The sequence below is a fragment of the Xyrauchen texanus genome, chromosome 39, assembly GCF_025860055.1.
Source record: "Xyrauchen texanus isolate HMW12.3.18 chromosome 39, RBS_HiC_50CHRs, whole genome shotgun sequence".
In the NCBI taxonomy this organism is placed as follows: domain Eukaryota; kingdom Metazoa; phylum Chordata; class Actinopteri; order Cypriniformes; family Catostomidae; genus Xyrauchen; species Xyrauchen texanus.
Genome location: NC_068314.1, coordinates 27,793,766 through 27,855,597, shown reverse-complemented (window position 1 = coordinate 27,855,597; position 61,832 = coordinate 27,793,766). Strand labels below are relative to the sequence as shown.

General features: G+C 39.8%; 2 protein-coding genes across 3 annotated transcripts; one reads left to right on the top strand and one right to left on the bottom strand.

Moving 5' to 3' along the window:
• Positions 1–14,214: 14,214 nt before the first annotated feature.
• Positions 14,215–17,993, top strand: LOC127632590 (pseudouridylate synthase RPUSD4, mitochondrial-like). The gene is made up of 7 exons (XM_052111265.1): positions 14,215–14,560; positions 14,661–14,826; positions 14,976–15,180; positions 15,454–15,547; positions 15,708–15,858; positions 16,101–16,198; positions 17,035–17,993. Exons 1-7 carry the CDS (start codon positions 14,312–14,314, stop codon positions 17,230–17,232), a joined length of 1,161 nt encoding a protein of 386 aa, XP_051967225.1. The 5' UTR covers positions 14,215–14,311; the 3' UTR covers positions 17,233–17,993.
• On the bottom strand, positions 17,350–38,492 carry LOC127632584 (transcriptional regulator QRICH1-like). 2 transcript variants are annotated; one of them, XM_052111246.1, is made up of 12 exons: positions 38,261–38,492; positions 36,478–36,754; positions 36,308–36,388; positions 33,331–33,468; positions 32,146–32,823; positions 25,945–26,098; positions 25,609–25,763; positions 25,273–25,387; positions 25,088–25,196; positions 24,855–25,006; positions 19,038–19,128; positions 17,350–18,767 (listed from the first exon to the last, which is right to left on the bottom strand). In XM_052111246.1, the coding sequence occupies exons 2-12, from the start codon at positions 36,724–36,726 to the stop codon at positions 18,578–18,580; spliced, it is 2,112 nt and encodes a 703-aa protein (XP_051967206.1). In that variant the 5' UTR covers positions 36,727–36,754; positions 38,261–38,492; the 3' UTR covers positions 17,350–18,577. The 2 variants fall into 2 exon arrangements, with proteins under 2 accessions (XP_051967206.1, XP_051967207.1); XM_052111247.1 differs by lacking the exon at positions 36,308–36,388.
• Between the last annotated feature and the right edge of the window lie 23,340 nt (positions 38,493–61,832).

Sequence of the window (61,832 nt, the reverse complement as noted above, 5' to 3'; positions counted from 1 at the left end):
CTCTTTCACAGAAGGTCTATTTACAACTTCCATTCAATACAGAAACTCTGTGTACACATTTCAATGCTTTATGACACTTACAGGCCAGACAAAACATTGCTTACAAGCAGGCAGTTTGTGTTTGCATTTTTATGAGTATGCTCTAGTCATGTGTGCTTGTCTCTCTTGGCAAGCTATGACCGAGCTCTTTGAGGCGATTTTGTGGTTTGTTGACTGCTATGGCAAAGGCATGCCAAACCAAGGGCACATGACTGAGCAGGATTTTAGATGTGTAGAAATAATCCTGCAAAGAGCAAATTTGTACCTTTGTTACCTTACATGTCTAATGCATTCAAACACATAAACAGGTACTGAGTCTAAATTGTTTACAAGAAGATTGAGGTAAATTAACTTGTACGTCTCAGACTTGTTTGAAGGATATTTACAGCATATGTCACTGTAAAGCTTTGTAGTACCATCAAGCCTGTAGATTAATTCCAGACTATATGCTCAGTATTTCCTATTGAGATCATCTAGCTCTGAATATGATTCAGGTCTTGGCTGCAGAGTCACATGCCTTTTCCTAAAATGATGACTAGAGGGAGCTGTTTCGAAAACTATCAACACTACACAAAGAAGGTATTCACAATGATTACTTGTTTGTGTTTGCATTATCAAAAATAATAATAGTATGTGAGCTATATAAATAGCTATAAAGCTATTTGTTCAGCAACTACTAGTTATGACCAGAACAGTGAGGAGAAGGTCGAAAGAGGCAAATAATGCATTAAGAGGCTGTTTTGGAATTACGGACTGGAATTTTCTCTGTGATTCTCATGGAGTCAATATCAATGAGCTCACTCAATGTGCCAAAGGATATATAAAGTTCTGTGTGGACAGTATTTTGCCAACAAAGGATGTGTGCTGTTTCCCAAATAATAAGCCTGGGTCACCAATGAACTTAATGCCCTTTTGAATGAGAGGAAATAGCCTTTAGAGCAGGTGATGAGGTGGCGCAGAGAAGGGTGCAGAGGGAGCTTAAGGTGAGAGTAAAAGAGGGAAAACTAGAGGACAGGCTTCAGAACAACAATGAAAGGACAGAGGACAGAGCCAATGAGCTGAATAAGTTTTCTTAATTGGTTCAGCACTGATACATCAATTGGTTCTGTAACAACCATGCTGTTACTATCAACTATTCCACTAGCAATGCCACCTCCCTCCCTCTCTCAAATATTGACATCATACTTACCAATACAATCCATTCATTCCCCCACTCTCCACTTTCCTTGTGGCCTGTGCATTACAACTGTCCAGGAGGAGAGGGAATTGAGGAGGTGCCATGCTGGTAATGCAGCCAGCCCTGATGGCATAAGCTCAAGGGTCTTTAAAGTATGTGCAGAACAGTTGACTGGAGGGGTGCTGTGTATGTTTAATATGAGCTTGAGTCCGGGTTCAGGCCCTCTGGGAAACTTCCTGTGTGGTGCAGTGCCAAAAAATGGGAACTGTAAAGATCTGAATGACTTCAGACCAGTGGTGTTGACATCACATCTGATGAAGACACTGGAGAGGATACGAGTCTTGCCCCACCATAAACCCCAGGTTGGCACTTTATTAGATCCACGAAAGTTTGCCTACCAGTCACAAGTAGGAGTAGAGGATGCCATCATATACCTCCTACACAAGGCAGGTCATTTGGAGAAGCCAGTGTGTATGGTGAGATTTATGTTCTTTGATTTCTCGAGAGCTTTTAATTCTATTCATCCACGCTTACTTCAAGATAAGTTAAGGGTAAATCCACCTTTGTTTTGTGGATCAGTCTTGACAACCTAGAGGTGGTAATGGAGAGAAGAATGCTGGCTAAGCTCTCAGCCATTATGTGCAAAACATCTCACCCATTACACAGCATTGTTGTTGCACAGAAGAGCAAATTTATGGGGCTTTTTTAGTACCACTTCGGTCGAGGTTCCAAGGGAGCCGAGCCGATACTAAATGTGATGTAAAAATCCTGCAGAGCACTGATTGGTCAGGGATAATCGCCACTATCAGCATCACTGGATTTCCGACACGTGACATCAACCTGCTAGTTTTAAAGTTAACAACAGCGATAACAGTATCATTTGTTTATGCGACTTTTGAATTGTGAAAAAAAAAACACGCCGTGGTCAATAAACAAGGTGCAGAAGGTCCACTCGTTAGCGATGAGCGAAGCGAAAAAGTCTCTCAGGAAGTGTCTCAGCTGTTGGCCACACACGGCTACCACCGGACCTACCAACAGTGTAGGGAAAAGTTAAAAATACTTAAAAGTGACTACAGAACCATCAAGGAAAAGTGGAAGTGTTTTGACCAAATGGATGCTATCTAGACTGGCGAGCAATGGGAGGGAGAGTGCCCTGGACTGTCATTGATCCACGATGGAGGATGGTATGTTTTGTTACATTAACTCTATACTCTGCTTGAAAGCTTCACTTTATTTGGTTGACCAGCTACTGGAAACTTGCTTCTAAAACAACCAGGTCAATTTAACTGTTATACTTGTGTAAAATCACCATGCAACAACTGCTTTATGCAGCACAATCAGCTAGCAGCTAACAGCTAGCAGTCGTGTTATTGTTTTGGTCAGTTTGTGTCGTGTTTAAGATGATGTCACGGCAGTAGAGGCGGCGCAACTATGACGATCAGCCTATAATCCCACCCACGTTGAGTTGACACTAAACTGCAGTGGAAATACAAGCTCTGAAAAGTAAAGCAAGTAGAATTGAGGTGAGTTTAACCATAACATGCAGTGGAAAATTAGGAGATTGATTCCTCCTCGATGTAAGAAACAACGCTACTTTAGGTCTTTTATATCTGCAGCAATTAGGATGTAAAACAGTACACTGAACTGAAGCATGCATAGTAGAGTATACATTAAGCATAATTGTGTTTTAATTGTGTATATACTTTATAAAAGTATCTATATTTTTTACTATTTTAATATATTGGGTTGTATGCATTGATTAGCACTATTATGAGCAGCAGGTTTGTTAGATATATATGGAATGTCATTGTGTGTGTGTGGGCTTGTGTGTGCATGTGTATGTGATGTGATTTACAAGCACTGTGATTTTTACAGAAATTACCACTGTCTGCCATGCTTACATAACATTTCTGCCAGTTAAATTTGTACATTTCTATTATTTTTATTATTACTGCTGTATGAATATGGTGAATGATTATTTACTCTAATCTTTTTTTTTTTTTTTTTTTTTTGCATATTTATTATTGTTGCATTTACTGTACTGCCATTGTGTGTTTTGTGGTATCTATGTTTCTGCTGCTGTAATGCCTCAATTTCCCTCCGGGGATGTATAAAGAAGTATTGTATCGTTAATTTTCTCGAAAACTGAAAACACTATGTTTCTGTGGTGCTCTAAAAATGTTATATGTGCCATCCAGCCCAACACAACAACATCGACTCAACCAATGGTCTGACTGGTCGGGGCGTATTCAGAAGGCTGTTTGAAAACAATGTTTATTTTAGCAATTTCGTTCGGTGGTGCTTGTGGTGGCAGAAATGACTCATTTCAGCTTTACACAGTCTTGTTCTTATGTATGATTGCCACTATGTATGTATTGAAGGCCACTTTTCTATTCATTTCCTTCAAGCTCATCTATTAAAAATATATATATTTAACAAAATCAGACGAATAAATTATGTTTTATTTTTGTAAATAACTTCATACAAAAGCACCATTTAAATTTGTCTACAAAACTAGTTGAAGCAATAGCTTTAATCAAGATATTTAAGGTCATGAGAAGAAACTTAAATTCAGTTAAGTGTGTCCAAACTTTTGACTTATTGTATGTTCCATTTTTTTATACTCTAGGAACCTTCTTTTCTTTCAATCGTTAGCTAGTTTTTCCTATAGCCCAAGACATTCAGACACCTCAGGAGTAGATCTGTAAATAACATTTTACTTAAACAGTTAATTAACTCCTTGTTATTATTTCTATGCCAATAAATCCACCGCACAAGGGGAAAAAAAATTATATTAGCTTATTTTGGTGAGGCAATTGGCTTATTTTGGGCTTGTTTTTCCAGACCTTTGTTGCTTGTTTCTCTTGCAAGATCTGGCAACACTGTATTTGGTATTTCACCCACTCCTTACCACAGAGCATTGCCATTTTTAAAAGAATGATATTATCCATTCTTTTATTTTGTTCTAAATAAAACTTCTGAACCAGAATGAAAAAAATACGTTTAGTTTTTAGTCCCTGCATCTAACCACATTATTATAAATAAATACAGTTCCTTTAGACAAAGCTGACAAATCTTTATAAATTTATACTTAATTAATAACTAATCTTCTCACCCCCACTCATCTGAAATAAGATAAAATCTCTCTAAAAACTTAAACTGGATGACAAGATTTTGTTTTTAATTATACATTTTTCACTACATGATTTTTACTCTAATCACTACATTTTAGCAATCTAGAGAAGATAATTAGTTTAATTACATACATTTTTAGGGTCAGCTCACTATACTACTACCCATCCACACCTATGGTTTTTCATGTAGGCTACATGTCATTTTTATTTGTATAGCGCCTTTCACAACGCACATCGTTTCAAAGCAGCTTTACAGAAGATCAGGCATTAACAGAAGATAAAACTGTAATATCTATAATGTCTTAGAGTCATCATTGTGTAGTTTGATAAAATATGATTATGAATTGTGTTAACCAGCAGGGGGGCGCCGGCGGGCCCTGGGGGGGTGTTTATAATTTTATTACCTTTGTTTTATAACAAATATTCAATCAACTATCATAAACTATGCATCATTTGAAAGCTAAAACACTCAAGAATCACGTTCTGAACTTGTTTTTGCAATCAATACACCAGAGAGGAAAGGGTTCAATAAAATGCTGACAGACCTGACCCTGTAAATATGAACAAAATGAACGGCAATACTTATCTTTCATCTCCTATGGTTCAGATCAGTTCGGATCGAATCCAAGAAACACCAGCATACATTTCAATGTAAGGGTCTACTCTTCAAAATGCATCCCACTTTTTAATCCAAAACAACAAAAAAAATAGGGAAAAAACTAAATATCCTCCTCAGTTTTCATGAGCGCTTCCAGTTAGAGTAATCCATCATGTTCACTTTCAATGAAATATCGATTCTAATTTGTATTCCAATGTTCAAAAACCATCTCTCCCCCGTAGTTTGGACTGTTTCTGATAAAATGAGCCATTCCCTGTTTCTCTCCTTCAATCAGAGGCTCTGTAATGACCAAAATATGAAGGGAGCGCAACAACAGGCTGCGTGGACCTGTCACTCTCGCACCTCGGTTTTTGACTGGATAAAAGCCACCCAATGTCTTGTCAGCAAAATTTTGATGGATGGGAGTATTAACCAACTAAAACACGAATGAAGTGATTGACAGTTTGCTTAGTTTACCTCAGAAGATCTGTCTAATACATAGGTCTAATACAAGTGCGTCCACTCGTCAGCTCTTCGTCATTTTACGCACAGCATTATTATTATTATTATTATTATTATTATTATTATTATTATTTTTTTTATTATTATTTATTTATTTTTTTTTTACGACTTACGGGCACTTTTGGGGCTCTTAACATGCTCAAAAACTCTTGAAACTTTGCACACGGGTCAGAACCTGCGGTCATTAGGGCCGAGCTGAAGCTGGTAACACGAGATGTTTCTCCATGGACTCGATCCCGTATTAGATCGCTAAGTTGAAACACATCGCCTTGAGTTTTTATGTTTATGAAGTATTGGCAGTTTTTCTGTTCATATCATGTTTTTGATTATAAAATGACTAGCAAAGACACCGAGGCTACACGAGTAGCTAGGTGATAGCTGTATATTATACATAAAGACATAATATTTATATCACACACACATTATATTTATGATGCATATAATATAACAAAAATGGAAGGAAAGGATTACAAGAAGTCAGGTGAAGATGGTTTTGATTATAAAATTACAGTGGAGAAGACTAGCAAGATATGAGATTACAGTCTCCAAATGGCCTTTTGGAAAGGACGCCTAGACTTTCCCTGAATAAAAGCTTACAGAAACTACATTTTTGGGAGTATCATCTTCAAATTTGAATCAGAACATGGTCAGACATTCAGTTTTATCTTTATGGTGTTTTCAGGCCTTTAACATAAAAGTCTGATACATTTTTCCCTAAATGAAGTTCATTCATAGAAATCGTGAGTCACTTTCATGTAAATTTGACCTTGTTTTACTCTGTTCCTATGCTACTTTTGAATTAATATGACTCTTGGGTAACAAAGTTTCAAGTGTCTAGTTTAAAAAAATATCAGAGTTATGAATGTGGAGCATATGGTTTAGGAGTTACAGACATTTGTATTTGGGTATGTCATTTTCCGAAAATTCTCAAAAATAGGGGTGCTGGTTAAGAGGTTAAAAACAAGTAATTAAATAATATTTGTATTAATATCCCCAGTGAGCAAGCCGAAGGTGACTGTGGCAAGGAACACAAAACTCCATAAGATGTTGGTTAATGGAGAAAATAACCTTGGGAGAAACCAGACTCACTGTGTGGGCCAGTTCCCCACTGACTAACATCATGAATATAATGCCATATTACTTATGTATAGTGGAAGTCATGGTTTAAAATTATTAAACTAAGTAAGTGTTAAGGGTCAATGTTTAAACATAGATTTTGTATGATCTGTAAGATTAATGACTAATGTATTTGAAGTCCATCCTGGATTAACAGCAAAAGTTCACATAGATGCAATTGTCCTTGTTAGTTGGCTGTTGAAGGGTTTTGTTGGCAATTCATTGATAGTCTATGTATTCCATTTCAAGAGTGTATTCCATTATTAGACAGAGGTGATGCAGGCAGAGATCAGTTAGGTGCATCGCAGTTCAACCTGGCCGGTAATTTTGGTGAGGTCTATCCTAAGTCCAAAATTCACCCAATGGTATATGAAGTATCCTGTGTCTTATGGTTTGAGTTGGCATCAGCTCATCCTCAGAAGTCCGTCATAATAGACTGAAGTGATGTTTGGCTGGCACCGGCTGCTATTAGTCATCATCACTCAGAGACACGTAGCAGTGGAGTCCAACATGAAGCAGGAATGGAGCTGGATCCAGCCGGTTCTGGTGACCTTAGGATAGGAGTCCCGAGGTTGAGACAGGGAAACAAATAAAATAATATTAACATAAATGCCATTCAATTTATTGCAGAGTTATAGATCATGATCACTGTTTCTGGTTCCGGCAGACCTTACAAAAGCAGCCTAATTGTGAGTTGATGGATAACTTAGGATATTGTGTAGTGAATGCCTGTCTAATTAGATGACTCTTTAGTCTAGACTTAAACTGAATAAGTGCATCTGCATCTCGAACAGTGTTAGGGAGACTATTCCATAGTTTAGGAGCCAAATATTAAAAGGATCTACCTCTTTTGTGGATTTTGATATTCTAGGAACTATTAACAGGTCAGGGTTTTGTGATCGTAATGAACGTGATGGAATATAGCGTGACAGAAGGTCACTTAAGTACTGCGGAGATAGACCATTCAAAGCTTTGTACGTAATTAACAGAATTTTGAAGTGTACATGAAATTTAACAGGTAGCCAATGTAACGATGACAAAATGGGGCTAATATGATCATATTCCTTGGTTCTCGTCAGCACTCTGGCTGCTGCATTTTGAACCAATTGAAGTGTATTTAGTGATCTTACTGGACATCCTTCTAGTAATGCATTACAATGAATGGGGCGGCTGTGGCTCCCCTCAAAATACCATGGTTTTAGTGCAGTTCTTGTGACAGCACAAGTGGTTGACTGCTTGTGCCTTTCAGCATGCATGTTAAGATGAGTGGAAGAAGAAATAGTTCCCATCTTGATTGTTGATGGGGAGCACTGGTGCAGTATGTTTCCTCCCTATAAATTGAGTGTTTCATGGCTGGGATGTGTGATGAGAGCCGGTTGTTCATAATCTGTCATCTCTTTTATGGGTGCATTCCGGGTTCCCGCTGCAGCAGAGAGTTTGGGGTTGTTGCTGTCTGAATTTCAGAGTTCACTGTTCTTTCACATACAAAACTGTTAATAAATGTGTCTATGTTTCCACTACCCTCGTCTCCCTGCAACATTTATTGCATTTTATTTTTAAAGTGTAACACCCATCCACTGACGTGCAGGTGCAATATTGTTTCAATAAAATAAAAAGTTATATTTGGGTAAATTAGAATTCAAAACCTCTAAATAAACTAAAGGCAAAAAGTTACCACTAGATAAATCAGTCATGTTCTTAATCAAATTCCTGAACTATGTATTCATCTACTAGTTGCAGATGACCATATTATGTGAAATATTTATTTCGGTGCTTGGTCAATAAGTATGACTTGATCAAAATAATCTTTTACAGTGCATAACATAATTAATGTTCATGAGTTTTTCAGCACTGCTCCCCACAGTACAATTTTCTGTACAGTTTATTTTTATTTAGACCTAACTTTGTGTAAATCTGTGCTTTCAGATTCATTATTCCAGCTGTTACAAAGGTGATAGGCCTACAGGACTTTATTAGCAGAATAACATGGGATATGCATGCATACACCTTCCATGGGTAATAAAGGTAGTGAAGTTTAGTCCAGATTTCCGGTTCTATATGTGAAGCATAGGAACATTTAGAATTTGTTGATGTGTTTAATAGCCAATGTCTTGGTGCTCTGGAGATTGTTTGTTTGAATTTTGGTACTTATTTATTATTTTGCAAAATATAATTTTTGTTTATATTGGCAAATCAGTAAAAAACTGGTTACTATATAGTTCCTGTAGAAATGCAGTTGTATTACAAATTCATAGACATTTATAATTGGATTAATTAACTACTTGTTGCAATGAAGCTTGGTACCTTAATCCATAAGAACTACACATGGGCGCTTGCTTAAGTGTTGCCACCCCTCATAATCTGCATGCCACCCCATAAAAAAATTCTAGATCTGCCCCTGGTTATATTCCAAGCTTTCTGGGGCCATAGAACAGCTATGTGTTGTATGGACTACTTTTATGGTATTTTTATAATGATTTTTGTTTCTCTTTGGACCTTGACAGTAGTGCTCAATATGAACTGTTTTTGTATTGGAAAAAGCAGCATTAGGATTCTTGAAGAAAATAGTGTGTTAAGATTCCACTGGGAGTAAAAAACAATGAGGGACAACTTGAAGGCAGTAAATAATTTGTGTATTTTCTTTTTGCTAGTGTTATTTAGGGTTACTTTATTTTTGGTAGCCAGCAGACACAGTCATTTCATTTTACAGGTACATCAATGATGATACATTAAGTCATTCAAATTATATTCATCTTTACTTTGAGCCAGCACAAAAACTAAAGAATTATGACTGAAACAGGCTAATTGCTAGTAATGCAGACACTGTGTTTGTCTTGTACTCTGTGAACTTGTATCTTTTAAATCCAAAAATGTACAATTTTGGGCCTTTATCGCATTTCAAGCCTTTATTCAGAAATTGATTGCATTCAGCACCTTTACTATATTAAAGGACCAAAGAGGACCATTATATTATATTAGTGACCTTACCACCTGTGACCCCCCATCTTCAAGACATGGTTACGGCCTTGCACACACCTCATAACATAACCTCATAAATGCAACCAGTCTGAATAAAATCAGTCTATATCCACAAAAAGCATAGTTCAAAGAAGTTGTTTACACTTTATGTATAACTGGATGCATAACATACATGTGCTGCATGTACAGTATAACATTCCAAGGTCCAGTTCATCTTAAGCATTTACATGATATTCTTTAGAATCAACTAGTGACTTGCATATTATATGCCATAAGTTTTCTGTGGTAAAATCCTCTCAAAAGCAAAAGCTAGTGGCCCCAATAAGTATATGGACACATTAGCAAAATGTTTAAATAACACAATATAAAACCAAGTGACATTTGATTTAAAGAAAATAATGGCACAAGAACACTTTTCAAGCAAAAGAACTGTTAGGTTTTAAATGCTAAACCAATAGATATACTGTATAAAATGAAGACAAAAACTTTTGGAAGTGAAATTGGTAATGTTCTGAACTACACCTGTGGTTACTCTCCAATGACAACTGTGTGTGAACTGACTTCATACCTCCACTAAAATGACCCTGAAATCAATTAGTTAAAGGTAACTGCAAAATGCCTTGGAAATGAGAAGTTAATTCTGAGAAAAGGTCTAGCATCTTTTGTTTGCAGATGTTACTTGGATAGATATTTTGTTATCTTAAGAAATTAACTTCATACATCTTATGTGTGGCCAAATCGGGGGCCAATGTTTCCATACCTAAATTATATAACCAAGACGATCTAAATTTTCTTTTGAGAGCTTGATTTACTTCAGCTATTAGATTTACTTGATTTACTATTAGAAATAGATCTGTGCCATGTTTAAGTAATTGGAAAGGGTAAAGAACCTAAACCAATCACAAGTTCCCTCAAGTTTTACCAAAACAAAACTGTGGATTTTAAAATACTTAAATGGAGTAAATGGAGGTTACGCATTATTAATATGCATTAGGTAATACATATTTACAGAATAAGATCTCTCAAACAAATGCTTCTACTCACCGCTCCTTATAACAATCTTCACGAGTCTGACAGCTTCCCTTCTAGGCTTCATAAGGAACTCTCTCAAATCTGGAGTTGTTGGTTTCACCAGAGAATCACAATGACAATACAGAGGACAACAGAGAAGAGTAAAAAGATAACTTTCTTTACCATAACCCTTTCTTTAGTCAGAACAAGAATAGATGCCGAGACTTGGTCCATATCACAGATTTATTTAGCGTTCTACATTACAATCCTTTTACAAATTATTTATTTTATATAGGTCAGCCATATAATTGGATTGTTTCATTTTTTACAGGACAACATTAACATTACTGAAATAAAGGACATTTTAAACTTCCACACTGTGTGGCCTGTGCCTCATTCTTGGCCTCACCGTGATAAACGGGCATCAGGACTCATAAATGATGTAAGTGCAGGTGAGATGGATGAGGAGAGGTGCTTCTGCCTGTAAGCTTAAATTACCTCCCATCATTATTCAGAAAAAATGCATCCTCATGTTATCTCTGTATGAAGACTATGGCCAAACGCTTGCTTATTAAAACCCAAAATTAAACTATCAATATTCTTTCCCTAACATTTTTGGATTATTAAAGTTTTCTCTTTTTAATAGTTAATCCCTAGCGAGACGCTGCCTCTGACTCAAAGACATTCACGTGTTGACATCAGGAAAATTTAAAGCAAAATATGATTCATGTTATTTATCTGGAGCCTTCAGAAGTCTAACCCTGATTTTGTCTTTATTGTGTATCTTCTGAGCAGATGTTCTGCTTTTTATTCAAACTTGAATTATAAATTCCTTACAATTCTCTTATTTTAAAAAAAAGTGAAAAAAATAAGGTTTAATGGGGAATAAAAAAAAGTGGTTTTACTCAAATATTATAGTAAATCGATATGAATGGGCTGCAGCATAAAGTAAAATAAAAATATATTTTTGCTTACCTTGGATACCCATCTGGTGCGACATCCCAAACAGCTCCGTTAATCCTCTAGTTCTGTCAAAATTCCTGTTGAAAGTCCCAGACTATCTTCCTGTTGTCTTCACTGGCACTGTTATCACCACTGTGCCCAGCAGTGTGGTCCAACTCACTTCTGTACACTGACATCAACGCCCCTTTAGCAACATGGGGAACCCTGTTTGAAAAATGATCTGCGGAACTGAGAATGATGTGTAGCCTAATATTACACCTGTCAAGGATGGGTTCCTGCAAACCACCTTTCTAGAATTATGCACCCCTCACAGGGGGCCCTTGTGGAGTATAACATGGATGACAACACCTGTTATCTGTGCTGCTGCTGCTGAGCTGCATGGATGGTGGTGATTTTCTCCCATCAGTAATTAAGTCTGAACATTCTCTGTCTCCCTCTTTCCTCTACAAACAGTTATGCAATGCTCCATTTGTGAAAATAAATGGCACATTATCACTCACACACATCAAGAAATAGTTAGGAGCACATGGACCAGCAGCCTCAGGGAGCTCAAATTCCACCAGTCTGACATTAGATAGGTGACTGACCCCCAACCAGCAGTACAGGTTGTTCATTTCAACCATTTAAAAAGTTACTGAAAAGCCCCTAAAATAGTAAGCTCCCTCAAATGACCACTCTTGAGATTCAGCATGGGTTGTGTTATTTTAATTCTCGAAAATTGAAGTTGTTTTCGAACTTAAAATGCATATGGGCCTCAGTTTTATAGTTCATAAACGAGGCAGAACTGTTTAAATCTGATAGTGTTTCTGTGTATAAAAAAGAGAGAGAGAGAACATACATGTGAGTTTGCTAGTCATGGCTTCATGTTTAATTCACTCAGCTGTGAGCAAACAAACCAGCCATTATTCATTATTCACACGCAGCACTCCCATCAAAGACACGCCTGCTTTTCACACAGATTCTCCCTCAAATATTCAGTACATCTTTTTAAGTGATTTTTTTAGTCCAAATACATTCCTGTGCTAAAAAAAAATTGACCCCTAGATTTTCCTTGTGTCACCAGTCCGACAGAGAAAAGCATAGGCGTAATGTATGGGTAGGACACGTCCCTACCACTCTTTGCCTTCACCAATTTTGTCCCCACCACTTCTTGAAATAGCTTTTGTCACGTAAGTGTTTAATGAAGAAGAAACAAAATTCCATTTAGATCGTGTGTGTTATTAAAAGTGGAGACCCAGCGCTGGAGTACATTATAATGAGTGCTCTTTATATGTTTATCTTTTTGTCTGGTATCTTAAGAGCTTGCTTGTTCACTGATTTAACAGTCTCATGAACAGTTTTACATGTATGTGTCCAGGAAGTCATGCAGTATGTAATATGAGGAGAAATCAACACATTCATAAATAAAACTTCTGCCTCTGTGATCAGATTATTTCTAATCTAACATTTGCTAAATTAAATTGGACTGTTTCTACAACTTCATGTAATTTAAAAGAAAGTTGAAAGTCAGTTATGATTCCCAAATATTTTAATTCCTGTACTACATTAAGCTTCTGTCCAAGGACTCATACTACTGGTACAGTGTCACAATCTGCACTTTTTTGTAAAGAACACACAGACAGTTTTTGTTACATTAAGATGTAAACAAGATTCAGCCACCATTGTGAAACATGAACCATTGCAGATTTAAATTCCTGCTCAGCATGTTGCTTGTCCATACGTAGATAATATCATTATCTGCATACATCTGATAAATAACAAGGAATCTCATTATTACTATTAAGGTATATTCATGTTAAGATAATTTATAGCAATTTCTAAAACACAGCATATATGCCTAATTTATTATTTCCTGTTTTGTCATTAAAAAACACAAATTCTTTTATTTTTATTAATAGATTCACTGTAATGTTTTAGGCCACCAGAAATCCCTCATCTGTTGACCTCTAAAGAGAATAGTCTATTACAGGAACGCATATCCCACTGTGGAGTTCTAAATATCTGAAATATGCTGAATTCAGTGTTTCTGAGTCAAACGCTTCAGTTGAGTCAGACATCTCGGAAATGTCTGTGAGCTATCTGAGCTATTATACCCAAGTTTATTGCATTTATTGTGGCAGGCGTTTTCAAATTGGGGTCCGGAGGCCACAAGCGGTTGCTAGGGGGTCTGCAGAAAATATTAAGAAAATAAAAGTGGAAAAATGAAGTGGGAATTTTTTTTTTTGACATTATTAGTGTTTCAGTCTGCTTTGAAGACTGGTTGGAAATCACTATTATTTTATGCTATTGACAGCAATATTTTTTAACAGTAAGAACTAAAATGTAAATACAAAATAAATATTTTATGAGAAAATATTTTACAGATAGGCAGACTCTTTTAATAATTTATTTTTGTGTGCTTTAGCACAATGACCTAATAAAGCCAATTATATATATATATATATATATATATATATATATATATATATATATATATATATTCACTAGCATGTTATCTTTATAAAATCATACTATGTTTTTATCTCACACAATAAAGGTGGGTTTTTAACTTAATATTTTTGGAAGTAGGGTCCCTCACAAGAATATAATCATATTTGGGGGTCTTTGGCATCGAAAAGATTTAAAACCCCTGGTTTAACAACTTTTATTTTGAAGTGTCGTCGCGTATTATGCTTCTTGCGCTTCCTTCATACTAAAACGTGCTCAGTGTGATCTTGGTTGATCAGCTTTAGCTGGCATTTCTTTTAGCGTCATTTAATCGTACATGTGCCAATGAATAATGTTAGGTCTCTGCATGGGTTGGGGCGCAGGTCTTTGGAAAGGGAATGGCTTTTGAACAGTCTGTCTGCCAAAATGCGACACCCATGTGACGTTTGTTCAGTTGTGACGCTGGGGAGAGCTTATGCCACATCTTCAAAGACTGAGACACCCGCTGCTGACCGAAAGGTCGTATTGAAAGCAGCCGATATCGCGAAAAGACTTCGGAGTGAAAAAGAGAGACGGACAGATTTCGAAAATGAGGTTGGCTAAATTGCTTTTTGCATGTGTGCTTCTTTGCAACTAAAGTGACTTTATGTGCACCATATTTAGTCTTCCGTCTTTTCTGGTTTTATGTCCAAAGGTTCCGGTGTCCCCTTTACAAAAGAGAGTGACTGAACTCAAACAGCTCACCCAGCAACTACAGACTGTGCACCCTAGTGTGCTTACAAAGGCACTTCACAGAAGCATCCTTTATCAAGACTCAAACCTAATTGCTATAAATAAACCATACGGCGTGCCTATTCACAGTAGGTGCTTTACATCTTGCCGCATGCACTCTATTGAATCCATTTGGAGAAAGATGTCTGGTCATTTCAATATTATTAAACTGCAATGAACAAGCAATGCCACATATAAAACAAGCTGTACGTGTTTCCCCTGCAATTCATTCTCTTAGCTGTAGATGGCGTCAGAAACAGCATTGCAGAGTGTCTGCCTTTGCTGGCTAAGATAGTTGATGGCATGCAGACAGGATCACAGTTGCATCTCTGCCACCGTCTGGAAAAAGAAACTACTGGAGTTTTGATCCTGGCTAAAACAGAGCAAGCAGCTGAACATGTACAGACACTCATCAGATCACACCAAGTGGAAAGTAAATATTTGTAAGTTGAACCCATGGGCTTTAATGACTGTATTAGGTTTATGTCTTTAATTGGATGTAGATGTGTAAGAATTTATATACAGTATTTCAGGGCAATTCTGTATGGTTTTGGAGGGTAACTTGATAGTAGGCCCTTTTGACATCCCGTAAACTTGTATTTTTCCTTCTATTGCAATCTTTTTTCTTTTTGTTTTGTGTCCTACATCATTTATTGTGAACCGATAATCGTGTTCCACCACAACCTACACAGCATGTTCCCCTCTGTCTCACTCAGGGCTGTCACTGTGGGCGTGCCTGTTCCGTCTGAAGGAGTGATTGACATTCCCATTATAGAGAGGGAGGTTACGGGACCTCAGCCACATTTTAAGGTTATCAACGTTCTATTCAGCGTGATCAGGGCCACCAGCCTCACTGTCAATAAATGTTTGTTTAATGTCTGTATAATCTACCTGTTTTTAAGTGTAGTATTCATTCCAGTTTTCTTACATGACTAGAATTAAAGTGAACTTTAATGGGTATTGTATTCAGATGGGTCTGAGCCCATTGTTCAGAGTGAGTGAGGAAGGAGATGGAGTCACAAGGGTGAGATCTCACAGGCAGGCCCAAAGTGCAGTCACGCAGTATCGAGTTCTGGACAGCACCGGTGGCTGCAGCTTGGTGGAACTGCAGCCTGTTACAGGTATTGGCTAATCGTGGCATGTGAAAACCATACATGAACTAAAAAATAACGTGTTATTCCTAATTTATTTATTTTTTAATTTGTAATTCTTTCTAATTATTTTAAAATTAGTTTTACATACAGGTAATGGGACATCATATTTGTTGTGAACATTTTACAGTTCAGAGTTTTAGTCATAATAAATGTCTTTATTAAAAAAGTCAATTTAAGCAAACATTTAGCTTTTTTGTAATATGTTTTAGGAGTGAAAAACCAACTTCGAGTGCACATGGCTCTTGCTTTGGCTTGCCCAATTCTAGGAGACCATAAATATTCTCACTGGAACAAACTGGCACCCCAGGTATGCTAAATTTAACACATGGAGTTCAAATAAAAGGGATAGTTCACCCAAAAATAAAATTTGTCTCATCATTTACTCACCCTCATGACATCCCAGATGTGTATGACTCTCTACTGCTGAACACATACAACATTTTTTAGAAGAATATCTCTGCTTTGCAGGTCCATTCAATGCATGCAAATGGTGACCAGAATTTTGAAGCTCCAAAAACATACAAAGGTAGCATAAAATAATCCAGTGGTTAAATCCATTATTTCACAAGCGATATGATAGGTCTGGGTGAGAAACAGATCAATATTTAAGTCCTTTTTTTACAATAAATCTTCACTTGCACTTTCACATTCTTATTTTGTTTTTAACGATTCAGTCTTCTTGCATATCGCCACCTACTGGGCAGGGAGGAGAATTGTTAGTAAAAAAGGTCTTCAATGTTGATCTGGTTCTCACCACCCCTTTTAATTGCACATCTGATGACATGGATTAGTATACTGCCTTCATGTCCTTTTTGGAGCTTTACAGTTTTGATCACCATTCACTTGCATTGTAAGGACCTACAGAGCTGAGATATTTATTGAAAAATCTTTGTGTTCTGCAAAAGAAAGTCATGCACATCTGAGATAGCATAAGGGTGAGTAAATTATATTTCTTCTTTTTTTTTTTAATCTGTCAATAAAATCAATGTCCGTTTTTAAAAATAAGAGCATTTGTTTAGTGTGTGGATATAGCAAGTAATGTGTTAACAATGAATAATCAAGATGTGGTATAGTGTTTTCATGAGACGTGACTCATCACATTTGAAGACTGAGCTCATGTGTCTCTCACATTTCGGGATATAGATGCTGCCGGAGGGTACGCTGCGGCGGCTGGGTCTGGTGCAGAGTAAAACCCGATACCTCCCTCTTCACCTACACTCCCGAAAGATCACCCTGCCCGGGGTCAAAGGTCACAGCAACATTACAATGTCCTGTCCCCTTCCTAAATACTTCACCATCGCTTTGAATAGACTACAGATCCCACTACCAGGAAAGGAATGATAGATGGATCACACATGCATCATACTTCAATGTGTTACAGTTCAGTCGTTGTGAGATTAAGAGGACTTGATAGGACTTTGCAGGTCATGAAAATGTTTTGTGATGTTCTTGTGCAGATAAAAAAAAAAAAAAAAGCATTGGGTACCGTATTCTAAATGTATCTGATCAAAAAAATAAATAATAAAAGACCACTGAATTTTTTTTGTGGGGGAAAATGTCTTTTGCCAGCCCGAAAGCCTTAGTAAGACTTTACACTATGATTCTATTTGTTAACACAAATTCATTAGGTATCACGATCTAACAACGATCAATATTTTACAGCAGTTAATGTTAATATATAGTATAGAAATACAGTTGTTCATTATTAGCTGAAAATTCATTAATGTAAAGAACTTTTACTTACATGTATTAGTATATGAAGAAATTAATTATCCAAGATTAATAAGTTCTGTAAAGTATTATTCATTGTTAGTTCATGCTAACTAATGTAGTTAACTCATGTTAATAAATACAATCTTATTGTAGTGTTTTCTGTAAAGTGTGTTCTGACATTCTGGATTTGTGTAATGGATATCAGATGAAATCAAGATCTTCATCCACAGAAACATCTGGAGTCAGAAAAAACACCACTACGAGGAATTCGCTGTACAAAAAGGCATGTTTGAAAACACAGGCTTCAATTGTCCAGCACCACTATAATATCAATAAGTATCAGGTTACCACAGATGCATATATATATATATATATATATATATAAAAATGGAACCAAAACGTCTTCATGTACAATACACTCCTCAGGTATGCAGACTCTGCTATTGCAAGCTCCTGGGAGTGAGGGGTTGTGTTCGGTGTTTGTAGAGGTTACAGGTGGAAGAAGCCATGACTGGAAGTGTATACACACAACCATCACATGGTTTTCTAGCCCAATGCTGATAATAACTAAGCTTAACTGCGATCATAAAACCATCTGATCTTCACAGTTCAGCACTTTAAAAAAAAAAGTGAAAAAGGGGGAGGTAAAGGGAAAGAGCATAACATACATGGCAGAAAGAGAAAATACACACAATGAGAAATCTTGGCAAATACGTTTTGATGATCATTAGGTGAACAAACATAAAAAATAAATTTCTGTATCTAAAAAAAACAAAAAAGGCTTTTATTTATGTCCTGTTCATTGAAAACCTCTACTGTGCCCTCCTTTAAATCATATGGGTGTGAAAATAAGGAGACACCGCAGAAGCAACTTGGTTTAGTCTCTTTGAGAAAGGAATGAATGGCAAGATGAAACATTGAAGGAGAAAGGTGCTCGCTTTCCATCTTGCTCTCGTTTTTTCCTCATCTTCTCTCAGTGTACATGGGCCTGGGCAATGGAGATAATCTCCTGAATTTCCCGCACCATCATGATGCGTGTGAGCATGTGCTCCAGTTGCTCGCTTGTGATCGGCTGAGTGGAGTACCAAATAGGGCTGTTAGGTGCCACAACAGGCTCTGGTGTCAGATAATATGTGTCATTGCGACCCTTGGCAGTCTGAGGACTAAAGAAAACAACACATAAGAGGAAGGCAGAACAAGTAGAAAAAAATATATGTTTAAAAAAAAAATAATATTTCTTAATCCGAACCAAAAGTATCAACAGAGAATATGCATATGGGGCAGCTCCACTGTTGATCTTGTTATTAATTATACTAAATCTATAACTAACTACAGCATTAAGGACCGTCTATATTATTTAAACCAATGTGTACTGTGAAAAATGTATGCTAGCCATTGCACAACAGTAGCATGTGATATAGGCAGTGTCTCACCATTTGAAGAGGTAAAAGTCATAGAGCTTGATGGGGCAACGAAGGGGGTTCTCTGGGTCTTCAGATTGCTCTGCGTACATGTCATCAGTCACTATAACAAAAAAATATATAATCTTGTAGAATAACTTCGTTAGCACACAGTGCCTGGCCATTATTTGGCCATTTTTTTAGGATCTGCATCAGCCAATGACAAGTGCCTGCTTGACAAGTGTTTGCACCCCCTTTGTCAGTTCCAAATTCTACCAACAGAGATGTCAAAGGACAATGCATATTTTTCAGTTTTCAAATATATTTGGCAAATTTGGAGTAAAATAAGTGTTCTTTGCTGCGAATTTGTCATTTAATCTTATTAAAACAAAGTATTGGTATTATAATAAGTCATCGTTCACTCTCCTCTCTAGAAATGGCAATTGCATCACTTGCTGAAAAACCCAATTGAAACCCAGTGATCACGTTAACATGGACAACACAACGTTGTTGCGAAAGCTGTTTAAGGCTTGAAATCTGTGTATGCATTTACATGAGCTGTGTTAGGGGCCGATTACTCCTTTATACATGCGGCTAAGTCAGTAAGCAGCTCTCTCGACAGCAATGTAATTTCCCTGTGATGCTTGTGTAAATAACAATCATGGCATCCAAGGAAGACTTCACTATTTTATTCTCCGTTGCTTCGCTTCATTTCCAGATAAATTTCTATCGTGACTTGAATGGGAATTGCACTGCAAGTGAGGTTTCCCCTTACATAAAACTCAGGGTTCCCCAAATGTACAAGCGCATATAGAAACTTGAGGGACAGTCGATATTTTACATTGGTGTGTGTATAGTTTATAGTGGGTGTGATTTTCCCACAATTGTTAAATTATTTCTGCTGTGTAGTAGTGGTCGACCTATACCTATATCGCAGAGGCCGATAAATCGGATGATATTCGGACTTTAATTTTCACATCGGATGATAAAGTTTCCTGTTTGGCCAAATTGTTTCTACAAGGCATCAAAAGTAGCCTGCTTGCATGTGAAGCGACTGAGACATGTAAACGACCAGTCACGGTTCGTTTTGTTGTTACGTACCATCGTGTTACAACAAACGATCCACATATCAGAAACACGGCAGACACGTTTGAGCTCTTCATGTTAAAGTTCTCACCTGTTTCACTCAACAGCCTCTCTCCTCAACAGTTCCCTGTAACTTTTAACTGTCTTGACTAATGATAAAAAGGCAAACATAAAAAAAATAAAATAAATTATATTATACCATCTGCAAATATGAGCATATCTCATTTAAACAGATGTAATAAACAAACCTCACAAAACCTGAGCAAATCCAGCATCCTGTGGAACACTCATTTATTTGCCTCTAAATCATGTATTCTAATAGCCTCTCCTCAGCAGTTCCCTGTAACTTTTAACTTTTTTTTTTTTTTTCTTTTAAGAAACCTGTGTGTGTTAAACTGCTTTCTTTTATTCCCTTAAATGGCGTAAGGAAATTGGAGTTCTCTTTTACATGATAATAAACTATTTTCTTAAAAGGAATATTCCGGATTCAAAAAAGTTTAGCTTAATCAATAGCATTTGTGGCATAATATCGATTACCACAAAAACTGATTTTGACTCATCTCTCCTTTTCTTTAAAAACCAAAAAACTAATCGATGTTACAGTAAGGCATTTACAATGGAAGTTAATATGGCCAAATTTTTGGAGAGTTTCTAAAAGGCAGAAATGTGAAGCTTATAATTATATAAAAGCATATATTAATTCTTGTTAAAACCCATGTATTACTTGAGCTGTTAAGTTGTTTAAATAATAATTTTTACAGTAATTTTAGGGTTTTCGGATTGTTGACAGCGTCATGGCAACAAAGTTGTAATTGTTGCAATTGGCTATAACTGATGTTATCACACTAAATGCATGTTAACACACATATTGTTTATGTCTTGTGGCTATACTTTTGAAATTGTCCCCATTCAATTCTATTGTAAGTGCCACACTGTTACCCCGATTATTGCTTTTTTTTTTTTTAAATAAAAGGAGGGGCAAGTCAATATTAGTTTTGTTGTCATCAATATTATGCCGCAAATGCTATCGATTGATCTTAACTTGTATTAAACCCAGAAAATTCTTTTAAGTGCATGGTGACATGGTCACTGATTTTGGTTGATCACTAGAAAAAACTGACTATGGAGATGTTTAGTAAACTTAAGGGGTAAAGGTATGTTTTTATTAGGGCTGTCAATCGCACATTTTTTTTTAATCAAAATTAATTATATGGTGTCCGGATTAATTCATCACAAATAACCGCATAAAATAACAATTCCCTCAAAAAAGCCCCTTAATTAACATATATATATATATATATACACACACACACACACACACACACACACACACACAGTCAGGTCCATAAATATTAGGACAGCGACACAATTCTAATCTTTTTGGCTCTACACACCACCACAATGGATTTGAAAGATGTGCTTTATCTGCAGACTTTCAGCTTTAATTTAAGCCATCATTAGGCTGAAAAATCAAAACAAACCCATCAGAGAGATAGCAAAAACATTAGGTGTGGCCAAATCAACTGTTTGGAACATTCTTAAAAAGAAAGAACGCACTGGTGAGCTCAGCAACACCAAAAGACCCAGAAGACCACTGAAAACAACTGCGGTGGATGACCGAAGAATTCTTTCCCTGGTGAAGAAAACACCCTTCACAACAGTTGGCCAGATCAAGAACACTCTCCAGGAGGTAGGTGTATGTGTGTCAAAGTCAACAATCAAGAGAAGACTTCACCAGAGTGAACACAGAGGGTTCACCACAAGATGTAAACCATTGGTGAGCCTCAAAAACAGGAAGGCCAGATTAGAGTTTGCCAAACCACATCTAAAAAAGCCTTCACAGTTCTGGAACAACATCCTATGGACAGATGAGACAAAGATCAACCTGTACCAGAGTGATGGGAAGAGAAGAGTATGGAGAAGGAAAGGAAATGCTCATGATCCAAAGCATACCACCTCAACAGTGAAGCATGGTGGTGGTAGTGTCATGGCGTGGGCATGTATGGCTGCCAATGGAACTGGTTCTCTTGTATTTATTGATGATGTGACTGCTGACAAAAGCAGCAGGATGAATTCTGAAGTGTTTCTGGCAATATTATCTGCTCATATTCAGCCAAATTAAAGCTGAAAGTCTGCAGTTAAAGCACATCTTGTTCGTTTCATTTCAAATCCATTGTGGTGGTTTATAGAGCCAAAAAGATTAGAATTGTGTCGATTTATGGACCGGACTGTATATTATGCATATGTTCATACAGACACACACAGCTCTGGAAAAACTTAAGACCACTGCAAAACGATCAGTTTCTCTGGATTTACTATTTATAGGTATGTGTTCAGTTTGGGCTGGCCTTGACAGGGTCTTGATCCAGTGGTCCTACATCCACACCTTGATTGACTTGGTTGTGTGGCATGGAGCATTTTCCTGCTGGAAAAACTAATCCTCATCAGTCAGGGAACACTGTCAGAGCAGAGGGAAGCAAGTTTTCTTCCAGGATAACCTTGTACGTGGCTTAATTCATGCATCCTTCACAAAGATTAATCTGCCTGATTCCAGCCTTGCTGAAGCAACCGCAGATCATCAACGATTCTCCACCTGCTCGTCTAATGGTTAGATGGAGACCTGAAGAGGCCTTTGAGCCTGTGAAATTTGGTGAAGGATTGGTGATGATCTGAAAACACTGCATAACTTTTATTTTGACCAGTTGTCATTTTCTGCAAATAAATGCTCTAAATGACAATATTTATATTTGGAATTTGGGAGAAATGTTATCAGTACGTCATAGAATAAAATACAAATGTCCATTTTACTCAAACACATACCTATTAGTGTTGTCAGTAGTCGGTACCGATACCAGTTAAATTTCACAGTTCTCGATACCACAATAAAAATATGCTAATATGATAATGTGCTATTGAACAAACCAGTTTAGTTATTTTTAATTATTTTAATAATTATAGTTTAAAAATTATTATTATTATTTTCCAGAACTTTCCAGAAAATCTTTTAAAAGTTTAATTTAATTTCACCATCAAAATGGTGTCTAATCATTAAATTCTTAAAACTTTTAACAAGTGAACATAAAACTTAACATGTCATTGCTTTTTTTTTTTTTGCCAAACTTTTATTCCACAGATGTCTTGCTTGTGATACTTTAATTATTATTATTATTATTATATAGAATATACAATTTTACTACAGAGTTGTAATGTATTTTTATTCAATTTCAGGCATCTAGATTTTATTTTGAATCGTGCTTTTATGACGACGTGCTTTTTATTATATAAATATATATTTTACATGATTCACAATGGATAAGTACTCTGCTTTGTCTTCTCATACAACGTGAATGATTCTCAATTTTTGTGGAGTTTCTAGTAGATGAGAGTTTGGATTTATTTAATGTACACATCTCTTCCACAGTAAGATTGCAGCATTTATCAGTTTAATAAATCATTCTAGAGCATACCAAGATTTTAATTTTATTAATTGTCCGTTTCAGTGTACTAGAAGAAACAGAGCACGCATTCAAAATAAGCCTGTGAGCATTTTAAAGATGTCATGTTTCAGTCATACTGTGTGCTGGTACCAGATAGATTCAGTGCTACCGGTACTGCAAAAACACTGGTTCCGTTACATGTTTTTTATTTTAGTATCGACTTGGTACCGAAGTACCAGTACTTTTGACAACACTAATACCTATAAATGGTAAATCCAGAGAAACTGATAATTTGATCTCTTAATTTTTTTTCCAGAGCTGCATGTACACACACACACACACACACACACACACACACACACACACACACACACACACACACACTAATGTACAGATTTTGCACTTATGGAAAGAACTTGGTACTTTTATTCACGAAAGTGGCATTTAACTGATCACAATGTATAGTCAGGACATTAATTATGTGAAAAATTAAACTACTTCAAAGAGTTCTCATCAAAAAAAATCATCCAATGACAGCTTTGCAGATCCTTGGCATTCTAGCTGTCAGTTTGTCCATATACTCAGGTGACATTTCACCCCACGATTCCTGTAGCACTTGCCATAGATGTGGCAGTCTTGTCGGGCACTTCTCACGCACCTTACAGTCTAGCTGATCCCACAAAAGCTCAATGGGGTTAAGATCCATAACACTCTTTTCCAATTATTTGTTGTCCAATGTTTTGTTTCTTTGCCACTCTAACCTTTTCTTTTTGTGTTTCAAAATGTGCTTTTTTTTTTGCAATTCTTCCCATAAGGTCTGCACCCCTGAGTCTTCTCTTTACTGTTGTACATGAAACTGGTGTTGAGCAGGTAGAATTCAATGAAGCTGTCAGCTGAGGACATGTGAGACATTTATATCTCAAACTAGAGACTCTGATGTACTTATCCTCTTGTTTATTCATATATCTGGCCTTCTACATATCTTTGTCTTTGTTAGAGCCAGTTAAACGTAAAGTTACGCAAGTTAAACGTAGTTTAATACTGATATCCCTTAGTTTGGATTTGTGCTACATCAAGCTGGTTGTTTTTGACCTCTGTATGAAATGCGTGTTGCCTATACAGTTGAAGTTTTGCTTACTGTCCCCTGGAGAAAACAGGTGGTACTTCAAGCTTGAATTTCTAAGGACATCTTCCTTATTATGTAATTGTTCTCAAACAATTGCATTAATTTTCTAATGCTTTATCTTTTATAAAACTAAATCGCACTGAATTAAATCAACTGCCCAAGTTTTTATCATCCAGCCATACAATGTGGCAGCCATCTAACCTTTCTGTCCAACATGGTGGGGCCCGAGTCCTTTTAGGTAGCGGATGCTGGTGCTCTTGTCTTTAGGGTTGGATGGGTTCTTCTTGGTGTGTCTCAGCACTTTGGAGAAGGCCACTTTCATATGCTGCTCTACTGTGGTCAAGTGGAAATACCTACAGAGACGATAACATTTTAACCACCAGGTATTTGAACATTTATTTGGGGGGGTGTAAGTAAGAGAGCAAGAGACTCACTTGGTGTTGAAGTACATGAGTGTAGTAAGTAGAGTAGCTGGAGAATGAGCTCCCAACTGCTTACATTCCCAGAGCATCTCCTCTGCCACATGACTTGGGATAATGTAGCCTACCAAAGGAAAAAGACATTATAGCATACTTCCAAAGACTCAGATCATTCAAAATACACACACACACACACTTACCATGAGGGTGAACACTTGGCCTCCACTCCTCCAGAATTTTGTGTAAACACTGACAGAACCGACTGTAGTACTGATCCGAAAAGATGTCGTCTACCCTGCCGTTCTCAAACATGTACTACATCAAAAAGAAAAACAAAAAGTCTTATTTTTTTATCTTTAGGATGACAAGCACAGCATCCTGTTCAAGACAGAAATGATTATTGTTATCATATAATCATCCTAAATTTATAATCCTGGACCAAATAATTTAACATCTATTAACTAGGAGTAGAAGGTCCATAATGAAGACTAGAATATGGTACATTTTTAGCAAACATAAGACGACAAGGGACATACTTTCTGTATACATAAAAATACATAGTAGAGTGAGTCAGGTTCAAATGGCTCCACCTCCATCCCTCGAGCCTCCTGGGTCATAAGGGACAGAGCCAAGTTCAGCTCGCCCACTGAACTTGACACCAGATCGTCCTGGAAACGCAGTGGCTGGCGACCTAAATAGATTTACAATATACAGTTAATTTTGCTGCAATTAAACACCACTAGAAAAAGATTTTTAGGTTTAAAGATTGCCAGTTAAAACATGTCTGTTAATGTTAAAACATTTTTTTAGAATAATTGATCGCTGGTATAGAGAGATATAGAGAAGTTGACTTTCGAAAAATAGAAACGTACGTCCAATAGGTGCCAGTTTATTTTGTTCATTCTTGTCCAGCTCAGCATTTTTGCGCTGAACCCAGAGCCTCCATACCTCCAGCCCCTCCTCAGGATTCAGTGTGTTGGGGAGAACCATCTCAGGTGGAGGTTCTACCTGTGGCTCTGCCTCTGTCTGCGCCCGAAAACACAGAAGAAAATCATTGCAACGTTACTTCGTCAAAAGAAGTGATGTGCATTTTTGCACTACAGACAAATGCCTGTTTGTCACTTGTTAAAAGGAATAGGTCACCAAAAACTCAACATCAAACCTCACTGATCTTGTGTCATGACGTTTGGTCACAAGACGTGCAAGATAAAATGAGGATTCAATGTTACTGATGTGTAGCCATATTTTATTTAGGCCCAGTGTAGATTTGACTGTGAATAATGACTTACATTTTGGTCTGTTGATCATATGCCTTCAAAAAACGTGGAATATGGCGAATGAGTTGCATGTACTAATTTTGACACTATTGGGTGCTTTAAGCATAATAGTGAGTCACAATCAACTGCTATTATTTAGATATCGGCAATCTCAACATCCTTTAAAATCTACCCTTGTTATCCACAGTCATATGGGTTTGGAATGACAAGACGGTGAGTAAATAATGACAGAATTATCCATTTTGGTGAACTATTTCACTAAAGAATTAACTAAACTGACTTTAAGAGGCCTGCGTGTTCACCCCCCCAAAAATGACAATTTTCATAATTTACACACTGTGGTACACAAAAGGAGAATTTTGAAGCATCTTCAAGCAGCTCTTATCCATACAGTATCGAAAACTATTGTATGCCTTCAGAAGACTTGGAACATTATGCAAGAGTCATATATGGGTCACTTTTAAGGTGCTTTAATGGTGTTTAAGACTGTCAAATTCAGATATGAAATTCAAATATTCATCAAATTTAAAATAAACTAAATATAACTAAATATAATAAAAGCTAAAATGAGCAATCAAATTTAGGATGTGTGCAAAATACTGATGATGACTTCTATTCTTTTGCCAAGACAGACGTAGTGCAACTAACAAAACAAGCACGGGTGTCTCGACATGTTTTAAAGGCGTTTATAATGACACAGAGTCTAAACAAATGTATAATTACTGCACAAGACACTGAAAAAACAGCGGCACATGGCACAACGGTCAAAGATGTTCATCTAGCACAGGGGTCAGGAACCTATGGCTTGCGAGCCACAAGTGGCTCTTTGTTAAAAATCAAGTGGCTTGCGGGGTGTCTCACCATTCACCAACACATGATCGTTTAAAACTTTCTAGAGATCATTTTCCAACAGAAAGTGTGGGTGAATGACATGGTTTTGATTTCCTTCCTAATTTGTCGTACACCCCAATCCTGGTGATATTATATCTGCGCAGTAGGGTTGCGGTATACCGGTTTCACGATATACCACGGTATGAAAATTGACGGTTATCGTACCATGTACTGTAAAAAATGCCACCGGATGGAGAATCTCACCTGCGCGTGCGTAGGGCTGGGTATCTTTCAAAAATGTTCGATATCGATACAGATACCTTGCCTTCGATGCCGGTCCCTAAACGATACATTTTCCGATACTTTGGTAGAAAAAAAAGAAGAAAAAAACTCTGCAGGAAAATGACAAACCCTGGTATTACCGCTGGTTGGAAGCTATGGGATAATTTTCTGAAAACATGGTTAAGGTTAAGCTTATTCAATAAAGCAAGACACTTTGGTTTAAAACTTTGAACTACATTTTTCATTTATTTTAACTAAAAGTTCAAATGAAACTGGAAAAAAAATTAGCGCATTTAAAATGTGTTGTTCAGCTTTTTGAAAGATGGCTTTACAACAGTTATCAACATCTCTCTGGCAATGAAGCTTCATCCGTGCATTCTCTACCCGTCGGGTATTTCGTTATCCAAGAAAATATATCATGTGTGTGAATACATTTTAGTTCCCTCCTTCATGATATATATATATATATATATCCAATTACATAGGAAACCTCGGGGCTGAGGGATTAGTGAATATTCTTGCTTTATTGATTTTACATTAAAAATTAAATTCTTTATTTAAAAAAAACAAAAAACTTTTCTAAATTCAAATTGTAATGTATATATAGTTACGTGTGTGTATATATATATATATATATTATCAGACAAGTATCCGTCTAAACATGCAGGCGGAAAATTTCTTACCCAAATGAAGACATTAAAAACAATTATAAATGTAAAAATAATAATTACAATGATGATAATAATCATTGGAATATAAATCATGTTTCGAGGTGAACGTGTTTTTTGTATTTGATACATTTTGTATTTTTTATATAGTTTGTATTATTTTACAGGCTGCAGAGTTGCGTTCACAACAAACTGCTCTGTGGAAATAAATTGAACTGAACTCAAAGCATCTCCTGAATGGAGAAGTCTGAGGTCATTTGCGGAACTCATAAAAAAATTTAATCGGAAGGCAGAAACAAAGTGTTCCACGAGACTGCACGCCTCTGTATCAGCGCATCATATATGCCCATATACGGATTTTCTGTCATCTGTACTTAATATAATAAAGAGTGTTTCTTCAAACGCGTGTCTCTCTGTCTACGGGCAAATTATTTTTTATATTAATTTGATAATAATAATAATTTAATAGAATAATGGGAAAACAATCCAAATATCGTCATGACATGGTCAAAGGCATCAGCTATTGCGACTCTGACCATCGTCGATCCCAGAGATCATCGTCTGTTTGCTCAACCCGAATGTGCATTTCTCTCTATAAAATTAACAAAATATTCAGACAGACTCTTGCTGTTTTTTCCGACACATTCAGAATCATTACCATCACTGACAAGATTAACCCTTTAGGTATCAAAATTTGGTACTGAAATAAAATACATTTTCGATACTCGATTGTTTAGAGGCAATTCGGTCGGTGCCTAAATGTATCGAACTCGATAACCAGCCCTATGCGTGCATATCTCCTTTCCTCCTCGACTGTCTGTCAGACTCGTCAACTTGCACCACACACACACAGCAAAGAAAATGTCAGAGTATGGCAAGTGCAATTATCTTTTAATACACCCAGAGTTACTCGTCGTAATTGCAATTTTACTAGTATGAAATAAATTAGAGGGCTCTACAATTGAATTCTTACTAGTAAGAAGTACAATTAGAGAGCTCAATTGAGCTCTACAATTGAATTAGAGAGTTCTCTAATTCAATTGTTACTAGTAACAAATTTAATTGTAGAGCACTGCAATTGCAATTTTCTAGCAACAATTGAATTAGAGAGCTCTCTAATTTAACTGCTACTAGTAAGAATTCAAATTACAGAGCTCTATAATTATATTCTTACCAGTAAAAACTCATATTCATTAGATGCAAAACAGAAGAAGAAAACTCTGATATTCTTTGGTATTGAAGTATTTGGTATGTTTAATCACTATAAATGCACGATATAATTAAATTCACCTTCATGATTCCCTTTGCACTTTTATTGAAAAACTTGTATGGTGATTTTATTACATGTGGTCTTCCAAAGAATGGGCTTTATGGTTTAGGAGTCTGATATTTTTCAAGACACAGAAGAATTATGGTCAATTATTTCTAGAAACCGAAAGAATATGTCAATGGAGACATATGACTACCGGTAGTAACAATTCAATTGCAGAGCTCTGTATTGGAATTTTCACTAGTAAATATTCAATTGTAGAGTCGCTCTACCACCTGTGGCTCAGGTGGTAGAGCAGGTCGGCTTCCAATCGCAGGGTTGATGTTTGATTCCCAGCCCACTCGACTCCACGTGCCGAAGTGTCCTTGGGCAAGACACTGAACCCCATATTGCTCCCAATGGCAGGCTAGCGCCTTGCATGGCAGCTCTGCCGCTATTGGTGTGTGAGTGTGGATGGGTGATTGGGATACAGTGTAAAGCGCTTTGGTAACCTCTAAGGTTAAAAAAGCGCTATATAAGTGCAGACCATTTACCATTTATTAATCACTTTGTTATTTTAATTTCTTTTTTAATTTCAAAGTGCAATTTGAATATATAAATATCTTTTGTTTACGTTTTTCAAAAATTAATGTAATTTTTACAGCAAACTCAAATAAAAAAAAAATATTAACCGACCTTGGGGTTGACAATATAATCAGATATCGCGATATTTTTAATTAGATTATCATTAAAATATTTTTTACATATCGAACAGCTCAAAAGGGAAGTAACTAATTTTATGGAGACCCGCACAAACACGCAGAAAACATTCCATATTGCAACATTAATTTTTGCATATTTGTTTGTTTTTGAGTAGTCTATGGGCAATATAAACATTTTATTTTATTGAAAAAATTTTTTTTTAAATAGTAAATTATTTATTTGTGGTATGGCTCTTTCGAAAAAATGCATCACCTAAAAATTTTAATAATTGGCTCCCTAGTAGCAAACGCTTAAACAGAAAAAGACAGATGCTTATAGAGTGAACAGCCCCTTGGTGGTTGTACTTTGACAATGCTTTTGCAACAAGATGCTGATGAGTAAAAGGCATAAAGTTCGTACATACAACTGTATTTAATAATATAAAAACCTAGTGGTTCTATTATGTAGCTTGAGTCTGTGGTAGTACTATAGCACTGTTACAGGGTACTGTGCAACACTAAGTCAACACAGAACCATCTATTGGAAGGTTTCTTTTTTCATTTGACATTTTTTACTTAATATATGAGAATACAGACTAGTTAAATCTTTTGAATGTATCTTTTTACACACATTTGTTAACGTCCAGATGTTCTTTGCGATAAATAAAACTCTATAACACAGTGATGACTGGTTTATGTTGATATGTTGCACCCTCTTGTAGACGTAGGAGACATATTTCAGCTCTGTAAGGTACATACAATACAACTGAATGGTGACCAGAACTTTGAAGGCCCAAAAGGCAGTATAAAAGTAATCCATAAGACCCCAGTGGTTAAATCCATATCTTCTGAAAAGATATGACCAGTGTGGATGAGAAACGGGGCAATATTTAAGTTTTTTTTTAAATCTAAAAACTTTCACATGCTGGTATGACAGTGACTTTTACATTCAGCCACCATCTGGTCTGGTCAAAGGTGGAGATTGATAGTAAAAAAGGACTTGAATATCGATCTGTTTCTCACCCACACCTATGAGATTGCTTCAGAAGACATGGATTTAAAGGGTAACTAAACCCTAAACCAACTTTTTTTTAGTTAATGATCTGTAAGAATGGGGCTTTATTAGTACTGGTCATTGATTCAAGTAATTTTTTTGACATTTGTGTATAAAGTGTTTTAATTCTACAATATATGGTGTAAAAACGTCTGAGTGCTGCCCTCTTCAGGTTGAACGGTGGCTACTGCAGTTGAATTTTCCTATTGGCTGTTTGCGGTAGTTCGTGACATAAGCGGTGAGAGCTGACGTAAGCAGGTTCCAGCTCACCACGCCCTTGGTACGAGCTAGACACTGGCCCCATTCTCCCTTGCGCGGCTGCTTCGCTAGCATCGGATGCCGATCGCTATGCGGGAGTTACAACCGCAGTTTGAGCCAGCGGCTCGAATTGATATGGCTCCGGCCCTGTGTCCACAGACAATTCACCCTCCTCCACTTCAGGTGAAGGTGGGGGAGAAAAGTCCTCAACTTCAAAAGACCGCTCCGTGGCAAAGCTACTTGCGTCACTCCAGTCACTCTCCATTTTAGAGTCTGACAGCAGCTGTCAATTAATCCGTCACTACGGGTCTCAGGTGCACGCCCCCCCGCTCAGCCCCGCCCTTGGTTCGTCCCCTCTATACCCGCTGGGGTCTGCCCACTTTTCCAGCATTTTTCAAATATTGCTAGTGGGTGGAGTCAGACTCTGAGCAGGGGTTTAGTTACCCTTTAACCACTGGAATCACGTGGATTACTTTTATGCCCCCTTTATGCAATTTTTGTTCTGGTCACCATTCACTTGCATTGAATGGACCTACAGAGCCAAGAAGTTCTCAAATCTTCATTTGTGTTATGCATCTGGGATGGCATGAGGGTGAATAAATGATAAGAGAATTTTCATTTTTGGGTGAACTATCCCTTAAACATCTCACAGGTTTGGAATGAAATGGGGGTGAGTAAATAATGATGGGAATTTTTTCAGTGAACTACTCATTTGGGCACGTAAATTTCTTGCTATTGTGTGTTCTGGCTGACCTGCAAGTGGAGCTGTTGTTCCTGACCCTCTCCATCTTGTATGTGCTGCTGCTGCGGATCCCATATGTGCAGGGCTTGCGTAGTCCCGGAGTAGGTGCCCCCTACTGTCTGCACTGCTACAGGGATATGAATGTTCCCATTCATAAACTGCGCTGGGAACAGTGAATGTACGACTTCCTCTTGCATTGTCACTCCTGTTCCCGAGGCCTGAGATACTATCATCTTGTCTTTATCTTGAGTGGTAGGCGAGGCCTGTACCTGCATGGTGCTATAGGCCTCCTGAGGGATCGCAATATGGGCCACTCCTTGCTGCTGAGGGGCTGAGTACACGGGTATGGTCCAGGTCTCACCTGCTGGGCCTGTGATGGTACCGGTGGCACTGTACAGGTGGGTGCTATCAACGGTTAGCAAGTCTGGTCGAAGTGACAGGTAGCCTTGCTGCTGGCCCTGTGGGATGGCCAGTACGGTAGCCAATTGCTGCCCTTGAGGCAGCGAGTAGGAGACAACAGTAGGGACGTCCATCTTGCGTTTCTTTGCAGGCTGGAGGACAGCTGGAGAGGTTCCAGCTCTTCTCTCTACCTCTCTCGGGGAGCCCTGCTGCTGAGGAGACAGAGCCTCCACAGTCTGGATCTGAATCTGCTGACCTCCGGCAACTGCTGCCACCAGCTGGGCCTGGATCTAAGAGGAACCCAAGTGTAGGATGTAGGATTTTGACACCATTTGACCATGATTTACATGAACGTTTTAATCATTTTTGTGATTAATGTATAAGGATTTTGAAAATAATTTTGTAAAGATTGGTGGGGCAGATATCCAATTATATGCCAGGTATCATTCTCTAGATTCAGACAATTTTCTTTCATAGTGTAAAATATCTCCAATAAGACCCTCAATGGATAGACTGACTTTCTCACACTGGCTTTACACAAAAACTCACAAAGAGCAATACCTGGCCAATCACACATTTTGCAGAGCAAAATTAGAAAATATTTTTTTTTACTATAGAAACATCCATTACTATTATTTGACTAATTTCCATGCCATTTCAGGCTTTGGAATTACTATTTGAAAAATTCCTAATATTTCCATGTTTTCCTTGACGTGGGAACTTTTTAATGGATTTCTTCATCTATAATTAATTAATTGTAGAAACTGATTAGAGTTGCATTTATATGTGTGCATTACCTGCTGTTGTTGTTCCTCTGTAAGCTCTCCTTGCTGTATCAGCTGTGTTGTAGTGAGTCCATGTAACTGCTGTTGTGTGGGAGATGCCACTTGAATAACCTGACCAACTGTTTGACCCTGATCTCCTTGGATCTGCACCTGCCAATGGGTAGATTGAGATACATTTCATTAATTCATTCATTAAAATCAACAAATTTTTTCCTAGTCAAATAATTATCCTTCTGAAAAGATAACAGGCCAGACATCTGAGAACGTCAGACCATCACCCTGAGAAAATCGGCGAAGCTAAAACTAAATTTGAGACGTCTAAATTCGAATAGTACCATTTTATATTAGTAGGCCCACACAAAATGTGCCACCACAGAAATCTGCACAATTCGCAAAGTTGTCTTTCCCTGATGATGGTCATGTAGGGAGTCTTTCAAAAACCACTCCATTGAATGGTTAAAGGGATAGTTCACCCAAAAGGCCCTGACACACCAATGTCGGACAGTTGGTGAGCGTCTGTCGGGTACGTTTTTGGGGTGTGTTCCACACCACCGGCTGAAGTTGGTACCCGTCTGCTTTTTTCCGGCCGATTGAGCATGTTGATTTGGCGGCGGAGCTCGTAGGTGACACAGATCCTTCTGATTGGCTGTTCGGTTTAACGAACCAGTGCACAAGAAGAAAAATGGAAGTAATAAAGCAAGCAAATGACGAAGTCAAGAGGGAACACACAGAACGCTCTTCTCATTTCTTCACAGTTCTCATTCCAATATGCAAATATTTTCAAACGACATGGCTGTCTGGAACGAGGCACGTGAAGACAAATTAATCAGCATGATTCAGGAGAGGCCAGCTCTGTACAACATTACGGAATGTAAATATTACAAGCACAAAACTCCAATATCCATACTGCAGGGTTCCAAACTTCCTAAATCTTTTCAAGAGTCAAATAAAAATATTTATGCATTTTCAAGTACCTTACAACTGTGGCATCGACATACACACAATACACATAGAATACTGATTATTGCACTTCATTAAATTATTGTTAATAATTATTAATGCTATTGTACTATAAACAACCAAAAGAATGTTTTATACGTTGTCTCTTTTTTAAGTAGACTTACCATCCTAAATAACTGTAATTTCAAGCAAGTTCAAGCAATTTCTTCAAACTCTTTTCAAAGCTTAAAAAGCCCAATATACACAACTGAAAAGGCGTTGTAATGTTAAACAAAGAAAACCCTTTAGCTTGCCTACCTGTTGCCAAGAAATGTAGTGTAATCATCAGACATTCCCCTACGGAGATACAATCCTCACCCCTCTGGATTATTGGACTGATAAGTTAGTTCAGCTTGTGGAAACTGAAAAAGCCGAGCGAAATTTGTCAGTTAACAGTTTTCGGTTTCAGTTAACTCCAGCTCTCGACACAGGTTCGGGAAAGCCCCTTGAGCCTGTCTCTTGAGTATCCACGATTTCACCCATTTAGTGCGTGTAACGTAATTTAGATGGAAAGGAGGCGGCAAGAACCGGCTTGATAATACAAATTATAGTTTAATATAAAACTGAAACAAAAGACAAACACACACACATGACTGACATGTCCGTAAACGATCTCTCTCTCGTCGCACCACCGTCTGCCATTGGTCTTTATCCCTCTCGGAGGCTTAATTAGCCTGATAAGGGACCAGGTGTGTATAATCACAACCCGGCACCGCCCTCCACCCTGCCACATTCCTTCATCGTTCTCTCGTATATCTAAAGACGTATATCCCCGCTTCTTCCTTTCTTCTTCCACAAGCAAAAGACCAAGGGCTGACAACGCCAGTGCCATTTGCAACTTAAGACATTTCTGATATATCACAAACCTGTATATGGGGAGCAAGATTTGTGTAAAAAAGGAAAGCAAGTGCTGCTTTTTTATGTTTTGTATCTCAGCAGTCACTAGCTCTTCCGGTTTTCTGTTTTGAGTAAGGAACACTACTGCCACTTGCTGGTACGGAAAATTATTTAATCTCACGCAGGCCCAGAACAGACGTGCTAGTTGGCCGTCGGGTGTCGTCATTGCGGTGTGTTTAAGAGACAAGACGAAGGCAACGTGAGCCGACCTCACAGTCTGCTTTAGTCAGCGCTAGTTCTTTCACATCGGTTTAGTGTGTCACGGCCACTATGAAAATTGTCTCATCATTTACTCACCCTCATGCCATTCCAGCTGTGTATGACTTTTTTCTTCTGCACACACAAATGAAGATTTTTAGAAGAATATTTCAGCTCAGTAAGTCCGCTTGATGCATGCGCAGAGTGCTAGATTTTGTAATCAAGCATGAAGTCATGATTGTCAATGAGACTGTTGACGTCATGATTTATAGTGATAAATTAGTTATATTTTGGTCTGTTCTCATCCAAAATAAATTGGATCGCTTTAGGAGACATGGGTTAAACCACTTGAGTCTTGTAGATTACTTTGATGCTGTCTAATTTGATTGTATGGACCTACAGAGCTGTGATATTCTTCTTTGATCTGCAGAAGAAAGTAATTCATACACTATCCCCTTTTCTTTGGATGAGACGTTAAACCTAGGTCCTGACTCTCTGTGGTCATTAAAAATCCCAGGGCACTTCTTGTAAAGAGTAGGCGTATAACTCCGGTGTTCTGTCCTTATCTATCATGGCCTCCTAATAATCTCAATCCCTGAATTGGCTACATCACTCTACTCTCCTCTCCACAAATAGCTAGTGTGTGGTGGGCATTCTGGTGCACTGTGGCTGCCATCGCATCATCCAGGTGGATGCTGCACACTGGTGGCGGTGGTTGAGGAGATTCCCCCTATATTATGTAAAGCGCTATATAAAATGTAAGGAATTATTATTATCTGGGATGCCATAAGGTTGAGTAAATTAAATTCTTAGAGAATTTTAATTTTTGGGTTAACTATTCTTTTAAGTAACTATCAATGTTGTATAATTGTTCCGAGAAAAGACAGGGCCAGACCTGTACTTGAATCTGCTGTTCAGAAGCTTGGTGCACAGCTGCTGCCAGCTGGGGAGAAATTTGAGTAGATGTCACTTGCACCTGGGCAAAGATGGAAAAAGAGGTGACCATTATTTTCTGCTTCCAAAATAACACCTAGAAGGAGAATTAAAAGTAATTATCTTCCTTACCGGACATGCCAGCTCCAGCAATGACCCCGCCACCTCTGTGCTGTCTGTATAGATGCAGTTGGCACCCTGCTGGTACACCATAGTCGTGGTGGTGCCGCTGCTCTGTTGACTAAACTCCTGCAGCACCTCAGGGGCTTTGGTGGCCAGCGACTCCAGAAACTCTTTCATGCGGTGCTGAGGTATAGTGCGCGCCTTCTGACGCACGTACTCGTCAAACGAGATTGCACTGCCTTCAATGGGCTCATTCATGACAGGTCAGTATACCCTGCACTGGAGCCTATTAGACAAGAAACAGATCTTTAGTATAAATTATTCATAACATATATTACTAGGCATAAGCTTGGACACACATTGAATTTTTGTTTCTTATAATTTAATTTCTAAGGCACAAGCTTAAATGCTTAAAATTAGCTTTGTAGACAAATGTAAAGAGTGCAAACAAAAGCAGCCAACAAAGTACATAGCATATACGGTAACTCCTGCAATGCTCTTTAAAAAGCATCCAGGTGGCACCTCAAGAAGTTGGTTGAGAGAATGTCCAGAGAATAATCTAGGAAATGGGTGGCTATTTTTAAGAAGCTAAAATATAAGATGGTTTTGATTTAACATTTATGGTTACAACTTAATATGAACTCCCATCCTTCGATTTGTGTTTGTAGATTAAGTTACTATTATTCTAAAATGTGGAAAATTGTTATAAGAAAGACGGAGTAGGTGTGTCTAAACTTTTGACTGGTCCAGACAGCATATATACAGTTCCTCCAATTTATCTATTCACATCAACATTATAGGTTTTTGAAATGTCATTAGCCTAAAGATAATGTATTGTACTGGGATGATTGTGAACCTGAAAAGCATCAATCAAATGACATTTAGAACCACTTTTATTCTGACATAGCTTAAATGTATGTTAATTGTATAAACTTCTGTTGTGTGCAGAATAACTGACTTTATAGCAAATTGTGCACCAGCTTGAAATCTGCACTCCTGCAATACTGATAGAATGATATAAACCGGAGGTTTAAGAGGTTTTCGTGTGATTTAGTGAGGTCTGTGTATTGGAAAAATGAATTATACACAAACAGCTTCCAACATTGCTGGACTTTAGAACATCTCAAGCAAAGCAAATGACTTGTATCGATGGTGCTCTGAATCTCCACTTTACACTACCACAAAAAGCCTGACACTAAACGTTCGTTTCCTAGTAGAATTGTAGGGAGTAAAAATACATACGCAACAATAAAAACTGCATTTGATTGTAACCAGCTCTGTATGTAGTTAATCACACACCGGACCACTAGAGCGCTCAACCCTTGTGTCTCGAAAAAAAAATGTTTAGCATTCATGCTAGCTGGCTAACATTTGTCAAACGAAACTTCAAAGCCGTTTGCAGATCATGCACACTAAACGCTTGCATTGTGATTAGAAATATATGAATGTCTTGCAACCGTGTGTAACTAGCCATTATTCCCGCAGTAAATGTGGCGCCGAGCATGTAACTGGCTAACTAAAGCTAGCTTACTTGCTAACATTACCCATGCTACCTTAAATAAAAGCCAAACCGATTTCCGCCAAAACACGCCGTTCAAAAATCAAACCCCTAGCTAATACTCGCCGTGCACATGCAAATCACATGCGCTTTGCGTTTGAACACTACTTTTGTTTTCAAAATCATTTGTCACATTATGAGCTATGTTTATGTCGTGACGTGTGCTTATTTCGTGCATACACAAACCGAAAAAACCCTGCCAAGATCATGAGATCGTGTGCAAACATGTCCTACCGTATTGAAAAATACACAACCTCGCTGCTTGGACGGCTCGGATGGCTAAAAATGTATTATTATTATTATTTACAACTGTGTTTGCGATTAAGCTGACGGAATTAGGCCTGCCGTGACAGCGCTAGACCCCGGGCTGTCCTGTAGCGTGAGCGCCGCGTCGGGTGAAGGCGGGGACGGAATCGCAGCTCCCCTTCCGGCTTCACTAATGCCGTGAGCACATTCACAATGCCATGAACGCGGAGCCCGTCGACAAACTACACGGGCGCGCGCAGTCGTAGTGTATGCGCTTTATGATGAACGGCTGTTCTGTAACATACAGTGCGAACCCATTAGGCTTTCTAATAGTGTTTTTTAACGTGTTAATGCCTTAGCTTATAAATTAATTTCTTAATACTAATTTTAAAAAAGTTAATTTGTGTACAGAGGTACATTAGATGTGTTTTACCCATTTGCTTTTCATACTCTGTGTGGGCCAAATGCTTGTAACTGAATTGAATAGTGATAGGCTTTTATCAGAGATAGATGGGAACTTTCTTCAGAAATAAATATAAATGTAGAACTTGGATCAATGTGTGTTTTGGAATCATTTAGTACATTACAGATAATTTAATGTATATAAATGACCGAGTTCTGGTTCTGAAATGCTACTGTGCATTGTTCATTTCAGCGTGCTTGTGCCTTTAAGCAGAGCTTTATTCGCTCCAGTCCGCCTTAAAGCGCCAAGCATGTGTCTGTGAGGGCCTCCCCCTGATCGCCCTGCAAAAGACTGCCTGACTGAGCTCTTAAGGTGGACCTCATGAGATATGCTGTTTGTCGGTTAATTGTATTACTCTTATGAGTTCAGAAAGAGTTAATTCCCACGGTCTCTCCCTTAACCCGAGAATGACCCAGTCCTATAATTTAGTCAAACTAAACGAATAGCACTACACAAGCCATTAAATAATCATTTACATCATAAGACAACACTAAGCTCTATTTACTCAGCAGAACACATCTGTAATATAACAAATCTTCCATATAAGCATACCATTATCAGCTGTTTTAATGTTCAACAGAATAGAATATTTTAGCGTGAAAGACCATAAATATTCTACAATTTGCATTAAAACATATAACAATATTATATGCATATTATATGTATTTTAAGCAGGGGTGTAAATTAACGAATTACAAATTCTCACGTTACTGTAATTTAACTACTTTTTCCCAAGAATTTAACTTTTTTTAAATAGGTAAAATTTTTTAGACTTTTACTTGAGTACATTTGTAAATGCTGTAACTGTACGTTTACAGCGCTATTTTCCTACCATCTGTGTTCGCTACTTCCCTGTCCTGTGTATTTGTATCTATCAACATGATTGGCTACAACAGTCTCGTGACTCCCGTCAAATCAAATCACACAATTGCAACGGCAGATCTGGCGCCATCTGTCATGGATCCCTCAAGCAGTTTACACCTGAACATCTCGGCCGCACCTGGAAGGGCTTTTCGCTGTGATAAAAGCCAATTGCTTGATCGTGTCATGTGAGTTTAACTCGCTCAAGCCAGATATCAGCATTAATCCTGCCTCTAATTTGAAGAAACATATCGAGGTAAATTTCATATTTCTGTTTACTAGATTCTGTGTGTCTATAACGTAGCCTGCAATTTAACTATCTATCACTGTGATTATTGGGCTGCTGTGAGAAATTAATGCAATGTTATCAATGGGCTGGGCAATAAAATGATCTAGATGTTTATCGGAAAAAAGAGAAATGTCCTCGTTCAAACTTTTGAGTAGTTTTCTATATTTAGCCTATGTTTTACATCTAGAACCGAATGTGTTCATTACATCAATCACGATAGCAAGAGCACCACTGGTTGGTTGATCTAGATGAAATATAAAAGATTGACTTTTTATTTCCTGACGTTTGTAGCGTGTTGTTTGATTGACAGGCGGCTAATATTTGTGCACTAATGCTGGTTCGCACCGAAATGATCAAATACACTTTATAATTTCGCCAATACCCGTCTTAATGAGGCATTAATGTAAACGCAGTCATTTATGTCTAAAGTGAATTTAAACAGTAGGACAAAAAGTGTATTTGCATCAAAATGTTGGACTTGAAGTGTAAATGTAACTGAATTGAGCACTGTCTAGTAGGCTATGTCATATAAAGGCTATTAATCAAACAACATTAACAAGGAAATGAGAAAATCACCCACTACTTTTGGCCGAATAACTTGAGTAGCTTTAAAAGTATTAATGTAATAGAATAAAACAGTGCATGACATTTTTAATAATAATATTTTTGGAAACTTTTGTTTATTTTTTTTAATAATACTGACCCCTGATGTGTGTGTTAATGGGTATAATAATTTACCAGGAAAGCGGAGATGATAAAATAATTTATCATTTATAAAGCCTTTATAAAGATAGAAAAGTATCAACATTTGAACAGCAATACTTCAGCAGAACATTCCATCATCCGCAAAATTCAGAAAACTGCATCATGCATTAACACAACTATTTATTGGCTTAAAAGATACAAGAACTAAATAAATGTTGAACATTAAATCTCAAAAGGAGGACAATGTGGCCCCCTATGAGCTGCTTAAAGAAATAATTCACACAAAAATTTGAATTCTCTTATCATTTACTCACCCTCATGCCATCTGTCTATGACTTTCTTCAGAACACAATTATGATTTTTAGAAGAATATTTCAGCTCTGTAGGTCCATTCAATGGAAGTGAAGTGGTGCCAACATTTTGACACTCCAAAAAGCACATAAAAGCAGCATAAAAGTAATACATACAACTCCAGTGATTTAATCCATGACTTCAGAAATTATATGACAGGTGTGGATGAGAAACAGATCAATATTTATGTCAATTTTTGCTAGAAATTTTTCTCTGTGGCCAGAAGGTGGCAATATGCATGAAGAATGTGAATCACCTAAAACACAAGAAGAAAGTGAAAGTTAAAGTGGAGGTTGACTGGGCAGGGAGGAGCATTAGTAAAAAAGGAATTAAATATTGATCTGTTTCTCACCACGTCTATCATATCACTTCTGAAGACATGGATTAAACTACTTTAATGCTGATGTATGTGATTTGTGGAGCTTCGATATTTTAGCACCGATATATTCTTCTAAAAATCTTAGTTTGTGTTCTGCAGAAGAATGAAAGTCTTACACAACCAGGATGGCATGAGGGTGAGTATATGATGGGAGTATTTTCATTTTTGGGTAAATTATTCCCTTTTAAGCATGATGTAGCCCCTGTAGCTAACAAATGTTCCCATGCCTGCTCTACCTCCACTATTGTGCAGGACATGACGTACCAAGTGATCCTGCTTATTTAGCATTTTTTTGCATTCCTTGCATTGTTTGAACATGTTTTATGCACAACAATAACAATCTGTCGGCATTAAGGGAAATTTAGACCCTACACATAAACTGATTTTAATGTTATTGTTTCATACATTACGATTTAAAATGATGATCAGTGTATTGAAAATAACTTTTTAATCTTTTCATTTCTGTTATCATGCCTCCCTTTTATTTTTTGGAATCAGGTTCATGTAGTGTTTTAGGACAGCTACTTTTACTCTACTCACACAATTCTTTTTGGGAAGTAACGGTACTTCTACTTGAGTATGATTTTTCAGTACTCTTTCCACCCCTGTACTTTAGTACTTATTATTAAATATTAAAATAATTAAAATACATAATACTTATTCAAATTAATTGTAATAATCATTATTTTGGTCTTTAAAAAGCATGGTACAAGCAGCTTATCATTTATGCCTGAAGAAGGCATTATTTAGCAAACTGCTTGCTCTACTTCTCTCTCCCTCTCCTCTCTGTGTGTGTGTGTATATATATATATATATATATATATATATATATATATATATATATATATATATATATATATATATATATATACACTCACCTAAAGGATTATTAGGAACACCTGTTCAATTTCTCATTAATGCAATTATCTAATCAACCAATCACATGGCAGTTGCTTCAATGCATTTAGGGGTGTGGTCCTGGTCAAGACAATCTCCTGAACTCCAAACTGAATGTCAGAATGGGAAAGAAAGGTGATTTAAGCAATTTTGAGCGTGGCATGGTTGTTGGTGCCAGACGGGCCTGTCACGGTATTTAATCCTATGTCTCTTCCTTGTCTCGTGCCTTGTTCTTAGTGTGTGTTGTGTGGGTGCGTGAATGTGTGGGCGTGTTGTTTGTACCATGATTAGCGCTCTGCCGCAATCACTCCTCTCACCAGCTGTTACTCATTCCCATTCCCTTTAAATTCTCACCACTCTCTCATCTCCTTGTCAGATCGTTGTTTGTGATGTCGGTGTTGTTACGCTCTTCAGAGTTCCAGTCCAGTTCTCTCGTTGTCCCTGTTTAGGTGTCCTGTTTGCTGTTACCGGATTCAGCGTGTCTGTTCAACACTTCTCTTCACTCTTCTCACCACGATCATCTGACCATTGGAGACTCTGCGCCACTAGACCATCACCCCGGACTTTTCCCCTATCTTCTCAATTTGACTGTCAATAAACTAATTGTCAACTTGCAACTTGCTTCCTAGCTTCATTACGTCACAGAACGATCTGACCACAAGATGGAAGCAGCGGTAACAATTCAGACAGCCTAGAAGAATTACGTGATGAACAGCAGACTTCGTATGGAGAACCAGGAGAAGAATCTCAATGACCGCGGCTCGGCTGTCCAGGCTCTAGTGGCGCAGGTGTCGGACTCACCCAGCAAATTCAACTTCTGCGAGCTCCCACTGCGCCACCCGCACGCTGATTCCTCAACCACCACCAGCGCCCCCTCCCAGTCGGAGCCCGCCTACGGTTCCAGAGCTATATTCAGGTGAACCTAATTTTTGCCGAGCTTTTCTAACACGATGCTCAATGCATTTTTCTTTACAACCCAGAACATTCTGTGATGAAAGAACCAAGGTAAGCTTTTGTCCTGGCGCTACTTTCTGGGAGAGCGGCCCTTTGGGAAACGGCGGTGTGGGAGAATCAAGATGAATGCTGCACCTCTTTTCAAGCACTCTCAGCGGAGATGAGGCGAGTTTTCGACCGTGCTGTCTCCGGTAGAGAGGCAGCCAGAGTGCTGGCCGACTTGCGTCAGGGGAGAGATCTGTATCAGACTTTTCTATCGAGTTCGGACGCTAGCGGCGGAGAGCCAATGGAGCGAGGCGCAGTGGGACATGTTCCTGCATGGGCTGGCTGATCGGCGTCAAAAGGAGATATCGCCATGGATCTCCCCACCAAGCTAAGCGATTTGATCGCCTTGAGCTTAGAGTGGGCGCTAAGGTTATCCAGAATGGAACAGCGAGTACAAACCAACCGCCCCTTGAGAGGATTAGGCGGTCAATGTTCTGGGCGGGGGCAGCGTTCAGCCCCGTCTGTGATCCGAGCCCATGCAGGTGGGTCGAGCCCGGCTTTCCGGGAGGAGAAGGAAAGGCGGAGATCCCAGGGACTGTGTTTGTACTGTGGTGGTGCTGGACATTTTGCCTACAACTGTCCTTTAAAAGGATCCGCCCGATAGCAAGTATGAGGCTACTATCGGGTGGGATCTCCGCCGAAGACCTCATCCACATCTACCCTCCTTCCGGTAAGTCTTCAATGGTCTAATCACCGTCACGACTGTCGAGCACTTCTGGATTCTGGGGCCGAAGGAAATTTCATGGACTACACTTTTGCACTCAACCACCAAGTCCCCTCAAGTCTCTCACTCACGGATCGCTGTTCACGCCCTCAATGGCCAGAAACTTCCCACCATTTCCCTAGCCACTGAAGACATCACTCTCGTCCGTCAGGCAATCACACGAGACCATCTCCTTCTACATACTGGACACTCCTCTTGCCCCCATCGTCCTTGGTCATCCCTGGCTCACCCATCACAACCCTAAAGTGGACTGGCAGTCTAAGTCTGTGTCAGCGTGGAGCACTCAATGTCATAAGTCTTGTCTTGTTTCTGCCTGTTAGTCTGTTTTTGTCCCTGTTTTTCAGGAAGAAGCGGTGGATTTATCTAGCGTGCCCATGGAGTACCTGGACCTGAAGGAGGTGTTCAGTAAGTCTCGGTGGCTTCTCTCCCTCCACATCGTCCCTATGACTGTGCCATAGAGTTATTGCCAGGTACATCTCCGCCTAAGGGCAAGTTATATTCACTCTCGATTCCAGAGAGGAGGCTATGGAGAAATATATTTCTGATTCTCTAGCTAATGGATTCATCCGCCCTTCCTCTTCTCCAGCGAGTGGGATTCTTTTTGTGGGGAAGAAGGATGGATCTCTGCGACCTTGCATTGATTACGGGGGCTGAACAACATCACGGTAAAGAATACTTATCCTCTACCGTTGATGTCTTCAGCTTTTGAGAGGTTGCAGGGAGCATCCATCTTCCGCGAAATTGGATTTACGTAATGCTTATCATTTGGTCCGCATCAGGGAGGGATGAATGGAAAACCGCTTTTAACACCCCCAGAGGTACTTTGAATACTTGGTCATGCCGTTCGACTGTCCAACTCCCCAGCGGTCTTCCAGGCACTTCGTCAATGGCGTGCTCGCGAGACATGGTTGATCAGTTCATATATGTTTACCTGGATGACATATTGATTTTTCTTCTTCTCTCCAGGAACATGTGCAGCACGTCCGGCTAGTGCTTCAGAGATTGCTAGAGAATGGGCTTTTTGTCAAAGCGGAGAAATCGCTTTTCATGCACAGTCTGTTCCTTTCTTAGGGTACATCGTGTCGGTTGAGGGAATCGCATGGATCCTGAGAAGATCAAGGCTGTGGTAGATTGGCCAAGTCCAGAGTCTCGTAAGGCCCTACTGAGATTCCTGGGGTTCGCCAATTTCTACCGGCGTTTCATTCGCAATTTCAGTCAACTAGCCACACCTCTGACCGCCCTGACCTCCCCAGAACAGCGTTCAGGTGGTCAGAGCGCAGCTGAGCTGCGTTTGCCAAACTGAAAGGTTGCTTTGTTTCAGCCCCCATCCTGATAACCCCTGATCCATCACGTCAGTTACGTGGTGGAGGTCGATGCATCAGAGGTGGGGGTAGAGCGCAGTGCTATCCAGCGTTCTCCTTCAGGCGACAAGATACACCCTTGCGCGTTTTTTCTCATCGCTTGTCCTCGGCCGAGCGTAATTATGACATTGGTAACAGAGAGTTGTTGGCAGTCAAGTTAGCTTTGGAGGAATGAAGCCACTGGTTGGAGGGTTAGGGGTACCTTTTATCGTCTGGACCCGATCACAAGAATTTGGAATATATTCGCACAGCTAAAAGATTAAACTCCAGGCAGGCTCGGTGGGCTCTTTTTTCGGTCGTTTTGATTTTACTCTCTCGTACCGCCGGGTTCCAAGAACATCAAACCCGATTCTTTATCACGTATTTTTGATCACTCCGAGCGCCCGTCTACTCCGAGTGCATTTTACCAGAGACTCTATTCATCTCTACACTCACATGGGAGATCGAATCGAAGGTCAAGGCGGCCTTAGAAGGAGTAGCGCCCCGGCTCGGTGCCCACCGAACCGTTTGTTTGTGCCGGAGGGTTCACGGTCCAGCGTTATTCAGTGGGGACATTGTTCTAATGTGGCTTGTCATCCAGGAGTTAATCGAACTAAGTTTTTAGTCAAGCAACGATTCTGGTGGCCTTTGATGGTTACGTGGCGTTCACAGTTTTGTTTTGGCTTGCTCAGTCTACGCCACTGGTAAGAGTTCCAATCGACCCCCAGGCGGGTTACTTCAACCGCTGCCGGTGCCATCGAGACCCTGGTCCCATATCAGCTCTAGATTTTATCACCGCCCTCCCACCCTCACAGGGACACACGGTAGTTTTAACCGTGGTGGACCGGTTCTCGAGCTGACCCACTTCATTCCCTTGCCCAAATTACCCTCTGCCAAGGAGACAGCGGTGATTGTCATTGACCCGTCTTTCGGCTACATGGCCTCCCGACAGATGTGGTCTCTGACAGAGGACCCCAATTTGTGTCCAAATTTTGGCGAGAATTTTGTAAATTACTGGGAGCGACTGTTAGTCTGTCCTCAGGGTTTCATCCCCAGAGCAATGGTCAATCTGAGCGAGCCAACCAGGATCTGGAGAGAGCGTTACGATGTTTGGTATCCAAGAATCCTTCCTCATGGAGTCAGCAACTGTCTTTTGTTGAGTACGCCCACAACACGTTACCAGTATCATCCACGGGCCTATCTCCGTTTGAGTGTAGTGTAGGTTACCAGCCACCTATTTTTCCTAGTCTGGAATCCGAAGTCGCGGTCCCCTCCGCTCACGCCTTAGATCCAGAGGTGTCACCGCACTTGGACTAGGGCCGGGAGACTCTACTCCAAGTGGGGTCACGCACCAAGGCCAAAGCTGATCGCCACCGGTCTAGGCCTCCCGTATCGTCGTTGGTCAAAAGTGTGGCTTTCTACTAAGAACATTCCTCTACGTTCCGTATCTAATAAACTTGCACCTAAATTTATTGGCCCGTTAAGCTGTCACCAAGATCGTTAGTCCGGTGGCAGTCCGCCTCAACCTTCCTCCAGCGTACAGGAGAATTCACCCCGTATTTCATGTATCCAAAATAAAACCCGTCTTTTATTCCGCATTAACCCGCCGGTTCGGTTCCCCCGCCGCGACTTCGTAGGCGGGGAACCTACTATTCGGTCAACCGTATTCTGGACTCAAGGCGGAGGGGCGCGGATTTCAGTACCTGGTGGACTGGGAAGGTTACGGTCCGGAGGAGAGGTTGGGTACCGGCCAGAGACATTCTGGATCACTCCCTTATCGATGACTACAATCGGCAGGTAAGGGAGCCTGGGAACGCCAGGAGGCGTTCCTAGGGGAGGGTACTGTCACGGTATTTAATCCTATGTCTCTTCCTTGTCTCGTGCCTTGTTCTTGAGTGTGTGTTGTGTGGAGTGCGTGAATGTGTGGGCGTGTTGTTTGTACCATGATTAGCGCTCTGCGCAATCACTCCTCTCACCAGCTGTTACTCATTCCCATTCCCTTTAAATTCTCACCACTCTCTCATCTCCTTGTCAGATCGTTGTTTGTGATGTCCGGTGTTGTTAAGCTCTTCAGAGTTCCAGTCCAGTTCTCTCGTTGTCCCTGTTTCGTGTCCTGTTTGCTGTTACCCGGATTCGCCGTGTCTGTTCAACACTTCTCTTCACTCTTCTCACCACGATCATCTGACCATTGGAGACTCTGCGCCACTAGACCATCACCCCGGACTTTTCCCCTATCTTCTCAATTTGACTGTCAATAAACTAATTGTCAACTTGCAACTTGCTTCCTAGCTTCATTACGTCACAGGGCCGGTCTGAGTATTTCACAATCTGCTCAGTTACTGGGATTTTCACGCACAACCATTTCTAGGGTTTACAAAGAATGGCGTGAAAAGGGAAAAACATCCAGTATGCGGCAGTCCTGTGGGCGAAAATGCCTTGTTGATGCTAAAGGTCAGAGGAGAATGGGCCGACTGATTCAAGCTGATAGAAGAGCAACTTTGCCTGAAATAACCACTCGTTACAACCGAGGTATGCAGCAAAGCATTTGTGAAGCCACAACACGCACAACCTTGAGGCGAATGGGCTACAACAGCAGAAGACCCCACCGGGTACCACTCATCTCCACTACAAATAGGAAAAAGAGGCTACAAATTGCAAGAGCTCACCAAAATTGGACAGTTGAAGACTGGAAAAATGTTGCATGGTCTGATGAGTCTCGATTTCTGTTGAGACATTCAGATGGTAGAGTCAGAATTTGGCGTAAACAGAATGAGAACATGGATCCATCATGCCTTGTTACCACTGTGCAGGCTGGTGGAGGTGGTGTAATGGTGTGGGGGATGTTTTCTTGGCACACTTTAGGCCCCTTAGTGCCAATTGGGCATCGATTAAATGCCACGGCCTACCTGAGCATTGTTTCTGACCATGTCCATCCCTTTATGGCCATGTACCCATCCTCTGATGGCTACTTCCAGCAGGATAATGCACCATGTCACAAAGCTTGAGTCATTTCAAATTGGTTTCTTGAACATGACAATGAGTTCACTGTACTAAAATGGCCCCCACAGTCACCAGATCTCAACCCAATAGAGCATCTTTGGGATGTGGTGGAACGAGAGCTTCGTGCCCTGGATGTGCATCCCACAAATCTCCATCAACTGCAAGATGCTATCCTATCAATATGGGCCAACATTTCTAAAGAATGCTTTCAGCACCTTGTTGAATCAATGCCACGTAGAATTAAGGCAGTTCTGAAGGCGAAAGGGGTCAAACACAGTATTAGTATGGTGTTCCTAATAATCCTTTAGGTGAGTGTATACATACAGTATATATATATATATATATATATATATATATATATATATATATATATATATATATACACACACACACACACACACACACACACACACACACACACACAAACTGTAAAAATAAAAAAAACTTTTAAGATTCAATTTCATATCAAAATTCCATTAAATTGATTTGAATAATCTTTCACAAAATAACATAAAACATTTATTTTAAGGTTTTATTAATTTCATTAAAAAAAATACACAATTTAATTTAATGGAATTTTGATATGATTTTGAAATGCATAAAGTATTTTATATGTCACACAAACACACACACACAAACGCACACATGCATGCATAGCAGTGAAATGATTTTTCTGCAGGTCAGCTCCAGTTTAAAAGAATTCTGCACAGAGAAATGTGTTAATATAATCTAAACAAAAAAGGAGTGTGTGAAAAGAATAATAATAGAGGAATATAAATAGAATACTTATAATAAGTAATTATTTATGTATACATACATATATACCTATATATTTAGTTATTTACTTTGCTCAGTTAGCCGTCAACATGCTTTGTCATGTTATGAACAGACTGGTACAGTGTATTGATAATGGTCTTACTGAAATCCCCTATATTTAAGAGATTACTTTAACACAACAAAATAAACAGATATAGAAAAATGGAGATGGAAAGTGCTTGGATTTGTTGAAGACTTAAAATTAAATTTTAGACTCTAATTTAACATCTTACATTTTCAACTATAGTTTTACAGCTCCTGGGGCTTATTAACCCATTTTAATTAAATTGGGGATCAGGACTCTGCTTAGACAGAAGTTCAGCAGCACATCAACCAGATGGCAGAAAGGTTACAGTGCAAAGTCAGGCAGGCTGAACTTTGAGCATGCAGCAGTTTTAAGAAGACAATATTTATTGATCACAAAGACACCAGTGATAAACCAAAAAACTGAATCACATCTGAGAAACACAAAAGAGTTGCGATATTAAGTTTACAACTGACCTCAGAAACTTCAGGGGAGTGCTCAACAGTAAAAATGTTGCATGCAAGGCGTTTTTATTATTATTAATTCTGTAGGGGGTTTTATTCTAATAAAACAATTATTTAGGTAATTCACCCATATTAGGCTGTAAATTGGCATAATAATATACAGTATGTGATAAATGTGACTGGTTCTTGGCATTTACCTGGCCCCAATAATCAATCCTGTTGCTGAGTAGACTATAATTTGTGGAATATGACCAATATTTTATTTATATATATATTCTTTTTTATAATTTTCTATATGTTGATAATTATTATAATTATTATTATTATGGGACTCAAACCTGGCAGCTCTGACGATGATTCAGTTTGTATATTGCTGCCTGTTGCAAGTTTGCTTTCAATTCATAACACATGAAAAGTATTTGATAAATAAATCTTTAACATTACATGTCAAGCTGAACATCAACCTATAATAAATAACTTGCTAATAACTTCACATCTAAATCTATTTGATCTATTGTAAGAAGTAAGAAATTAAAAGGGTGATTATGATTGCAAATTATGATTGCAGTTACTTTAGTTCCTGGATTAAACTTGCAACATTTGCATTGCTTTTCATACCTTCATATCTTGTATTTATCCGGTAAGTTCATCCTGGTTTTGATTGGGTCAGTTATGCTCAAAACCACTTTGAAAGTTGAGGTTTCCTATGAGCCTCATTAATCCATTTATATCTGTCACTGGTCAGATCCTGGCACCCCTTTTGCTTGACAGCCTTGGGATATTAACAGAACACTCTAATTTTAGGATTGCATCTTCTCCAGCAACTTCTCACTGCACTTGGCTATAACTCAACACAACCCTCAAACCAAAACAACCTGAGCGCCAAGACAAATAACGGCTATCAACAAATCCTTCTTCCATCTAACCATGCAAGCTGAATTGAGCAGAGTTGACAATGGGTTGTCCAAAGACTTGCTTTTACCTCTTTGGACAAATTTTGGAATTAATGAAGGATCTTGGGAACAGAGTGGAGTTCAGCAGATCTTTGAGTATATGATACCCTCTACTGGTCACTGGAGATTGACAAATTCATTCCAAACAGAACAGATAAACTGGATTTTGATAAGAGACAGGCTGTGATAAACTGGATTTTGAGAAGAGACAGTTCTCCCCCAGCTCCTCCCATTCCACAAAGGCTAACACAGCATATTGTAAATGACGATGATGATGGTGAAGATAAATTGTCATTTTAGCAAACAATAACAGTAACTTTTACCAAAGCACTTCCATAATGCCTGTTCAGTTGATTAAACACACCCACAACCCTGCTTTTGTGAATAACATTAAGATAATGAACAAAGATCAGCCTTTGTTGACAACCACCAAACCAATCATACAGAGGAACTCTAGAATAAACCCTACTACAGGCAATATGTTTTCAGAGATGTTAACGACCAGTAACCAATTAGATCATAGCACATCACTGAATGATGTAGAGGTTAACAACAATGAAGATCTGAAGACTTTTCAAGATTCTAAGTATGCGTCATTAACACAGAACACAAGCACAAAGCCTGAAATCTTGGGACACAATGGCACCTTTGTGACATAGTCTGACACTATCCAAGAGTCCTTTGATAATCTCACAGTAGGAGAGGAGCATTATGTCACAAACCATGAGCCTGCAACCATACCTCCAATACAAATTGGTTATTACAAACATCTTTGAAGCTTTTACTGTTATAAAGAAGTGACAATAATTCAATAAGGAAAGAAAAAATTATTATCTTTTTCTGAATAAGTGTAGTGGCTACCTCTGATATACCTCTGATATTGATGAACCCATGGAACTCAATCTGTTGTACAGGTGAACAGAACCACAGACAGGGAAACAATAAAGAAAGGTAATTATGAAATAATTACTTTTTATTAGAACTATATCCTTACCTAAGTGAAGACAACTTCTAAGAACACTATCTCATAGTATATTATGTTTACGTTTTAGAAACTGTCATCTTTTTGCACTACTGTGTACTGGTCGGCGCTGCACTGTCTCTCACTGTGCCTATTGTCCTGTTCATTGTCAGAAATTTCTGGCACTGTCCTGTACTTTTTGCTCATGTTTCCCTGTGCACTTTATATAGGTATATAGGTATATATAGGTATTTTATTGAGTTGTGTAGTCTCATGTGTTCCTGTGTTTGTCCTATGTTGTTTTTATGTAGCACCATGGTCCTGGAGGAACGTTGTCTCGTTTCAGCTGTGTACTGTACTAACTGTATGTGGTTGAAACGACAATAAAAACCACTTGACTTGACTTGAGATGATAAAAAACAAAATTTTATCAAGGTTTGTTTGGATCATCAACCGAAAGGGATCTGTCTGGTGCCTTTGATCCATGCATACTGGGCACATGTGTGGTTTCAACAGAGGGAAATGTCAACCGGCAACAATGGGAGGACTTGAAACGGACTCTAACCTTTGCATGGGAGCTCCATGTCTTTGGCTCAGCAATACTCTTCTTGCTGGTAGTGGTTGCTGCAACTTTTGGATTGATTGGTGGGGCTCATTTGCTCCACCCCTTCTGTGAGGCCTTTACTCTTGTAAGGATCTCCTCTTTGGGTTGCTGTTCTCCTCCAGACCAGCAGAGGGCATTCGCCCTGGTCATCCCATGCAATGCTTCTCTCCACTCCTGCAGATGGCACCAACACCCCTAACCTACTTCAACCATCTGCTCATCAACCCTCATTCCCTTCACCTGTGTTTTGCCCTATATAAGTCTGTTTGTTTCTCCCCTTTGTGTTCAGTCTTGAGCCTTTGCTCCGTGTTCCTCCTGTTTCCAGATCTCTAGTTTAGTTGCGTCCTTGTAGTACCATTTTGTAGAGATGGGCAGATCGAGGCTTCGTGAAGCAATGAAACAGTCGAAGCAAATGTGCCATTTTGTTTCGAGGCTTCGAATCAATCCGAAACCCGTCTCCACGGTGACACCTAGTGGTCACTTGCAGGTGTTGATCTGAAACAACCTTTACAAAGAGCTAATAAAAAATGTGTTGGTTTTTTTTTTTTTATTGTATTTTTGTAATATATGAAGCTTGTAACCTGTAGTCTCTTCACATTGCATAATGTGATTTTGGTCATGAAAATGAATATTAATAAAAATAAATCAACACATTTTTATTAGCTCTTTGTAAAGGTTGTTTTCAGATCAACACCTGCAAGTGACCACTAGGTGTCACCGTGGAGACGGGTTTCAGGATTGATTCGAAGCCTCGAAACAAAATAGCTCTTATTGCTTCGACTGTTTCATTGCTTCACGAGAGCCTCCATTATCTCTATGTTCTAGAACTAACTAAGAATCTAAACAAAGAGCCTGAGCAAACTCAAACTAAGGAAAATAGCTGAACACTATAGGAGTAAGCTGAGTAATGATTGTCAACGAATGGTTAGCTGGAATGAGATGTTCCATCTGCAGGAAGTGGAAAGCTTTGACCATGGACTGACCAGGAGCTCTTCTCTATGGAGCTGTACAAGAGATCGCTAGTAAAGGCTCACGAAGAGGTGAACAAACACAATCAAAGATTGCAGCAACCACTACCGGCAAACAATTGTGAATACGGGCATTTCAGTCTCATGTACCCGTTGACTGTTCCCTCTGTTGAAACCGCACATGTGCAATGTGCATGGTCAAGAGCACCAGACAGATCGCTGATGATCAAGCAAACGATAAGGCTGACATCTGATTTTTATTGGATTTCAACCACATGCAGTAATTACATTACGCAGCGGCGTTAACGTTCGCAGTGCCTAAAACAACATGGGATTAAACACGGGAGCACGTGAAGACACACAACTCAATAAAATCTATATATACCTATGCTATATAAAAGTGCAGTATGACAAAACCGGAGACAGTGCCAGAAATTTCGACAGGACGTGAGCACAGTGTGCGGCGCGTATTGCAACAGTGCTGAGCTGACGGTTCGCGTAAAGCATAATACTGAGAGATAGTGGATAGCCGTGTCGCAGATGAGATATGGACTACAATAAAAGTAATTGTTTCGCCAATTGCTTTTCTTTATTGATGTCTGTAGTTCTGTTCACCCATTACAACAGATTGATTCCATGGGTCATCAATATCGAGGTACCAGTAACCATATGTCAGAAAGATAATGAACTCTTTCTGTAGTGTCACTATAACGATAAAAGCTCAAAGATGTTTAATGACAACTTCAATTTGTGTTGGAAGAGCAATGATTTACTGGCACATCAGTTTGTGAGCATGTGCTCACTTCTCCTACTGATGAGACTATCAAAGGACTCTTCGGATAGTCGAACTATGCAAAGGTGCCATTATTTCCCCCTTTCAGGCTTTATTCAACGTGTTATTGTTAATGGCGCATGCCAAATGTGTCTTCGGCGTATTGTTAACATCATTCGGTGATATGAGCAGACGCTATTAGATTAGCATCTCTGTGCGGTAGGGTATTCAGTTCTGTATGTTCGGGCTGATGTTGTCGGCAAACTGTCGTTCATTATGTAATATTCACAAAGCAGGGTTATGTATCCGCTGGTGGCTGATATGAAGTGCTGACAAAAGCCTGGCGCATGACGGTATCTTCACCATCATCATGTAATGTTGGCAATGAAATGAAAAGTATCTTCTCCATTTTCACAGCTTATCTCTATCAAAATCAATTTATCTGTTGAACAATTTATCTCAGTAACCAGTATCATATACTCAAAATCTGTGAACTCACTCTGATTCTATCACTTCTGTCAGGAGCTGGCAGACAGTGTCCTTCTGCTGGTCGGCTGCATGTAGATGGAGATAGCAGATGTGGCCTCAGAATTTGATTTGAGGGGGCAATGGTGTAACCAGATGAGGTAGTTAGCAGGCCAGAGTCCCAGGCTGTCAGCTGAAAGTGCCGAGATCGACCGGTGACTTGAGCAAATGGTGTGAACAAGAAACGACATAACCCAATCAAACTTCCATGCAATCCTGAATATGAAGACATGGCAGCTCTGGCTAAAGGACAAGCTAACTGCAGTCATGGTACGTCATAATCACCCTTTATTTCAGCACTTCTTACAATAGTCAGAAAGCATAATTTAGATCAACAGTAAATAGCAGGGTGTTATTATGGACGATGTTCAGCTTGACATGTAATCGTTAAGGTTGTTGTCAAATACTAAATTGTAATTAACAAACTTTAACGAGCAGCAACTCAGCTAAACTGAATACTGAGTTTGATCCCATGTCTTTCAACCAATTGTAATTGTCAACATATAAAATGCAAAAGAATATATATATAAATAGATATTGGTCATATTCCACAAGTCTCAGATCTACTCGCTGTTTTGAATTGACCGGGTAATGCCAGAGTGTCACATTGTACATACTGTATATTATTATCTTGAGCCCAACCTGGCTCAGTGAACCCACCTAATGTGTTTTATTAGAATAAAACCCCACAAAATTAATAAATAACTCAAAAGCACTTACATCTGGCTGACATTGGTACTCTAGTTTCTGAGTCAGTTAAGCACCGCAGCTCTTTATTTTCTCAGGCTGCAGTTTTGTCACTGATGTCTTGTGGTCAATAATATTGTCTTAAACTGCTGCATGCTCAAAGTTCAGCCTGCTGACTGCTTCTGCCATCTGTGATGTGCTGAGCTACTGAGATCTGATTTGGTAAAATGGTTAATGAGGCTGTAAACATAGTTGAAATGTAGTCGTTAAGTAGGTAAGGTAGAGATCTTCAACAATCCAGCACTTTCCATCTCATTATCTGTTTGTTGTGTTAAGTAATCTCTTAAATATGTAAGACCATTAATCACACTGTGCTGTCATTCATGTGAAACGACGACGCTGACAAGTAAATAACAAATATGCCTGGTATATATGTATACATAATAATTACTTATTAAGCTGTTATATTACTCTGTATTATTCTTTCACACACTCGCTTTGTTTAGATTATAACCTTTTCTGTGCAATGCTAGAGCTTGTTCTGGCTCACCTTATACATGCATGTGTGGAGCATATGTGTGTTTATACTAAATAGCACATGCATTCAAATATATCAAAAAATTCCATTAAATTAAATTGTGTATTTAATAGTAATAAACAGCAAATAAATGTTTTATATTATTTTTAATGGTATTAAATCATTAATGGGGCTGATATGAATCTTAAAGATTTTTTATTACACAATTTAATATTCAATAATGTAATATGTATGCATGTGTGTGCGTGTGTATGTATGTGTGTATATATATATATATATATATATATATATATATATACTGTATGTATACACTCACCTAAAGGATTATTAGGAACACCATACTAATACTGTGTTTGACCCCCTTTAGCCTTCAGAACTGCCTTAATTCTACGTGGCATTGATTCAACAAGGTGCTGAAAGCATTCTTTAGAAATGTTGGCCCATATTGATAGGATAGCATCTTGCAGTTGATGGAGATTTGTGGGATGCACATCCAGGGCCGCAGCTCCGTTCCACCACATCCCAAAGATGCTCTATTGGGTTGAGATCTGGTGACTGTGGGGGCCATTTTAGTACAGTGAACTCATTGTCATGTTCAAGAAACCAATTTGAAATGATTCGAGCTTTGTGACATGGTGCATTATCCTGCTGGAAGTAGCCATCAGAGGATGGGTACATGGTGGCCATAAAGGGATGGACATGGTCAGAAACAATGCTCAGGTAGGCCGTGGCATTTAAGCGATGCCCAATTGGCACTAAGGGGCCTAAAGTGTGCCAAGAAAACATCCCCCACACCATTACACCACCACCACCAGCCTGCACAGTGGTAACAAGGCATGATGGATCCATGTTCTCATTCTGTTTACGCCAAATTCTGACTCTACCATCTGAATGTCTCAACAGAAATCGAGACTCATCAGACCAGGCAACATTTTCCAGTCTTCAACTGTCCAATTTTGGTGAGCTCTTGCAAATTGTAGCCTCTTTTTCCTATTTGTAGTGGAGATGAGTGGTACCGGTGGGGTCTTCTGCTGTTGTAGCCCATCAGCCTCAAGGTTGTGCGTGTTGTGGCTTCACAAATGCTTTGCTGCATACCTCGGTTGTAGCAGTGGTTATTTCAGGCAAAGTTGCTCTTCTATCAGCTTGAATCAGTCGGCCCATTCTCCTCTGACCTCTAGCATCAACAAGGCATTTTAAGCCCACAGGACTGCCGCATACTGGATGTTTTCCCTTTTCACACCATTCTTTGTAAACCCTAGAAATGGTTGTGCGTGAAAATCCAGTAACTGAGCAGATTGTGAAATACTCGGGCCGGCCCTGTGGCGTGAAGCTAGGAAGCAAGTTGCAAGTTGACATTAGTTTATTGACAGTCAGGTGAGAAGATGGGGAAAGTCGGTGATGTGGTCTGAAAGTGGCGCAGAGTCTCAATGGTCAGATGTGATCGTGGTGAAGGTAGAAGAAGTGTTGAGCAGGCCGCGGCGAATCGGGGTAACAGCAAACGGGACGCGAGCAGGGACGAGAGAACTGGACTGGAACTCCTGGTAGAACAACACGGACATCACAAACAACGATCTGACAAGGAGTGGGAAGTGGTGAGAATTTAAGGGAATGGAATGATAACAGCTGGTGAGAAGGAGTGATTGAAGCGGGGCGCTAATCATGACAAACATACATTCCGCGCACCCACAGCACACACTAAGAACAGGCCGAGACAAGGAAGAACGCGTTCATCGTGACAGTACCCTCCTAGGAACCTCCTGGCGTTCCCAGGCTCCACCTGCGATTGTAGTCGCCGATAAAGGGGTGATCCAGAATGTCTCTGGCCGGTGCCCAACCTCTCTCTCCTCGGACCGTAGCCTTCCCGAGTCCACCAGGTGCTGAAATCCGGCGTCCCCTCGTCTTGGAGTCCAGAATACGGTTTGACGGGCCGAATAAGTAGGATTCCCGTCTGAGGAGAGTGGCGGGGAACAGCGAAGGTTCAGCGGGTTATCGCGGGAATAAAGAGGCGGGTTTATTTTGGATGATACATGAAATCACGGGGTGAATTCTCATCTGCAGCTGGAGGAAGGTTGAGGCCGGACTGCCACCGGACTAGCGATCTTGGTGACAGCGAGCGGGCCAATGTTGGGTGCAAGTTGTTAGATCGCGGGCGATAGAGAATGATTCTTAGTAAGCCACCTTTTTGACCAGCGGCGTATCACGGGAGGCCTAGGGCGGTGGCGATCAGCTTTGGCCTTGGTCGTGACCCCGCTTGGAGTAGAGTCTCCGGGCCCTAGTCAAGTCGCGGTGGCACCATCTGGAGCTGAAGCGTGGCGGAGGGACAGCGACTTGATTCAGACTAGGAAAAATGGGTGGCTGGTAACCTACACTACACTCCAAGCGGAGATAGGCCCGTGGATGATACTGGTAACGTGTTGTAGAGTACTCAGCGAAGAACAGTTTGCTGGCTCCATGAGAGATTCTTGGAGTACCAAACATGGCAACGTTCTCTCAGATCCTGGTTGGCTCGCTCAGATTCTGACCACTGAACCTCTGGGGATGAAACCCTGAGGACAGACTGGCAGCAGAGCAGCCCCCAGTAATTTACAAAATTCTAGCATGCCAAAATTTGGGCCACAAATTGGGGTCCTCTGTCCAGAGACCACATCTGTCGAGTATGGCGAAGCGTGGTCAATGACAATCTGTCTCGCGGCAGAGGTAATTTGAGCAAGGGAATGAAGTGGGCGCCTTGAGGCCGGTCACCACGTTAAAACGTGTGTCCTGTGGTGGGGCGGTGATAAAATCTGGTATGGGACCAGGGTCACCGATGGCACGCGGCTTGGCGGTTGAGTAACCGATCTGGGGTGGAATTGGAACTCTTACCAGTGGCGCAGACTGAGCAAGCAAACAAAACTGTGAGCATCACGAACCATCAAGGCCACCAGAATGGTTGGCGACTAAAAACTTAGTTGATTAACCTGGATGACAAACCCACATTAGAACAATGTCACTGAATAGCAGCTGGACAATAACCCCTCCGGCTTTCGCTCATGATTCGGTGGGCACGGGCGGCGTTATACAAAACCGTCTTGACCTTGCGATTCGATCTCCCATGTGAGTGTAGAGATGAATAAGAGTCTCTGGTAAAAATATAGAGGTAGGCGGTGGGTGATCAAAAAATGCGTGATAAAATTCAGGGTTGATGTTCTTGGAACCCGGTACGAGTAAATCAAAACGTGAAAAGGCCTGAGCCTGCCTGGGTTTAATCTTTTTAGCTGTCTGAATATATTCCAAATTCTTGTGTCGGTCAGGCGATGGTACCCGAACCCTCCAACCAGTGGTAGCCATTCCTCCCAAAGCTAACTTGACTGCCCACAACTCTCTGTTACCAATGTCATAGATGCGTTAGGCGCGGAACAGCTGATAGGCAGCGCAAAGGGTGTATGCTTGTAGATCTGAAGGAGCTTGTGGGATGCTTTTTCATACCCCCACCTCTGATGCATCGACCTCACCACGAACTGGCGTGATGGATCAGGGGGTTATCAGGATGGGGGCGAACAAAACAACCTTTCAGTTTGGCAAGCGCGGCCTCAATAGATCTGACCACCTGAGCGCAGGGGAGGTCAGGTAGGTCAGAGGTGTGGCTAGTTATTTCAAGTGAATGAAAGCAGTAGAAATTGGCGAACCCAGGAATCTCAGTAGGGCCTTGAGGACTCTGGACTTGGCCAATCTACCACAGCCTTGATCTTCTCAGGATCCATCGCATTCCCTCAACCGACACGATGTGCCTAAAGAAAGGAACAGACTGTGCATGGCAGCATTCTCTCTTGTGACAAAAAGCCCATTCTCTGGCAATCTCTGGAAAGCGCGGCGGACGTGCTGCACATGTTCCTGGAGAAGAAGAAAAAATCAATATGTCATCAGAGTAAGCATATATGAGACTGATCAGCCATGTCTGCCTAACGCGTCATTGTGAGTGCCTGGAAGACCCGCTGGGGGAGTTGGACAAGCGACGGCATGACCAAGTATTCAAAGGGTGCCCACTGAGAGTGTCAAGCGGTTTCCATTCATCCCCTCCTGATCTGGGACCAAATGATAAACGTGCGTAAATCAATTTAAATTGAAGATGGATGCTCCCTGCAACCTCTCAAAAGCTGAAGACATCAGCGGTGAGGATAAAATGCTTTACCGTGATGTTGTTCAACCCAGTAATCAATGCAGGTGTAGAGATCCATCCTTCTTCCCACAAGAATCCGCCCCCGCTGAGAGGGCGGATGGTCAATAGCTAGAGAATCAGAAATATGTTCTCCTATAGCCTCCCTCTCTGGAATGAAATTGAATATAACTTGCCCTTAGGCGAGAATGTACCTGGCAATAACTCTATGGCACAGTCATAGGGACGATGTGGAGGGAAAGCCGCCGAGGACTTACTGAACACCTCCTTCAGGTCAGGTACTCCTTGAGCCGTTAGACAAATGCACTCTGCGAAACAGGGACAAAAACAGGCAGAACGAGGCCGAGACAAGACCAAGACTTATGACATTGAAGGGTGCATCCCGCACAGCTGGCACAGACTTAGGCTGCCCCGTCCACCTTTAGGGTTGTGATGGGTGAGCAGGGGATGACCAGGGCCGTGGGGCAGAGGGTATCCGGTATGTAGAAAGGAGATGGTCTCGGTGTGATTGCCTGGCGTGGCCAGGTGATGTCTTCAGTGGCTAAGGAAATGGTGGGAAGTTTCTGGCCATTGAGGGGCGTGAACAGCGATCGGTGGTGAGAGCTTGAGACTTGGTGGTTGAGTGCAAAGTGTAGTCATGAATTTCCTTCCGGCCCCAGAATCCAGAAGTGCTTTCGACAGTCGTGGCGGTGATTAGACCGTGAAGATTACGGAGGTAGATGGATGAGGTCTTCTGTTGGAGATCCTGATAGTAACTCTTACTTGCTATGAGGCCGGATCCTTAAGGACAGGCAAAATGTCAACACCACCAATACAAACACAGTCCTGGGATCTCCGCCTTTCCTTCTCACTCCGGGAAAAGCGGGCAACCCACCTGCATGGGCTGGGATACAGGCGAGGGCTGAGGCAATCGCCTCCGAACATTGACCTTCCTAATCTCTCAAAGAGTTGGTTTTGTCTTCGCTGTTCCCATTCTGGATAACCTTAGATCCCTCTAAGCCAGTGATCCATCGTTTGGCAGTGGGGAGATCCATGGCGTACTCTTATCTCCTTTTGAGCGGCGATCAGCCAGCCCATGCAGGGCATGTCCCCACTCGCCTCCTCGTTCATTGACTCCTCCGCGTAGCGTCGGAACTCGATAGAAAGAGTCTGATGCAGATCTCCCCCTGGCATAATGGTCGACGCCAGCACTCTGGCTGCCTCTCTACGGAGACAGCGCGGTCAAGCTTCGCTTCATCTCCATGGGAGAGTGCTTGAAAAGAGTGCAGCATTCATCTTGATTCTCCCACACGCTCGGATTTCCCAAAGGGCCGCTCTCCCAGAAAGTTAGCGTCAGGACAAGCGAGCCTTGGTTCTTTCGTCACAGAATGTCCTGGGTTGTAAGAAAAATGCATTGAGCAGCGTGTTAGAAAAGCTAAGCAAAAATTAAGAGTTCACCCCCTGAATATAGCTCACGGGTAACGTGTGGGGCGCCGGCTCGGGGCTGGGCTGGTGGTGGTTGAGGAAGTCAATGATCGCGGGCTGGACAGTGGGGAGCCTCAGCAGAAGTTGAATTTGCTGGGTGAGTCGGACACATAAGCCACTAGAGCCTGGACAGGCCTTGAGCCGTGTCGTTGAGATTCTTCTCCTGGTTCTCCATCTCCGAGAGTCTGCTGTTCATCCGCAGATTCTTCTAGGCTGTCTGGTTATTTTCCATGCTTCCATCTTTGTGGTCAGATGGATTCTGTGGCCGTAATGAAGCTAGGAAGCAAGTTGCAAGTTGACAATTAGTTTATTGACAGTCAAATTGAAGATAGGGGAAAAGTCGAGGTGATGGTCTAGTGAGCAGAGTCTCAATGGTCAGATGATGCGTGGTGAGAAGAGTGAAGAAGTGTTGAACGAGACACGCGAGATCCGAGGTAACAACAAACAGGACCTGAAACAGGGACACGAGAGAACTGGACTGGAACTCTGAAGAAGCGAACAACACCGGACATCACAAACAACGATCTGACAAGGAGATGAGAGTGGTGAGAATTTAAAGGAATGGGAATGAGTAACAGCTGGTGAGAGAGGAGTGATTCTGACAGGCGCTAATCATGGTACA

What these genes read in the sequence shown, in the direction of transcription:
- LOC127632590 (XM_052111265.1), top strand. Translation starts at nt 14,312, where the DNA reads ATGAATAATGTTAGGTCTCTGCATGGGTTGGGGCGCAGGTCTTTGGAA. An exon ending in GGACAGATTTCGAAAATGAG is followed by an intron (nt 14,561 to 14,660) that starts GTTGGCTAAATT and finishes TTATGTCCAAAG; the next exon opens with GTTCCGGTGTCCCCTTTACA. An exon ending in GGAACAAACTGGCACCCCAG is followed by an intron (nt 16,199 to 17,034) that starts GTATGCTAAATT and finishes TTCGGGATATAG; the next exon opens with ATGCTGCCGGAGGGTACGCT.
- LOC127632584 (XM_052111246.1), bottom strand. Translation starts at nt 36,726, where the DNA reads ATGAATGAGCCCATTGAAGGCAGTGCAATCTCGTTTGACGAGTACGTG. An exon ending in AACAGCAGATTCAAGTACAG is followed by an intron (nt 33,469 to 36,307) that starts GTCTGGCCCTGT and finishes ACCCATTGGCAG; the next exon opens with GTGCAGATCCAAGGAGATCA. An exon ending in CAGAGGAACAACAACAGCAG is followed by an intron (nt 32,824 to 33,330) that starts GTAATGCACACA and finishes GGTTCCTCTTAG; the next exon opens with ATCCAGGCCCAGCTGGTGGC.